Source organism: Narcine bancroftii, chromosome 2 (assembly GCF_036971445.1).
Source record: "Narcine bancroftii isolate sNarBan1 chromosome 2, sNarBan1.hap1, whole genome shotgun sequence".
Classification (NCBI taxonomy): domain Eukaryota; kingdom Metazoa; phylum Chordata; class Chondrichthyes; order Torpediniformes; family Narcinidae; genus Narcine; species Narcine bancroftii.
In genome coordinates, this window is record NC_091470.1 from 344792024 (window position 1) to 344864112 (window position 72089).

At 41.6% G+C, this 72089-nt stretch overlaps 1 long non-coding RNA gene across 1 annotated transcript; it reads right to left on the reverse strand.

The window, feature by feature from the left end:
• Positions 1–13010: 13010 nt before the first annotated feature.
• On the reverse strand, positions 13011–50573 carry LOC138752806 (uncharacterized). Its single transcript, XR_011350957.1, has 3 exons — positions 50379–50573; positions 49773–49892; positions 13011–13180 (listed from the first exon to the last, which is right to left on the reverse strand). It is a non-coding gene; the product is annotated as an uncharacterized lncRNA (long non-coding RNA).
• Positions 50574–72089: the final 21516 nt, after the last annotated feature.

The following is a 72089-nucleotide window of genomic DNA, read 5'->3' on the forward strand; positions in this document are numbered from 1 at the left end:
ACATTTCCTTTGAGGATTCTTGATTCTGGCTCAGTGAAGGGGAATTCATCTGTTCCTCTCAGAAGGAGACAAATAAAAGTTAGCACTCTTGAATCATTCGCTGAAATGCTTAAAGTTGATAATCCATGAAAATGACAAAATGTACAGGGGCCGAATCTCTTGTTTCTTGAAGAAGATATTCTGAACAATTTCTAAGGCTGTAATTCAGGTGACTGGCACATCGACTGCGAGTCTCATTCTCCCGCTCCATAACATCACAAACAACGTAAACATCAGTCTTTGCTCAATCGAAGAGATGGCATTTTCCATACATTTCTGACTTTGATCTTTTCAGAGGTCACAGGGTACGATAGACCTACTGAAGACGCACATGGCAAATTCTGCTTGAAGATTGATGTCCCATGCATTGTGTATAAATGTGTCCTCTGTTGTGTCCTCAGCAGATCAAATCATATTGTATGTTCATTGATCTTCACTTTTGAAATTCACTTCCAATAAATTTACATGAAGTTTGAAGGACAGTTCAACACACATTTGTTGCTGTACTCCACATGTCTCATGAGCTATGGAATCACATTCCTCCTCCTGAGTAACTTTTACTCTTTATTTTAAACCTGATCTGTTGACCAAAATAAAACTTCCCTAATAAATTGTAAAGGTTCTTCTCATGTCATTGTATGAGTGACTAAAGGTATTCTTGCACAAAGCTATGTTTTATTTATTGGTAATAAGCATGGGATCACTCTTCAGATCTAGTTAATTTTATTTAGTCAATTTTCAGTACTGAAATATTAATTATATTTTTGAGGAAAGCTGGCTGCATAATTTAACATGACTAAAATTACTCTTGGTCAATATCGCACACATTGAAAGAGATAAGGAGCACTTTCATGCAATGTCAGCCTCATTAAAAATTTCATCGTCTTTCACTTCAACTCCAGAATAATGGTTAATACCCATAAACATTCGGTTATTAGACTGCTGTCTTTCATCAAAATACAGCCACAGAGTTTCTTAAATCTGCCTGATAGAAGAGAAAGGCTTTGTTTTACCTCAAATTATCACATCCAACAGTGCGTCACTCCCTCAATACTGCACCAGACTGTTCACTTGGGGTTTGGTGTTCATTTTTCTGGAACGTGACGCAAACACAGAAACCATTCACTCAGAAGAAGAGATGGCATTACTGGCTAGTCTGTGTACAATCGTGGTTAACCGGACTACAACAAGTTCACTGCCTGCTTACATGCTGATGGACTCCAAACATTGAACATGAAAGTCACATGTCAACAATACATTTTATTTCAATATTTGAAAATAATGCTATTGGCTTTCCATTTAAATATGTTACAGGATTCCCTACCCTAACATCTTTTGGTTTATCATTTTGATATATAAAATTCTGATTCAAGGCAAATGCACAACTTAGTACAATAAAACAGATAAATTGCTTTAAGCAGTTGAACATTTTCTCTCCCTAAAAGCTTTTCAGTCCTTAATTTACAGCAAATGAGCATTAAGAAGATTAAAAATGATGTGAGATTGAGCTGTTAGAAGGTGTCATTTAAGAAAAAGCATTGTGTCATTTATGGCATGTAAAGACCCTGCATTAGCTGGACAACTGAAGTGTAAAATACATTTTAAAAATGCAAAATTATAGTTGTATGGTTGTACATCAAACAATAAATGAGGCCTGTGTTTCAGTCAGGGGGTGGGGTGGTGGGGGAATGCGGTCACATATAATTACTACCATAAATGTTTGACTTTGTAGTGTCCTTCCCTGTCATCAAAACTGAAGCTAGGTAAAACGTAAATTGCCACATTTATAATAATCGACTTGCTTTATATTATACGAAGAAATCTTTTACATTGTTACCAAATCTACCTTTTCAAAATAAATGTTTCCACTAACAAGCATTTCCTGCTATTGGCTGTATTCCTTCCTCCAGCCATCCATCTCGAGCTCAACTTTGACAACCTGCTGAATTATGAGTGGAGCTATTGAGCAACTAGCGATGACTGATCGCATTTCAGCTCAGATGCCTCTTGGGGCTGGATTTCGATCCTATCCGCTGGGCATTGGATTTCATTTGGGTGGAAAGCAGACAGGTAGCTTTGGCCGGGTTAATCACACAGTAAATAATGGATTTTCTTTACATTGAACGTCATGGCAGGAAAATGAAGAATATCTGATAAGATGCATATGATCCTTCTACTAGTTTACTTTAACAATCCATCCAAAGTTTAGTAAAATGTTAGTAACGGCAATCAAAGAGTTCTATTATGTCTTGTTTGTTCTTTCATGCTGCCAAAACCAGCACATTCTTTGAAGGAGCTATTCTCATATTCATTTGATGCCAAAAGATTTGTCTCCCAAAATTTAAATTGTCTGTTACATCAAAGCCTTTTCATCTCTAAGTTCAGATGGATGAGAGCAGAGTAAAACAAGAAGCCATCCTTTTTTTTCTGGAGTTACTCTACAAGATCTTGACATCGTCCAAGTCCACATTTATCCCAAAAATAGTGCCTGGAGGACAACCAAGTTTCATATAAAAAATAAAGTGCCCCAGAGTCTCTATTTTCCTCAGAAGCCTGAGAGAATTTAGCATGCCCTCGAGGTCTTGTGCCAATTGGTACTGATGCACTTCAGAAAGTATCCTGTCCTGATTCATCGCAGCCTGATATGGGTAAAAGCTCTGTCTCAGGAAACTGCTGAGAGTGGTAAACACCTCAAATCATCACCAAAACTAACTATCCCTCCATGTACATCTCCCGCTGATTCGGGAGAGCTGCCAACACGTTAAAGGACTCATCCCATCCTGGTCATCTCTTCCCTTCTGTTGGGCAGTAAGTACATGTGCTTGAAACATGAACCTTCAGAATAAAGGACAGTTTATTTCATATGGTTATCAGATTCTTACATGGGCCAAACATTGGCAGAATTTAAAAAAATGATTCCTTTGCACTTTTTTAAGCTCTTCTTCTCATTATTACCACATTTCCTACAGCTCTACATTTTACAACTTTCACATTCTTTTGTATATGTCCTCAAAATATTATGCACATCCTTGAATCCACCTTCCTGTAAATTTTCTCTCATGACAGAGTTCAGAATGGAGTACAGATTTCAAGTCTTTTTGCAAAGAAATGTCAGTTTTGTTAATTCTCAAAATTAATTATTTTAATGATTTATTCAGATAAGCAGAAAAACTCTATTAAAATCTCAGCAGGAGTCTTCACAACCTCGCTTAACTTCAGAGCAAGAGGCGCTACAGCAAAAGTCATGGTATGCGTACAGGTAATTGAATTATTTACTAGCAGATCACAAGGAGAATATTTCAGTTTTAGATGCACTTTTTACTTTACTGTAGTTCCCTCTGCTTCAAGGGTAATTAAAATCCATTTAATGCATCATTAGAAAGTAGAATGTGCATAATTTATTTCTGAAGTACACGGCTGTAGTATTATGCTTGTTGGCGAGATGGATTTGCAGTTATTGAGGCATGATCTAGAGGAAAGGCATCAGTCTAGAAGTTCATTCACATAACAGGTACTCTTCAGATGCCACATAATAGATTTGAAGTTGAAATTTGATCATTTGGAACACCCATGTGCAAATAGTTGCAGGATGGGCAACACAAATGTCATTCTTCATCAGTAGAGAATGTTTACTTGATTTCCGTTCTGAGACATATTGCTGGGGCAGGATCGCAGTCCACATGGAAATTTCCAAAAACGGAAAAGAAATCTTCAGGTCAATTGTGCTGCATATCACTGGTGTTGAAGATTAAAATAAAGAAAGGAAAATGAGCATTTTAAGACTGAAGCATTGAGAAGATCTCTGCCCATCCTTATAAATGTAATAATGCTTTTATATAACACAACTTCACAAAAAGATGGAGGACAAACCCCTCTGTGGGCTATTACCAATATAATCTGCTTTTACTGCCATTGCCTCATTATGTAATCCTCCTGTTGTTAATTCTGAAAGGTGACCAATGGGTAATGTGCAGATAAACTAACCTTTTCCATTAACAATTCTTTCATTCTGAATGCAAGAATTTTAAATGGGGAGATATTGATGTAGCTACTTTGCCAACAACTGGATTTGATTCCAACTTAGAGATGGAGAATGAACAAATTCAAAATATCTCAAAATGTATTGGGATACTTCTGGGGTTATATTCACAAATGCATACGAGTCTGATTTTGAATTAGGAAAAGTAAGGTAATGCCGTGGTGACTAATTTGGCTTAACTTCCTCTTGGAGAGGTTCGTGCTCCTCCCGTCAAAACCGAAAGGTGGTGATTTGTATTGGAAGACGGTGGTGATGCAATGCTGGGACGTCACTAGAAGGATAGGCAGATGCGGTTGTTTGTGAGAGAAACAATTGGTTCTGTAAATGTAAAGTGAGCTCAGGTCTCAGACGTCAAGAGGATTGTGTGAAACGGCTAATGTAGGTCAAAAGTGAGAAAGAGAGAAAATGTGTGTGAGGTGGTTCATAATTTAGAAGCACTGTCTCTTAAAGCTGTGCAAAGCTCCATCTACCTCCTTTGTTATTTGGCATGATTGCTAAACCTTTTATTTCGCTGAGGAAATCAAGCTTCCTTTATTGTTGTGTGCATAAATGCACAAGATCATTTTCCTTTCGTTTGCCTGTAAAGACACAAAGAGGTGTCACGAACACAGCGCCTCTACCAAGATGAGAAAAAAAAGCTAAAGAATGTCCAGGGTTTATGGATCCCACCCCCTCCTTGAAGCCACTACATCCTGCATTCCAGTAGCTGCATGTCCTCCTCTCTGTTTCATTGGTGAACCCATGCATCAAAATCATCTTTTCTTTTCTTGGTGCCTGATTCAAAATCTATAATACAATTAGGACAGATATTGCTGGCACCCTTCAGAATCCTGCTCACTATCAGCACCTTCGCAGATCCCGGTCCTAATACCTGGTTCCTACGAACCAGTCTCCAGCAGCCCAAAGGCAGGCCTTAGGCCACAGGACCATCACTGGCCTGCTGCAGTGATCTCCTATCCCGTATATCCAATTGAAACAAAACTCCCACCTCATAGAGTCCAAACCCATGGAGCCACCTTCTTGTGGTCTGGGCTGCCAAGCATGGACGGCACTATCTTTGGCCTGGACCTCTGTGGATTATCCGACGTTAAAAGAAAACACCACTATCACCATTCAACTGCTGATTTAAACCTGTGTGGGGCTTTTGAGTGTAACGACCAGGCAGAAGGACCCTGTGGAGGAGAATTGGAAGACTCGTCTCTGCAGGCCCTGGGTCCATTTACCACAGCTGCAGCCACACCACCATCTCTTGCCTTCTTTACATATTAAAATTTTTTCAAAGGTTTCCTTCATCCAGAAAACACAAGCTGACAATTAGTTTTCCTCACTATTTTAAGCTCATCTCTTCCATTTTATATTTTTCTTCTTTAACATTCTTTCTTATCTCATTTTTGTTTGATTGTAATAAATATTGATCTGAGTAAATATTGAATGGAATTAGTCTGCTATTCCAGAAAGGTTGTGAATAATTCCAATTAATTTTGCATAATATATGAAATCTCTCAGAATAGATTTAAGATCCATGCATTTCAAAAACAGGGAATATTAACTTATCATTTGGGAAACTAAATGTTTATACACCAAAATAATTGTGTATAATTTCAAATGCTGAAGATGAAAAGACATTATGTTCTCAGGGCTGTGTGCTAAGTCTGTTCCTGTTCACACTACTGATCCATGACTCCATCATCAGATCCAACTCCAACAGACTCATCACATTTGCAGGTGACACGACAGGATTTGGCCTCATCAGTAATAATGATGAGCTGAAATACAATAGGAAAATCTCATGAAATGGTATGAGAATAACAACCTGAGTCTTATCAAGGACAAGATGAAGGAGAAGATTGTGCACCTGAGAAGGACAATCCACTAGACATTAATAGCTCGGTAGTGGAGAGAGTGGAGAGCATCACGTTTCTCGGAGTCCATTTAAGAATTACCTATCTTGGACACTTAACATCTCCTCAGTTGTCAGGAATGCGCAATGACGACTGCACTTCCTTAGAAGGCTGAAGTGGACAAGGCTACCTGTGACAGATTATATTATATTTTTATTATATAAAGATATGTTTTAAAGGAGATAAATTGTGGCAGGTGTTTTTTTTAGTTAGGTCACACACAGATACAAACACTTCAAAACAGATTTCATTTAAAATGCCAATTCTGTTCAAGTCAGACAGTTCAGCTGGGCGCCTTTGCAAAAACTTTGAAGAATGCCTGTAAGGACTTCACAAGTAGGTGTTAATTGGACATGCTGTGAGGCAAAGGACTATTGTTTTGGAAAGCAACAGATGAACAAACTCAGAACATTAGGTCTGGAGCCGCAGTCTGTCTGAGTGTAGCTTGCTGTTCTCAGAGGGTCATGTGGTTTTCTCTGAATGAGCGAGAGAGAGAAAGAGAGAAAAAAAAAACAGTTCTACAGTTCAGCAGCAGCAGCTGGGACTGGAACAGGACAAGCTGGCAAACTTGTAGAAAAACCCCATTTTGAAGATGAGTTGTGAGTTCAGCCTGGTCATACAAGAGGAGAGGACTGGCTGTCTAATATTTATTGTGAAATAAGTGAAACAAAATGGAACTCTGTGATGAATTGAAAGGAAGAGGTTATTATCTGGAAAACCTTGATGGGGCAAGTTTCTTCGGCAAGACACTGAAGTGGCTGGTTACAAGCAACAAATATCTCTCTGAAAACCGACAAGAACCCTCCTGAGAACGTTTTAGCTTTCAAGCACCAAAGCCTGGTGAAGATTCATAAATGTTAAATTCTGTGCACTATTTAAGAATTGCCTGCAACCAGTAAACTTGGAGGAGTGAGAAGTGAGATTAGGCTGTGAATCAAGAAATCTTCTGAATTTACATACACATTACATAGACGTGGCTTAGAATTAGAAGGGAGTTAAGTTCGGTTAGTTAAGTTAATAGTGGTAAGTTAAAGTGTTATCCTGCATTCATGTTTAAAGATAATTAAAAACAACTTTTGTTTAAGTAACTATTTGTCTTCGTTAATTTCTATTGCTGCTGGGTTTTGAGGTCCTCTGGGCTCATAACTTATCGGCCACCATTCTGTCATTGTTCTACAGAAGCTCTATCGAGATGGTCTGGCTGGTTGCTTCACAGTGTGGTACAATTGCTGTAGTCAATCCACAGAACTATAAAAGTGGCAAAGAGGATCACTAGGGTCATCCTCTCCCCACCTATGTGATTTTCCAGGATTGTTGTTTGAATAGGTCTCACAAAATCAAGGAGGACTCCCTACTGCACCTCACACAACTTTCTGCTGCTCCTGTTGAGAAAAAGATACAGAAGTATTTTCTCCAGAACTGTGTCCTTTTCTGTTTCAGCTGAGATCTGCTTGGATTTCATGTGAGACCCGGGAAGAAATTCGATACAGTGATCAGATTCACGTGGAGATTCTCATCTGTCTCTGTGGACCTCTCATTGTGTGTTTCACTCTGCGTCGTTTCCCTGGATAACACATCAGCTAACAGATTTGGTTTCCCCGGTGTGTACACCCTCTTGACTAGGATTAAGTTTTCATATGCTTTGTCATCAAGCAGTGATTCATGTCCATCTGGGACTATAATTAGCTATTGTAAAAGTAAGTCTCAAGAAACTGGAAAATTCATTTCTCTGGCATCTACCAATCACCTTAGATGGCCAGATACCAGGGGTTTTACTAGTTATATTTTACATTATACTGTATGATTTCCACCAAATATCGATATTGTTCCTTTGTAAAGCTGTGGTGTAATTTAATAATTTTAGCTGCTTGTTAATGAATTAAGATTTTGACTCTCCCTTTCTTTCAGAAGCAGATTTGAGCTGCTTTTGTATACACCATCTCTTTGATTTCTATTTTAACACTGTTCTCTCATCTACATTCAGAATCCTTCAACTGAACCCTTGTTTTAGCACACTGTTCTCCAAAGTAATCATTTCTACCTTAATTTCTTCAACCATTTCATTGCAGGTGTTGACCATACTTAAAAATATTCTTTCATTTTCTATGCATTCTCTCTAATATCTGATGACAAACAAACCAATCCCCAAAAAAAGCATTAAATTACAGCATGCCACTCACACGAAGAACCAGCCAGAAAAATAGAGCATTTCGTGCCACTCACAAAAAGTCTCCAATTTTCCTTTGCATTTTGCCTTTTATTGAAGCTGAAACACATCATGCACAAAGTACATGGTGTCACACAATCCAATCTCGAAGCCATGCTTTGTTCTTCAAGTTAAATTTACAGTTTACCGATTCCCCTGCTGTTGTCCGCTGATTGTCATTTCAGAAGCAGGGCTGTGATCCATTGACATCACTGCAGGAATTGATTGGGAAATATGTCATTCTAAAAGAATGAAACATTTCATTAGGTGGAAACTATGTGAGATTGAGAAAAGACAGGGGAGTGAAAATCCATGAGGATTCAGCTGATCACCCAGATACAGACTTTGGATATTTTGTCGGAAATACAAATAGAAAAGGCAAGATGCACACTGCAATCAGCAATGAAAGAATGCCAGATGCAGACTCCTGTGAGTAACATATCGGTTCTATTAAAGATCTCAAGAGAAACAATCATTTATCTTCAGATGGGGATCAATTTAAAATATATGTCAAATTTTTCTGTTTTTATTATGAATTTTCAGTCCATTGGTTTTCTTTACATTGCAATGGTTTATAAACTTTAATGCATGTAAAAAATAGCCACACACATATACACAACATGCATGCACACACAGGCATGCATACCCTCCATTGAGAATGAAATGGGTCAGTGTTTGTTTGCCAGTCCACCTTGGAGTGAAGATCCAATGTACTGGATCCAATGTGCACCTCTTTTTTCACCATGTCATTGCAGAAGAAAAGAAAGGACGGTGATATCACTCACATCTTATCTTCAAGATAGTTTTGTGATTTTGTATGTACATAGACATAGTTAAACCCCTGGTATTGTGACAGATTATAGATATGTTTTTTTTGGAGATAAATTGGAGCAAGTTTTTTTTTAGTGTAGGTCACATACAAACACTTTAAAACAGATATTATTTAAAATACAGGCGCTCTGCTCATGCTAGACAGTCCAGCACCAAGAGCCTTTGCAAGAGCTTTGGAGAGTGCCCAAGAGATGTCACTAATGGATTGTTGTTTACAAAAAGGCAACAGATGGAAGAACTCGTCAAGAGCTGCAGGCTGTCTGGAATGGAACTTGCTGTTGTAAGAGAGTCATTTGGTTTTGCAAGCAGAGAGAGTCAAACAAGCTTTCTCTCTGAGTGAGAAAGAGAGAGAATTTAGTTATGCAGTTTTACAGTTCAGCAGCAGCTGGGACTAGAACAGGACAAGCTGGAAAGCTTGTGGAAAACCCCATTTGGAAGAGGAGTTGTGAGTGCTTAGTTCAGCCTGGTCAAAGCTCTTGTGATTCATGCAAGAGGAGAGGACTGGCTGCCTAATGCTTCACTTGAACTAAGAGAAACAAAAAGGAACTCTGTGGTGACCTGAAAGAAGAGGTTATCATTGGGAAAACCCTAATGGGGCAAGTTTCTTTGGCAAGACACTGGAGTGGCTGGTTATAAGGAATGAGTTGTGGTAGTTTAACAAGCAACAAATCTCTCTTTGAAAACTGACCAAAAACTTCCTGAGTGGTAACCATTTTGCTTTCAAGCACAAAAGCCTGGTGAACTTCATAAATATTAAATTCTATGCACAGTATAAGAATTGCCTGCAACCAGTAAACTTTGAGGAATGAGGAGTGAGATTGGACTATGAATCAAGATCTTTTCTGAACTTACACACAAATTACATGCATGTGTGCTTAGAATTAGAAGGGAGTTAAGTTAGATTAGTTAAGTTAATAGTGGTAAGGTAAAATGCGATCCTGTTTTCATGTTTAAAGTTAATTAAAAGCAACTTTTGTTTAAGTAACCATTTGTCTTGGAGAATTTCTATTGCTGCTGGGTTTTGGGGTCCTCTGGGCTCGTAATAGTATCCAGAATTCAAGAAATTGGCAGATTTAATCAATAGGCAAAAAAAATTGTGGAAAATACATATAAAAAAGTTTAAATTATTAAGAATAAAATAATAGGAAAACATACAAAATTTTAAAATTGTAAAAGTAAATGTTCTTTTGAAGTTACACATAAACCATTGGTGAAGCTGTGAGCAAATATGCAGCCAATGGAGGGCCTTAGTCATGTTTTTCTCATAGCAGCTGTTTGAATAAAGTTGTGTGAAACAGCCCAGGATGGAGCTGGTTGATGCCGCTCGCCATTGGGGTGACTCTCTTAAGGTATATCCTTATCGCTGTTTAGTAAGGGTCACCCCAGTTAGAGGCTTTATATGTAAATCTTGGGGAGTGGAGGGGGGGGGGTTAATTATCTATAATGTTATTGCTAGTCTTTTGAGGGCTCCATGGAGGGTGAGACATCTGTAGATGCAGCAATGGTTAAATGTTTTCAAAGAATATGACTGAAAATGAAGTAAAATGCTTTTAGGTTTATAGATTCATGCAAGTGAAGTTTGATCAGGGTAAGTATACTATAGTATTTTTGCCTTTTTGTCTTTTAAAAAGTTTATCCTTAATCTAAGTGTATTGGTTAGGCATTGTAAGAATAAGTCTCAAGCATCCGGAAAATACACTTATTCGGCATCTACCAATCCCCATAGGTGCCAAATACCAGGGGTTTTACTGCATTAGGTTTCAAAGGAAATTCTCTGAACAGGATACCTCCTTTGTGAATGGGGGTGGGGGGGGGGAAAGGATTAAGACTGAAGAGAGTAGTTTACCAATGGATCAAGCAGCAGCTACCTCACAAGCTCAAATGGATCAGAGTGTTGTCATTTCACCTGTTTATATCATTGCAGGTGACATTTAAACTTAAGGAGTCAGAAGTGATGGGAACATTTTTATTAATATCAAAATTCAAATTTTGCCAAGGTTTCTGACGTCATACCAAACCTCTGTAAGCCCCCAAGGAAGTAGAGGAGTTGATGTAGTTTATTCACTATAGCATTAGTGTGTTTGCTCCAGGAAAGCTCCTCTGAGATAGTGACTCACAGAAATTTAAATATGCCCACCCTCTCCACCTCTGATCCCCCAATGATCACTGGATCATACAAGTTTTCAACCTCCTTCCTGTATGCTGACTCATTTCCCCTATTTATACAACCCACTTTCGTAGTAGCGCCAGCAAATTTGTAGGTGGTGTTGTTGACATGCTGAGCTATACAGTCATAGGTGTAAAGCGAGCAGAATGGGGGCTAAATATGCAGACCTGTAGTGCTCCAGTACTGATGTAGATTCTTAACAATCCTCACTGATTGGGGTCTGGAGCTGAGGAAATCTGGGATCCAATTGCAAAGTGGGGTATTGTGGCCCAGGTCTTGGAATTTGCTAGTCAATTTTGAGGGAATTATGTTGTTGAATGCTTAACTGTAGTTGACAAAGAGCATCCTGATGGTGTCCAGGTGTTTCAAGGCTTTGTTTAGAGCCAGGTAGATGGCATCTGCGGAAGATCTGTTGCTGCGGTAGGCAGATTTGAATGGATCATGTCACCACTCAAATAGAAGCTGATATGCTTCAACATCAGCCTCTCAAAACACTTTATCACTGTCAATGTGAGAGCCACTGATCAGTAGACAATTTATGCAAGTTACCACACTCTTCATGGGCACCAATATGATCAAAGTCTGTTTGAAACAGGTGGGTACAAGCCCTGCCAGAGTGAGATGTTGAAGATATCCATGAATACATTGACAAGTTGGTCAGCACAGGTTTTCATTACTCGGCTGGGTACTCCATCTGAGCCAGATGATTTCCTTGGATTCAATCTCTTGAAGGCAACCAACATGTCATCATTAGACACTGACAGTAGAAGATCTTCAGGGGAAATGGAGGTACGCAGTGGTTCTTCCTTGTTCAGATAGTCAGATGGGGTGTAGAATGCCTTGAGTTCATTTGGGAATGAAGCATTGGTGGCTTCTACTGAATGGGGTTTGTCATTTAGGCTCTGGCATAGCTATGGGGTATTGTTCATTGTTTCCATTATCACCTGAAATCTCCACATCACCTGGGAGATAGCTTTTTGTAGGTCGTACCTGCTCCTTTTGAGATGTTCTGTGCCTCTGGACTTAAATTCCTGTGATCTGACTCTCAGCAGGTTGCGGATTTCATATCCAGAGTTTCAAGTTGGGGAAAACCTGAAAGATTTGGTGGGGACACACTTGTCCACAACTATTTTGATAAAGTCTGTAACGGTCCTGGTGTAATCATTCAGACCCTCAGTGAGTTCTTGAACATCATCGAACCTACTGACTCGAGGCAGTCCTGTAACCATTCATTAGCCTTCCACGACCACTTTCTGGCTGTCCTGATCTCTGGGGCCTCTCTTCTTTGGCTCTGTCTGTATGAAGGCAGAAGGTGCAGAGCCAGATGATCTGACTTCTGAAAATGCAGTCTCAGGAGAGAATCCGAAACCTTCCTTATCATGGTGTAGCAGTGATCAAGTGTGGTGGCATTTTTGGTACAGTAGGTTACGTGCTGGCGGTAATTGGAAAGTCTGGCTAAAGTAGATAATGTATGGAAGTCTACCGACTTCAAACTGCAGAAAAAGTAAAGGTGATTCATGAAATGATTATACCTGATCAGTATTTTTGTGGTGATTTAGCAATATCATTTGTGACGATGACAAACAGGTCACAGTCAAATGTTAGCATAAGCATCTGAATGTTTGCTGTGTTGAGAGAGTGGGTCACTGTTAGGGGCACAGCACTGGAACAGAATATGAAACGGTGACTCAGGATGATCATCAAATCAGACCATTAAGAAGAGCTTTGTTCTCAAGGAATAACAAAAACTTTGATATTTTGTCTTTTTTATTGATTTTGGTAATAAAAATGCAGAGAGCATAATAGGACGGCTCGTCAACCCATAGCCTCACCGCAACGGAGACAGGAATTCAATCCCAACCTCAAACTCCCTGGGATTTGCACATTCATTCGGTGACCAAGTGAGGTTCTTCCGGGTGCTCTGGCTTCCTCCCACATCACCATGACATGCAGTTCGGTAGATTAACTGGCCACTGAAACTTTCCCCAGTGTAGAATCTGCGGAAAGTGTTGAGAAGGTGCAGAAATTGAAAATACATTGAATGATTGATATATAACTCTAAATGTTGGAAGGTCGGTATGGACTTGAAGTGCCAAGCATAATATTGTACAGCACAGGAAGAGGGCCTTCATCTCTTAACATCGGTGCTGGCAATTTGCCAACTTATATCAGTCAAAAATCAACATTCAGATTCAGATTTCAGATTTTATTTAATTGTTTTTTAAAATTATTAAGATTAAAAATGAAAATCACATGAATTTTATAATTAGAAATCTGTCGATAACTTGATAAAATATCAATTATTATTAATATTATCATCTAAGACCATCATATATAAACTCCAATTAATCAACTTATATTATGAAACAAAGGAAAAAAAAACCTGAAAACTAACTAAAGCTAATTGAGCACCTCCTTTAATCAAGGTTACTTCTATATATATAAAATAAAACAAGGAAACAACAAAACTGGATCGGATGGCTACTCCAGAAGCCGGACTAGATGATCACTGGAGCAGCCCAAAACCGCCAACCATGTTAATATTCTATGAACGGACCCCATATGTTTTCAAACTGAAATTTTTTTATCTTAGATATTAAATCAAATCAGTGAGCTGACAATCCGAAGGTTCTTCCATTTCCTGAAATGCATGATCAACAGAAGCCACTGTCTCATCCACACGGATCTTGGGTACACCAAGTAAACATCCATTCCATTTTGCCACCAGCAGTCTGTAGTACATCCATGAAAAATTCCTCAATGTCTTCCTCCACTTCCTCTACCTTTCTCTTGGTATCCCCTGCTTTGCAGCACTTCTTTGCAAAATTATTCTTCCTCCCACATTTTTAGCAGAACTTTCCATAGATAGGATGTATCTTTGGAATGTATCTACCTCTCCACCTCCTGCATTTGCTGTTTGAACTTACCTCTTTGCTTAGTTGTTGCTTTGGGAACCTCCTGGTGCTCTTCTTATCTGTTTTCATCACATGCACATTTTGTGTCTATCCTGTACAGCTCTTTAACTGTTGTGTCTACCTTGTGCAGCTGCTTAGCTTGTGATCATGTGGTCTCTGCTGCCCTACACATATTTACAGCCTTTTCCAGAGTCAAATATTTTTCACACAAGTCTTTCTCTAAGTCCATTATCGGGGATTCCACAAACTATTCTGTCTTTGATGAATGAATCTCTAAATCTCTATATTCACAAGACTTACTCCGCATGTGAAGTTCAGCTGAGTATTGGTCAAAGCTCATACTGTGGCGGTGCACATCCATGACAGCAGGCAAACTGGCTCTGCATTCTATGTGCAGTGGAACACCCGCATCAAGATGTCACCAGCGGGAGTGTCTCTTCCGCCGGCAATGCCGGATCCACATAAACATGGAGCTGCCGCATGTCATCACCTCCAGCATGAGGGCAAGATTTACAGACAGCCTTATAAGGTGCAGCGCACAAAGTTAAAATTAACAACTGGAGTGTAGACGAGCCCACTGAATACTGGTCTCATTCTTTCGACTCCGTTTAGCTAACGGTCCATGACACCGATGGGTCCAGACAACTCTGGACACAAAAGCATGAATGCTGCAACAGTCAGTGCAGTCGGCCACATCCATGTAAATATCGTCGGCCCACTCCCCATCTCCTGCAAGGCCCGGCATCTCCTCACTGTGGTAGACAAAGCCACAAGATAGCCAGAGGCCATTCCCCTCAAGGACATGTCCATGGACTCCTGCGCCAGAGTACTGCTTGCTCATTGGATATCCCGGACAGAGGGGCTCAATTCACCTCAGCCTTGTTGACACAGCCTGCTTAACTCCTGGCACGAAACTCCACCACACCACCGCCCACATTTCAGGCCATGATGCAGCTGGACAGCACGTTTTCCACTACACATTTGTAGAAGTTTGCCAAAGTTTTCATTGTCACATTGAATGTCCGTAAACTCTTGAGGAAGTAGAAGAGCTGAATGTGCTTTCTTCAAGATGACATTATGATACTGGCTCCAGCAAAAGAGTAACCAAGATAATGACTCCCAAGAATTTATATTTGCTCACTCTCTCTCCATCTTTAATTCCCCAATGATCATTGGATTTCACACTCTGGTTTTCCCTTCTCTCAATTTCCTACAATTGAAGGACCAAAGATCTTGTTATTGTTCTGGTTAACTCAAGATTCTACTGTTGATTTCTTCCTCCCCCAAAAACAACATCCTTCGTGAGGATACAGTCCTTTAATCTAAGCATCATCTAGGAGATGAAATCATACAGGGGTGGAAAATTAGAAAGTAAATAAAAATATGTGGGAGAAATAAATGAATGGTTAACCTCACCTAATACTTCTAATACAGGTGGCATTCAACCTTATACTCAAATGAAGCAAAGACTATAAGTGCTCAGTTGTAGAGGCACAGAAAGAAAGAAAAATAATATTACTATCTCAGATCAATGATATTCATTCATGATCAATTACCTGAAATACTGATTCTGTTTCTCCTAATCTTCTGACCTCTTACAGCATCTTTTATGTTACTTCAAATTTTTGATATTCATAGTACTTTGGTTTCAAACTTCATCTTCAACTTTGTCATGTTGTTCATGAACTTGAAAACAGCATGAAGCCAGCACAAATGTGCTGTTCTTTAGCTTCTGCCCTCAGTAACAGATCTGATTTCATAAATGGCCATTACCACTTGAAGCTTTGTACCTCACCATAAAGCGTAAAGGTAGAGCTGTTGGTGTAATAATGAAAACAACAGCATTGCGGAGTGCCAGCAACCTGAGTTCAAATTGAGCATTTTTCATATGGAGTTTGTACATTTTCCATGTGACCTGTCTGTGTATTTTTTGGGGTGGGGGGGGGAGGACGGAACCTCTGGATTCCTTCCATTCTCTAGGGTTGGGAGATTAATTAAGTGCAATTGGGCAGCATGCATTTCATGGATTGAAATGGTCTTCTATTGTGCTATATTGTTAAAAGTTAAAAAATATATATTTTACCTTAAAGAGGAGGCATGTTGTGGTTGTAACAAATGCTGGGTACCATTCTGAACTTGGACTGATCAGGGATTTGCTGGAAAAATTGCAGTCCAAGAGAGAACAGGCTCCACAAGTATTCAGAGCTTCATTAGAATAAATTAATGGATGAGTGAGAATTTATCAAAAAAAAAACAAAGTACAATGTACAGACACAATGAAAGTCTGACTTGCTACTGTTTCCCAGTTATTAAAAACACATTAACACAAATGAAGTATAATTAAGGCACCATGAGGAATAAAATAGACATAAAAGGAAGAGAAAAGTAAATAAATAGTAAATATTTACAGTTGAGGTGAACAAGAAAATCTGCAGATGTCAGGATTGAGTGCGATGCACAAAAAGTGCTGGAGAGACACAATAGGTCACACAGCATACATGGGAAGTCAAGGGCAGTCGATGATTCGAGCCTGATCCCTTCTGGAGGAGTGTTGAAAATCAGGCAGACACCTAAATAAAAAGGTGGAGGAAGAAATGGGAAGGAGAAGCTTGAGGAACACAGCTAACAGGTAAAGTTGGGAGGGTGGAATAGAAAGAAACTGAGAAGGGATACGGGAGATGGCAGAGGAGAAGAAACTGGAGAACTCAACATGGCTGCCATCTGTTTGGAGATTGCCGAGAATGAATATAAAGTTCTGTTCCTCTAAATTGTGCGTGACCTCAACATGGCAGTGTTTGAGGCCATGGACAGATATGACGTGTAATGAAGAGAATAATTGAAGTGGTTGACTACTTGAGGTCCTTGCTGTTATAGTGGACAGAGTGAAGCTGCTCAATGAAGCAATCTCACAGTCAGCATCCAGTCTTCCCAATGTAGAGGAGGCTGCATCGGGAGAACCAGATGCAGTAAATAACCCCCACAGATTCACAAGTGAAGTATTGCTTCACTTGGAAGGACTATTTAGGACTTGTATAGTAGTGAGGGAAGAGGTGTAAGTGCAAGTGTCGCACTTCTTATGGTCACAGGGATAGGTACTAATGGGGCTATTGATGGGAAAGAATGAGTGGATGAGGGATCCATGGAGGGAACAATCCTTACAGAAAGCAGAGAGGAGACAGGAGGGGAAGATGTGTCTGGTATGGGATCAAACTTCCTGTGTAGTGGAAATTACAGGGAATGATATGTTGAATGGAGAGGCTGGTGGCATGGTAGATAAGGTCAAGGGAACCCTATCTTTATTGTGTCAGGTGGAGGGGAGGGATTAGGGCAGATGTGCAGGAAAGAGAAGAGTTCACAGAATTTAGTTAGAACCATAGAGCTATAAAACACTACAAGCCCTTTCAATACACATCTAGACCAGACCCCTCCATACCCTTCCCATGCATATACCTAATTACAATTTATTTTTCATGTCAAAATCAAACTTCCATCCACTTATCTGCTGGCTGCTTGTTCCACACTCTCACAACATTGAGTGAAGACATTCCCTAAAATGTTTCCCTTAAACTTTTCACCTTTCACCCTACACTTCTCATTCTTGTCTCAACCAACCTCAGTGGAAAAAGCCTGTTTGCAATTACCCTATCAATACTCCTCATAAATTTGCATACATCAATCAAATTTTCCTTCATTCTCTGATGCGCCAAGGAATAAAGTTCCAACTAAAGGATTCTTAAGAATAGGATCTATGAGAATTTGGAGAAGAGCAGTCTACTCAAGGATAGTTGGCATAGCTTTGTGAAGGGACGATCATGTTTCACAAGCCTAATTGAATTTTTTGAGGTGGTTACAAAAGAACTTGATGAGGGAAATGTAGTTGTTACGGTCTGTATGTATTTTAGTAAGGCTTTTGACAAGGTTCACCATGAGAGACTCATTTCGAAAGTCATGAGACATGGGGTCCATGGAACCTTGACTATGTGGATAAAAAAAAATTGGCTTGCATGTAAAAAGTAGAGTAATAGTGGAAGGAAAGTGGAAGGGCTAATATGTAGTTCTTGAAAGCAAATTCTATTTTGTAGCTTTCAAGCAACTGTTTAATATATTTCATGCTATCTCCTGGCAACAGCCATATTGAAAGTTATAGCTTGCCTTTGAGAGAGATAACCAGGTCAGTTAATTTTAGTAAATTTTCTTTGTTCTCTGAAATGGTAAGAAATTTAGAATGTTCAGACAACTTTTTATTGAATGTTTAATAAAGTTTGGTACCATCTAATAAAGTTTTAATGGCTTGTAACAATATATAGCAACTGATAATAATGTCAAATTAACTGTGGAAAACTCAACTCAACTTTAGTACAGATTTGTTTGAATGAATCATAGACAACAACATTCTAACTCCTTTAGGTGATTATAAAGAAAAACAGTCACTACAGAAAGGATTCTGCCTGGAGGTCAGTAACTAGTGGAGTGCCTCAAGGATCTATTCTGGGATCTCCTCCTTTTTTGTGATTTTTATAAATGACCTAGATGAAGAGACGGCAGTATGGGTTAGTGAAGATCAATGTAGATTACTAAAGGATGTAGACAGGCTGCAGAGCTGGGCAGAAAAGTAGGAAATGGTGTTCATAAGTGTGAGGTGAAGCATTTTTTAATAAGAAATCAGGAGGCTGAATATAAGGTTAATGATCGTTAACTTAATAATGTGGATGAATAGAGGGACCTTAGGTTCCAAATCCATGCATCCCTCAAAGTTGCTGCGCAGGTTGATAGGATAGGTAAGAAGGCCTATGGGATGTTGAGCTTCATTAATAGGGGGATTGAATTCAAGAGTTGAGAGGTCATGTTGCAACTCTACATATCTTTGGTGAGAGCACACTTAGTTCAGTTCTGGTCACCTCATTATATGAAGGATGTGGAAGCTATGGAGAGGATGCAGAAGAGATTTACTAGGATGTTGCCCGGATTGGAAAATAAGTCTTATGAAGCAAGGTTAGTAGAGCTGGAACTTATCTCTTTGGAATGGAAAAGAATAAGAGGAGGTCTGCAAGATTATGGGAAGCATAGATAGGGTGGAGATCAAACATATTTTCCCCAGGTCAGGAATAGCAAAAAACAGAGGACATATGTATGAAGTGAAGGGAGGATAAGTGTTTTACACAGAGGGTTGTTAGTGCCTAGAATGCCTTGGCAGAGATGGTGGTGGAGGTTGAAACATTAGGGGCACTTAAAGGATTCTTTTGTGGATGGAAGAAAAATAGAGGTTAGCAGGATAGGAAGAGTTTAGTACTTGTATTTTAAAGAATAGATGGATTGGCCCAGCATCGAGAGCTGACAGGCCCATACAGTGTTTTATATTCTAACCTGTTTGAATGATTGAATTTAAGAGCAGGGATGTTATGCTGAAACTATATTAATGTTGTTTTAATTTTACTTAATTTTACATATGCATTAAAAATACATAAATTCCATATTTAAAAATAGTGAAAAATTAATACATAGTGAATTTTTTTAAATTCCCCCTTCCATCCTCCGCCCTCCCCCCAACAACCCAATAGAAAAGAAGGGGGAAAAAAAAGAAAGAAAACATCTGGATAATATTTATAAAAACTTATTAAAACTATCTTAATTTTCTGACTTTTAAAAGTCAAAAAGTTCAGGTTGGGTGATTACAACTTAATTCCTACAATTTGTAAATATGATTCCCAAATTTTTTGAAAATTTTCAAATGTATTACTAAATTATATTGTAATCTTTTCAAGTGGTATACAACTACCTATTTCAGTTTGGCCATCTACCCATTCCCAAAGACACATCTGATTTCCAAGTTACTGCCACACATTTTCTAGCTACCGCTAGGGCTATTTTAATAAATTCTTTTTGGTATTTATTTAATTTCAATTGTGTGTCAACTGTACTAATGTAAACAACTTACCTCCCTCCATATTATCTATGCCTTTCATTCCTGTAAGGTTCCTTAAGGTGAGACTGTATCTGTAGTACTGCATGCAGTTACTTGAGGAAGGATGGCTTTGGAAGCAATGCTGAGGAGATTCATAAGGTTGATTCCAGGAATGAAGGAAGAGAGTTTGAGTCATCTGGGACTGTACTCATTGGAATTTAGAAAAATAAAAGAGGATCTCATAGAAATATATAAACATTTCAAAGGCATTAATGAGACAGAGGTAGGTAAGTTGTTTATATTTGTAGGAGAATCCAGAACTAGGGGACATAGCCTCCAGATTCAGGGTGGTAGATTTAGGATGGAGATGACGAGGAACTGCTTTTCCCAGAGGATGGTGAATCTGTGGAATTCCCTATCCATTGAAGCAGTGGAGGCGACCTCAGTAAATATATTTAAGACAAGGTTGGATAGATTTTAACATAGTAACGGATATAGGGAAAAAGCAGTTAGGTGGAGATGAGCCTCTCATCAGATCAGCCATAATCTCATTGATTGGTGAAGCAGGCATACCCTCCACAGGCTGTATGGCCTAATCATGCTCCTATTTCTTATCTTCTTTTCAACCTGTCGGGGCAACTCATCTTTGAAAATTTTCTCTGGTTGGCGCATCAAGCAACAAATGTGCTATGTCAGTAATACAGGTGGATATTTGGTGGTCTTGTAATCATGTTATGTTTCAGCTAATACATGGAGTTAAAAAAACACTAATAGTTTTTGGGAAGAAAACATAGCTGTTGTCAAAGCCACACGGAAGTATTCAGGGGAGACTTCCAAGTCCATTAGTCCCCTGGATCAAGATTGGAAGACTGTTGTGCTGAACACCTACAATCTGTTTGTGGGTCTATATCTGAGCTTCCTACAGTCCACCATTTTAACTCCCCCATCCACTCCTACAGCAACATGGCTGTTGTTTGTTTTATCCATTTTCATGGTGAAGTCTGATGTAAAATCGAAGAACAACATGTCATATTCCTCCTGGACAGCCTTAAACCTAATGCTATGAACACTGATTTTTCCAGTTTAAAGGAATCCTCATCCTCATCAGGTTTTATTGTTTCCATTTCTTTTTTTCATGCACTCCTGTGTTTAAAAAAATCCTTTCCTTCCATCCCCCCAATCTCCTTTATGGTCTATCCTCTTACTTATCTCATACCTATTAAAACTTCTATCATCTGGTCCCTGCCCCAGATTCTTGCCCCAAGTATATGAGTAATGTCACCTCCTACTCTCTTGTCTTTATGAACACTCAGATCTAAAATGTTGACTGACCATTTCTACCCTGGATACTGTCTGATCTGCTGAGTTCCTCCAGCAATCCAATGTTTGATCAAGGATCCCTGATGGTCTAGATACAATGCTCCAAAAAAATGACTGAATCCAAATCAATTCATTTTCCAGTGTGACTTCCCTGAACAAAGAGCTATGAAACGCCTTTCAGAATGTATCATTCCCCACTATTCATAAACTGGCAACCCCTGTCTTGTATTGAAAATTCATGCCTTCCGCTGTATCCTCATACACTTCTTACCACTGCAAGTATCATGGCTGCATCACACAGTGTGCATGCACATCTGGATATGTTACCCTTCAACTCATCATCATTCCTTGTAGAAAGAGACTGTGAGTAATTGCAGCCATATCCAGCTAACCAGTGGGGAATAGACTGCAGAACCTTACCTTGAAGAATGAGGTGGTTTTCACCATTACAGAATCTGCCAATACTGTGACTGTGATGAGCTGCAGACAAAAACCCTGGAGGATCGCCATCTTATTATAACCAACCCTAGTTCTCACCATTCTAGGTTTAATTTATTTACTGTGAATGTTACGAATGTGCACCACCTCCATCCACCTTTCTTTATCAATCAACAATTGAAACCTGGCCAGTAGTGATAGAATACAAAGAGAAGTGATGATAAAAGCCATCATCACTTAATCTATACTTACAACCACATTTATGGCATTTATATTAGGGGTACTCTTATGAAGCCAGAGGACCCCAAAACCCAGCAGCAATAGAAATTCACCAAGACAAATGGTTACTTAATCAAAATTTGCTTTTAATTATCTTTAAACATGAAAACAGGATCAAACTCTAACTTATTACTATTAACTTAGTTAACCTAACTTAACCCCCTTCTAATTTTAAGCGTACGTGTATGTAATGTGTGAGTAAGTTAAATCACAGTTCAATTTCACTTCTCATTCCTCCAAGTTAATTGGTTGTGGGCCAATTATCCTGTGCACAGAATTTTACCTTTATAAAGTTCACCAGGCTTTGGTGATCGAAAGGAAAATGGTTACCATTCAGGAAGATTCTTGTTGGTTTTCAGAGAGAGATTTGTTGCTTGTTGGACAAAAACTGATTCCTTCTGATCAGCCACTTCAGTGTCTCGCTGAAGAAACTTCCCTCTCAGGGTTTTCCAGATGATAACCTCTTTCATCCAGGTGGCCATTGAGTTCCTTTTTGTTTCCCTTATTTCAAGTTAAACATAATTCAGCCAGTCATCTGCTCTTGTATGGACCACAAGGGCTTTGACCAGGCTGAACTAAGAACTCACAACTTATCTTCAAAATGGGGTTTTTCCACAAGATCGCCAGCTTGTCCTGTTCCAGTCCCAGTTGCTACTGCTGAACAGTAGAACTGAATTCTCTAACTCTCTCTCTCACTCACTCAGAGAAAACCATATGATCCTCTTAGAACAGCAAAATGCATTCAGACAGACTGCAACACCGGACCTAATCTTCTGAGTTAATCTGTTGCTTTCCAAAACAATAATCCATTACTCCACAGCCTGTCCAATTAACACCTCTTTGTAAAGTCTCTATAGGCATTCTTCAAAGTATTTGCAAAGGCACGTGGAGCCTGAACTGTCTGGCTTGAGCAGAGCTCTGGCATTTTAAATGAGATCTGTTTTGAAGTGTTGTATTTGTTTGTGACCTGCACTATTAAAAAAATCTGCCACAATTTATCTCCTTTAAAACATATCTATATACAATATAAAATATTACATAACCCGTCACAGTACAATGAAACTGAGAATTGAACATGGTGCAAAGCAGGGGATGAGTGGTCTTCATCCAAATTGGGAGTCAGGAAATCAAAGGCATAAGCTCTTGAAAGGATGAGATCGCAAGCAATTTTCACTGAGAAGTGTGGAATGTGGGTGATTGGAGAAGCAGGCTGTTGTGTTTGGAAAATCATATACTTTGGCAAATCTCACACCCTCCAAGGAGCTTGTTTACAATATCAAAGAAGTCAGATGATTCCAATTTGGCTTCATGGATGATATTGCTTAGGCTTGGAACACCAAACTCTGTCATATAAAACTGGATACCAAGATCATGGAAACAGGCTCTTCGGCCACTGATTCGATGTCAAATGGCAAACATCAATTTACACCAATCCAAAACTGAACCCATTTTAATCTCCCCACATTCCCTTCAATGTGATGCAATTACAATGCTTAAAAGTTACTTAAGCACCAAATGGAGAGGAAAGGTTTACAAGGACATGCATTGTACTCAAGTAAATGGGAATATATTGATGAAACAATTAGGTCAGCTATGACAAATCAGGGGATTAAACTGTAAACAGATAACAAATTTAAACAAACTGACTGTAATGGGAGCAGTTGAAAGATGCTGTGTGCAGGGTGGGAGGGGTTCTCAATTATGTTGTGCACCCTCTTCAGATCCTGGTAGATCACATTGATGGGAGGAGGGAGACTCCAGTGATCCTCTCTGCCACTTTTGTGGTCCTGTTGATTGACATCCAATCCATTTCTCTGCAGCAACTGTACCATGCTGTGATGCAGCAGGGAGGATGCTCTCGACAGAGCTCTTGAAGGAGGTTGACATAATGGTGGCCGGTGGCTTTGCCCACTTCATTCTTCTCAGGAAATGCAGTCGCTGTTGCACCTTCCTGATAAGCGAGGAGATGTTGTGTGTCTAGGTCACTAATTAAGTGAACTCCAAGAACTTGATATTCTCCATTTGCTTCTCTACAGAGTTATTGATGTGTAGAGGAAGGTGGTTGTTCCTAGTCTTTGATCATCTCCTTTGTCTTTGTGCATGGGACTCAGGTTGTTATCTCACACCTTCTTATCACGAGATTTTCAACCTTTTTTTCTGTTGTGTGACTTGTTGTTAAGTGAGGCCAACTACTATTGTGTCATTTGCAAACTGGAGCTGGATCTGGTGATGTAATCATGAGTCAGTAGCATGAACAGAATGAGCACACAGCCCTGAGGTGGTTGGCATTCTGTCTCCAAGCTGGAAAGGCCGTAGTCTTTCCACTAAGAAGTCCAGAAACCAATTACGGAGAGGGGTGTTGAGACCCAGCGGGTTTACCTGAGACCAATATTAGATCAACCACGATCTTACTAAACGATATGTAAGCAATATCTGTATTCTATGCTCAGCTTTGAGCTTTGATTTACCTTGGATTTGGAAGGGAGGTGGTGGAGATCGATTAACTTCCCATTCATCCCTGTAAATTAGCATAATTCCAGTGAGGAGTTTTTTGGGGCATCATGCAGCAAAGAAGATTAAGAAAATAGCTCAAGTGATGATACAGTCACCCCAAAGAACACAGAAGATTGCAATTGGAGGAATTGGAAGCCAAACATGATTTGTTGGAGAATTAAAGGTAAAAACACAATGTTGGAGAAACTCAGCAGGTCAAATAGTGTACTTTATATATTAAAGATAAAGATAACTTTGGTTTCTGCTCTCCACTCCCTGTTCCCTGTCTCTTCTCTATCCCTCTGCCTTCTTATCATTTTCCATCCAGCTCTCCACCCCCTTCCCTCTCCATATATAGAACCATCCCCCCTTCTCCTGTCTTCTGCTGTGCCCTCCCTCCATCATCCACCTATTACCTCCTGCCTTTGGGCCTGTGCTCCTTCCCCTGCCTCTTCTCCCTCCCCCCACACCATTTTTTGCCTATGTTTTACTCATACCTTGATGAAGGGCTCAAGGCCGAAACGTTGGTTTTGCATCTTTATCTTTGCTATATGAAATAAACTGTTGGACCTGCTGAATTTCTACAGCAATGTGTTTTTACTTCAACCACAGTGTTTTACCTTGTTGGAGAAACTGTTGGTCTTAGCTAACCAGAATTGACAAAGGGTTTTGGCTCAAAACCTCACCTATTCTATTTCATTCTCTGACATAATCACAGTTAAATTAATTAGATGTGAAAGTTTCACATAAAGGGGCTGGAGAAATTCAGCCAGTCATACAGCATCCATGTAATCAATGAGAATCCATGACTGCTGAGTTTCTCCAGCTCAGTTGTGTACTGCACTGGACCCTAGCATCTGCAGATTTCTTGTTTACCAAGGTGTTGCTTGTCCATTGAAGTGTACACTTTCCTTGCTCCATGCTCAACAATATACAGTATAACCCCTGTTATCCAGAATTCAAGCAACTGGCAGCCTCAAGCAACCAGCATGAAAATCATTGAAGCTTAAATTTGGTGTGCCTCGCTGTTAGTTCACGCAATGCACAATCTCAAGCAACCAAAAAATTCACTTAACCATTGGTGACAGATACCATGGATTTTATTGTAGTATTTATAATAATCATTAAAATACCCTGGTCTGAATTCAACTCTGCATTTTCTAACAATAGTATCCTTTCACTTGTTGAGAGAAAAAAATGATCAGAGCCTAGATAGTTAATTATTAAGATCATACAAAAGTCTCACAGAAGTAATTACTGGGGATTTGCAAATCATTATAATATCCTGTTGCAATCACGAGTAGAATTCCAAATTGGCTATAACAACAAACAAAGAAAAACAAGAAGCAGAAATTGATTCTCCAGCAGGAATAACCATAGCAAACACCAGGTCAAGTGAAATGAACAAAACTGTGAGACAATGTTGCAGGGAATTACTGAATTTTTAAAAAAACAGAAAAGGATTGATAAAATCAATGGTGTCCTTTGTAGTTTTCTGAATATCTATTCCTTAAATGCAACTCAAGCCAAAATATCAGTTGAAATAGCAAGAATGGAAAATAAGAAAAAGATTAATGTCCTCAAGACCGCAAATTGTGCTCCACTACACACATCAGTAAGCAATATTAGGCAATATGAATTATAAAGAGGATAAATGAAAAAGAGATCATCTCTGTGCTTCAGAGTGAGACGATGCAGTAGAGTCTGAAATGATTTGCTAAAATAAATTCTTGGCCAAAGACGGAACATTGATATTGACCAAATGTACCCCCACACTGTGGGCTTTACACCAAAATCCTTCCTGTTACGGTGGTGTGTCAAGCCTTATTCATATATCAGCTGCAGAAACAATGCCTTCCAATTATGCAGTATCTTCAATCTAGTGATAAGATCTCAATGCTCTTTGTAGGGGCATTGTTAATAAGATATTTAGGCAGGTGACAAAAAGCTTGATCAAAGAGAAAGGTATTTAAAAAAAGAACAAGGTGGAATAGCAGACCTTTAGGTCTTGAGAAATGAAGGTAAATCTACTTCAGGCAGAATGTTTAAATCTGATCTCAGAATTACAGGAGCGTACCTGTCTTGGAAGTTCATGAAGCTACGGACCATAAGAAAATAAGAGATAATGATGTTTAAAAATCTGTGCATAAAAATTGCATCTGCTTGCACGCACCTTTTAATGTGCCAATCACACATAAAAGATCTTTAGCTCATGAAGTATTGGCCAGCAAGCAACTGGCCCAGCCACTCCAGCCATTATTGACGTCATGCTACTACCACTTTTTTTTTACTTCAAGTTTATCCAGGAGTACATCATGAAAACGACAGACAGCAGATAAGGAAATGTTCAGTAAATAATTAGATCTGGAGGAACTCAGCTGTTCAGTCAGGATCCATGTATTTAAATGGTCAGTCAAGATTTCAAAGTGACCAGAGAAAAAAAAATCGAACGTGTCCACAAGAGATATATTGCTGATAATGGTACAGCTTAGTTTTGTATTATAGGATGATGGTGTGCACACCCTGCCACACTTGCTGAGTGGCTAGATATGACTCCAGTTTGGTACACATAATGCTTTATACACATCAAAAGAATGAGACAATACCAATGAAGATCAGATGGATTGGTAATGACCATGTGAGTAAACTAGTACAGCAATTAAATTTTGAGTTAGAGCTGCCCAAGTTCTGGACCATTGGCCACTGAATTCCAGCAAAGTAGCTTGGGAAATCAAATTCAATTAATTTAGTAAATCTAGAGTCAAAAAAAGGTTAGCTTCAATTTTAAGAAGCAAAAAAAATCCTATTGAATTGTGATATAAAAAAATCTGGTTTGCCTACATTGTTCAAGGACGGAAATCTGCCATCCTTACCTTATCTCACCCATAAAGTATGCGACTGACCCATCTGGATGTACTGTATCTGCTTCTTCAGTTCAAAGGAAAATCAATATTTTCCACAAATGCTGTCGTTTTATTAATAAATTAAAAGAAAGGACATCCACTTTTGAGGCCATCCTTACCTTATCCCACCCTTATGTGACTCTAGACCTATCAATGTGGATGTACCGTAACAGCTTCTTAAGTCCAAAGGAAAATATTGAGTGTGTGTGGCCTCCATTGATCATGGTCGACCCCGGGTTTTGCGCCTCTGGTAGTCACTATGGAGTGCCCTCTCCAGGGCGCAAGCAGGACAGATTTGATATGGAGATCCCTCTGTTCTCCATGCAGTGGGATCCACACCCCCACCGCCACCCCCACCTCACTTAGATCCAAAGAAATTATGAAATTCAATACAGTTTGGTGCAAGCAGCATCGCAGGAGTTGCTGAGCCGGTGCTGGGTATAGCAGCTAGGCCCCTTCGGGACTCTGACACCAGATTTTTCCTCAGGTTTACTCCTAAAGCCTTTCCTGTAAGCGGGTATAGCCACAAGGAAACGACAGTTTGATATCGGAGATTTCCCTAGCTTTCAGTAGGTAATGAGCCCCATCTGCCCAAAACCACTTGTTTCAAGATGCCAGTGGCCCATCTTTGCCCCTTCTCCTATCAGTGAGAACAGCTCAATCAGGCATAAAACCTAGACCACACATGAAGGCCAGGAGTTGGACTTGGTTGTCAGAAGCTATTTGAGACAAACACCACGAAGAGCATTTGTGTAGTAGTGGGAGCTCGTCCCTCACCACCCTTCAGCTTTGGAAACCTTCAGAGGAAAATATTGAAGGGCCAAAAATGCCAACATGTCTCCTTAATAAATTAAAAGAAAACTCATGCATTTTTGAGATCAATAGAATAAAAGCAGATCTCTCAAAATGTCCACCTGGCTTGTGCAACAGGGGACAAATATTTTGAGAACAATTATCACTGGAAAATTGCATTATCCATTGCAGATGGTGCAGATGGTGGGGGACAATTATTTCCTTTAAAACTATTTCAGGGAGCCGAAGCTGACAGACCACATGCCTGCCTGTATTGATAGGACAGAAGTGAAGAGGGTTAGTACTTTCAAGTTTCTGGGAGTCCACATATCAGAAGAACTTTCCTGAACCCAACACATTGAGGCAACTGTGAAGAGGGCATAACAACGCTTTTACTTTCTAAGAACTCTGAGGAGACTTGGCTCGCGATCAAGTACTTTATCAAACTTCTAAAGATGTGTACTGTGGAAAATATAGTTGCTGGTTGCATCACAATGTGGTTTGGAAATTCAAGTGCCTAGGAATGTAGATGGCTGCAGAAGGTAGCCAGGTCCATCAGAAATGTTGTCCTCCCATCCAATGAAGACATCTATGTGAGGCACTGCCTCAAGAAGACAGCCAACATCATAAAGGACCCCGAGTATCCTGGGCAAAACCTCTTCTCACTGCTAACTTCAGAAGCCTTAAGATCAACCCCTAAAGGCTCAGGAGTAGTTTCTCTCCAGTAGCTTCAGACACTTGAACCTCTCCTTACTACACTAATCATAAACTAGTCTGACACCACAAATAGGACTGTCCTTGCTATTATAATGGCACCAATTTTTTTTCTTGCATAATGCTAACTGAAAATATTAATTATATATCTTTTTTGTATTTAATATTTCTTTTTAATTTAATTTTTTTGCACACTATCACAATTTATTTTTAATAACGTACTGGGTCAGCTGCAGCAGGTGAAACATTTCACAGCATATATACATTGGGCAATACACGACAACAAACTCTTATCTGCTTTAATCTGCTTTAATTTTGATGGTTGAACAATATTAACATCATGTGCAAGGCCATACTTTTTCTGCTCAAAATCAAGGAGCAAGAGAATGATCGACAAGGGAGAAACATTTATGTTGTCGTCTGCAGCATGTTTCCTCAGAGCCTTCAGAGAAACTGGAAACTACATCCAGAATACACCTTGCGCTGAGGTTGATTCTCAGTATTGGAATTGTGGACCTAAATAGATTATTAAGTGAACAGAATGGGTACAATTTACTCAGTACAACTGAAAAGCAAGCTTTTCTATTTTGTTATCAATGACAAAATTCATTATTTTCTGCATTGGAACAACACGTTAGTTTTGAATAGCTTTAGGCCTTGTTGTATTATGAAAGCAGTTCTCAAGCTAGTCTGCTAGTTCTGATACGTATTTGTACACAATCTACTTCCTCCTATTCTCATTTTGCCTGTAATATTCTACACTAACTGTTCTGGTATCGTATTTTACTCTGTAATCTGTCAAGCTCCTTCTGATCTTGCCCAGAGGGCTTCATTCAGAACAACAGATGATGATCTTAATAACAGCGAGCTGCCTCACTGAAAGGTTTTTTTTTAAATGTCTTACCTTTTCTTCAGAATGCTTGTATTAGATATACACATCTCATTCTCTCTCTGGCTACCAGAACATAGATCCATTACCATGTCTGAGCCTAAGCCATAAGTAACACTTGCATACTCCATCATGGATGCATTGGGCAGCGCCGTGAGCATGGCAGTATAGTGAACTGGGATTAACAAGAAGTGTGTTGTACCAATGACTGGTCCTGCCTTCTGGCTCCAACCCCAGGGGCCCGTATATAACCCTGGTTTCCCACCTAAACCCAGAACCCCTCTGAAGCCTGTTTGTGAACCCTACCTGTGTTGTAAGCTAATAGAAGCGTTAGATCTCCCTCCAGTCAAGTGTGAGCTTTTATCTACGCTACAATTTTATTAGCTTACAAACAAGGATGGAGGCGTTGCTCAAGTCCAGGTTGCTGTTAATAGATCTGCAGTCCCCCGATGCGGCTGAGGATATTGGCTAGATGGCTTTGAAGCCTACCTGAATTTGACCAGGGACGTCTTCCACACAAACAAGCTCCAGATTTTGCACTCATTTCAAGGGTAGGGACAAAGGGGTATGCAGTCGTCCGAGACTGCCCGACGTATGAGGTCACGTTCGAGGTGCTGCAGGCCCGCTACATGAAGGGCCTGAACGAGGTCCTAGTGAGGCACCAGCTCACCCTATGCCACCAACAGCCCAGAGAGTCGATTTACAACTACCTATTGGATCTGTGGATGATGGCTAAGAAGGGCAGGTAGGAGCCCGGTTCGGGCCACATCCAGGAAGATGAACAGGTCCAGGACACCCTATTCACAGGGGTCTGCTCGAGGTATGTGAGGTAGCAATTGTTCAAGTCGAGAAGAAAGAACCTCGCTAGTCATGTTGAGCTGGCCAAATCATGGGAAGAGGTGAGTCTCGAGAACGATGATCTGGAGGCCAGTGAACTCGTGCCCTCGAGTGAGCACCTCTAAGGACTGGCAGCACCTGCTTTAATGGCTGCCACTTCCTGAGCCTGGGAGTGCTTTTTCTGTGCCAAGGGACAGCACCCCTATGCCCTCTCCCTGGCCAAAGGCTGTGGGACGAAGGGACATTGGGCGAAGGAGGTCTGGGGAAGTCCACAGCCTGTACCACTCCTGGATCTGATTCCAGCCCAAGCCGTCTGCCCCAGACTCGCCTGAGATCGCCTGCTGTGCAACCTGCCACTTATGGAAATGGGATGTAAAGGCTGGCAGCCATCTTGCTTTGGCCCGATTTTGAATTCAGCACCATCATTACCGTCAGAGGAGGAAGGCGGGAGGCCATCTTGCCACGCCACGAGGTCAATACCATCTTACCTGCACTGGTAAACTCAGGATGGAGGGGGCCACTCGAGGGAAGAACACGACATCTCCAGCAACCTGCCATTGCTGGACCTCGACCAAAATAGATCTCACCAGCTCAGTAACTCAATGGTAATGGTGAAGGTAAACAGACCTTCGACGAAGTGTCTGATTGACACAGGCTCCACGGAAAGTTTCATAGACTCACAGATTGTGCAAAAATATAATTTAAGAATGTACCCCTCTAATTACCAAATCTTCCTAGCATCTCAGTCCCATTTGGCACGTGTGCAGAAACATTGTATAGTTCATCTGTCATTTGAAGGGGGGTACTTTTTCTAAATCTCTCATGTACATTTTAGATGAATTGTGTGCTCCAATATTGTTGGAGTTGGACTTCCTATGTCACCTTAAAAGCGTGACTTTGGTGTTTTCTGGTCCATTTCCCTCGGTAACGGTTTGGAACAGAGGACTTTCAAAACCAGAATCCACTTGAAGTCTCTCCACGCTGGACATTGACACCCCGCCTCTGTTCCCAAATCTGTAAGCTCATCTTCACCAACAGCAGGAGGTACAACGTGGCAGACAGGGAGTTTATAAAGGCAGAGACCCAGTGCCTGCTGGAGGAGGGGATCATCAAACCCAACACCAACCCATGGAGAGCACAAGTGGTGATAGTAAAGGGGGAAAACAAGTCCAGGTTAGTGATTGGCTATAGCCAAACAATTAACAGATACACATTCCTGGATGCCTACCCCCTTCCTTGCACTTTGGATATGGTGAACGATATCGCATAGAATCGAGTCTATTCGAACATCGACCTGAAAGCTGCCTATCACCACCTGCCAATCCACTCCAAGGACTGCCTGTACATAGCATTTGAGGCTAATGGTCAACTCCATCAGTCTGGAGGATCCTTTTTGGTATTACCAATGGGGTGTCTATTTTCCAGTGGCAGATGGACAGGATGGTGGATGAGTACAGGTTGAAGGCTACCTTCCCCTACCTCGACAATGTCACCATTTGTGGCCATACCATGGAAGATCATGATGCCAATCTCCAGAGCTTTCTCCACTCGGTGAGAGCCCTGAATCTCATCTACAATTCTGACAAATATGTATTCAGGACTACACGACTGGCTATCCTTGGCTACATGGTGGAGAATGGCATCATTGGTTCCAACCCTGATAGGATGCACCCCCTGTCAGAGCTTCCCCTCCCCAGAACCACAAAGGCTTTGAAAAAATGCCTGGGGTTTTTCTCAAATTACGCACAGTGGGTCCCTCAATACGCCGACAAATTTTGTCCCGTCTTAAAGGCTACCACTTTCCCCCTTTTTGCCGAAGCCCAGGCAGATTTTAATTACCTCCAAAGTTACATTGCGAAAGCGCCATGCATGCAGTAGATGAGAATGTACCTTTCCAAGTGGGCTACAAATGTAGCCCTGGCCACTACTCTCAATCGCATGGGCAGGCCGGCTACCTTTTTCTCACAGACACTTCAAGGCCACGAGCTCTGGAACCCATCTGGGGAAAAGGAGGCTCAGGCCATTGTAGAAGCCATAAGGCACTGGAGGCATTACCAGCGTGGTAGAAGATTTGCACTCCTCACGGACCAGCGCTCTGTTGCATTCATGTTCAGTATCGCTAAGAGGGGAAAAAACAAGAATAACAAAATTGCTAGGTGGAGGATCGAACTCTCCATCTACAGTTTTGACATTGCCTACCATCAGGGTCCCTTAACAACCCTTCAGGTACCTTATCCAGGGGATGCTGTGCCACTACACACACCAGTCAATTGTGGACCATACACAATGAGCTGTGCCATCCCAGGGTCACCTGCATGTCTTATTTCGTCAAGTCCTGCAATTTGCCCTACTCAAGTGAAGACGTCAGGGAAATGACCAGGTCATGCCAGGTCTGTGCTGAGTGCAAGCCGCATTTTTTCACCCCGCAAAAGCGCAGCTGATTAAATCATCCAGGACCTTTAAACGGCTCAGCGTCAATTTTAAGGGACCTCTCCCCTCCACAAATCGGAACATCTATTTTCTCTCAGTCATCAATGAGTACTCCCACTTCCTGTTCACCATCCCATGCCCAGACATGTCTGCCTCATCCATTATGAAGGCCCTAGACTCTATTTTCACTCTGTTTGGGTATCCCGGCGAAATTCATAGTGACTGGGGCTCAGCGTTCACGAGCGATGAGCTGCGTCAGTACCTGCTAGTGAGGGGCATCCAGTAGGACTACCAGTTACCCCCCCCCCTCTATCAATGAACCAGAGTTCCCAGCCCACTACCCTTCCATCACAGGTGGACTAGGAGACTCAAGGAGCCCAAGCTCCCCCGGTGCTAAGGCGCTCCACCAGGATTTCCAGACCTCCAGACCGCTTGAATCTGTAAATATCAATGTAAGTATTTCTCTTCTGTGTCAATTACTGGCTTTTGATCCTTGTTCTCTTCATCCACAGACCCTTAATTATGAAGGAAAGGGTGAATGTAGTGAACTGGGATTCACAAGAGGTGTGCTGTACTAACAACTGGTCCTGGCTCCCAGCTCCTCCCCCAGGGACTCTTATATAACCCTGGTTTCCCACCTAATCCAAGAACCCTTCTGAAGTCTGTTCATGAACTCTACCTGTGTTATAAGCTAATAAAAGCATTAGTTCTCCCTCCAGTCGAGTGTGAGCTTTTAGCTACGCTACAGGCGGCTAGTGCAGTACTGTTGCAGTGCCAGGATCAGAACCGGAGTTTGAATCTGACACTATCTCTAAGCAGTTTGTTCATTCTCCCCGTATCTGCGTGTGTTTTTCCCTATAGCTACATTTTCCTCCCACCCCAAAAATACTGGGGTTGTAGGTCAATTGGGTGTAATTGGGCGGTATGCACTCATGGAGCGATAGGACCTGCTACTGTGCTGTATGCCACAATGAGCAATGGAGGTTGGCTGTGTTGAGCAAGAAGTGAGAAAGAAACAAACCGAGTCCAGTGATGTCCCAATGTGAAAGCCTTTCTTCAAAACCAAAACCTGTGATTCAAACCCCCATGTCCAGCGGGGTGGAAATGACGTGGGCTTCCCATGCGAGGCTCGGCCCGTAATTAAAACCCCACTAGATGCCGTCAGTCGCTTTTTTGTCCGCGACTGCTGGGGCCAGTTTGCACGCTGCATAGGTGAGCCATGCTATAACTAACTAAATAAAACATGTTTGTTCCCCTCAACAACAGCAACAACACTGAGTCAAAGGAAACTTCCAGAAAAAAAAACTGCAAAAATGATGTAAGAGAGCATTGAAACACAGATTTCTGTAAACAAACATCTGCTTAATTTCAATGCAGTGCTGGCACCTTCACTTCTAATTCAGAAGATCATGAGTTGAAGTCACAATTCACAGAAATGGGCAATTTCAAGGGATAAAATGTACCATATGCTTCGATTTTTGCCTTCTGTAAAGGCAAAGGAAGAGTCACCATGAGCATTGCCTGCGTCCCCCCCAATAAGAGAAGGAGAGTCACTTCCAAATCACTGAGGGTCAGTAACTTTGCCTCCAGCTCCACAGCTGCATGGACTCCTGTTCAATCCACTGGCAACCCAAGCTCCAGATCTAAAACCTCTGGTATGATCAGGAAGATGTAAGTGTCCAAGGCCTTTCCAGAGCCCTTCTTGCCCTCAGCACGCTCTCCAATCCCACTTCCAATTCCTTTAACCATGAGCCAGTGTTCGCAGCATGGTGTGAGTCTACCGACTGCAAGTCGCCAACATCCTGCTGCCTATGAGGGTCCTTCGGCCGCTGAGCCCCTGGCTGGTCTGCCACCGTGGTTACCTTCCTGTCAGGGTCATGTTCCATGCTTCTCCATCTCAACAAGAGGTGTCTGCTGATCCTGATGCTCTATGACAGTCCACTGCCTCCCTAGAGTTTGCAACCCCTCATGGTATGCTGCCCAGCTTAGGTCCTGCCATCTTGGACGCAGACTTCCATGGTTGCAGGATGTTAAGAAAAATATCCTCAGCTCCTCAAACCATTTAAAGCTTGAACAGAGCCATTGTCATCACAACCGGACAGTAGAACCCCGGGGTGCTGCGCTGTGTCTCCGCTCCTCACACTCTTGGGTCAGCATTGCCATCACAACACCTCCAGCAGTGATTCCATGAAAACATATTACCATATAACAATTTACAATATGGAAACTGGCCATAAGTAATTCAGAATAATATTTAACTGAGTTCTCAGGTCGATAGGGGAGTCAAAAAGGCTTTCAGCACATTGGTCTTTATTAATCTGAGTATTAATTCCACTTCAATTCAACACCCCACTCCTATACTCACATGTCTTTCTATGGCCTCATGTACTGTCCCACCAAGACTACGTGTATATTGGAGGAACAACACTTGATTTTCCACTGGGCACGCTCCAACAGGATGGAATGAACATTGAATTCTCCATTTTCCCTCCCTTCCCCTTTGTCTACTTTTCTCTAGCTCTCCATCCCCTTCCCTCTCCATTCACTGAGCCTTCCCTCTTCCTGGTGGGAGGGCTGGTGTATCCTCCCTCCTTCATGCACCTATTACCTTGTGGCTGTGGAACCATGCTCCTCCTCCTGGCCCTTCCGCCCCCCCGCCCCACCATTCTGTTCGGGTGCCTGTCTACATTTTTTATACCACGATGAAGGCCTCAAGCCCAAAATATTGGTTATGTATCTTTATCTTCACTACATAAAGTATACTGTTTGATCAGCTGAGTTTCTCCAGCATTGTGTTTTTATTTCTACCATGGTGTCTACAGACTTTCGTGTTTTGTTATCGAGTCCCAAAGTTGGGAGGTCATGTTGCAGTTACATAAGATGCTGATGAGAGATCCCAGCTGGAGCATTGCATTCAGTTTTGGCCACCATGCTATGGAAAATTGTCTCCAAGATGGAGAGGGTGCAGAGAAGACAGACAAGGATGTTGCCAGAATTCGCAGGTCTGAGCTATAGGGAGAGGTTGAGCAAGTTTATTCCGTGGGGCACAGGAGGATGAGGGCCGATCTCATAGACATGTACAAAATGATAGAGCAATAGATTGGGTGAATGCAGAGAGCCTTTTGCCCAGAGTAGAGAAATCAATAACCAGAGAACATGAGTTTAAAGTGAGGGGGAAAGGTTATGCTTGAGGGGTAACCTAGGATCAGTTTAGAAGAATATAAGCCAAATGCAGACATTTTGGTCGGCATGGGAAAGTTGGGCCAAAGGGCCTGTTTCCATTCTGTATGACTCTATCAATGCTTCGCTCTCAGTCGTGCTACCCTTTAGGGGAATATAAAAGATCCCACAACTTTTTTAAAACTTTTCTGGGGATTGGCAGTCAATATTTACACATTAACCAGTAAAAGAAAAGTCCCAAATAATTTATTTTATATCTGTGAGACTTTGTTATGTGGAATTTGATTGCTGTGTTTTCAGGTGACTAACATAGATGCACTTAATTGTCTGTGAACCACTTTATGATGTCTTGAAGTTGTAAAAGTAGTTATGTCTTGGGACCTGTAAGGGTTTTACAAGGTTGTGGATCATGAATTATCCATATTTCTTCATGATAGACTAGTGGAGAATGAAGGGGTTACAGATATGTCCTGGTTTCTCGATCCAGATCTGTCACGGTCTGAAAGATTAGGCTCTGTTGGGAGCAGGTGTTAGGTGGGGTGGGAGTTCCAAGATTTGAGTTAGCTGGATAAGGGGAGAGAGGGGGTGGGGGGGATTGCTAAAGCTTTAACTGTGGTTGTTGACCCGGAGACATAAACAAAGTGGTCTGCTTTGTTTACTTGTTTCATTTGAGAGACAGCACGGTAACAGGGCCTTCCAGCACATTAGCCCCGGCAACCAAAACATCGACGTGACCAATTACCCTACTGACCCGTATGTCTTTAGAATGTAGGAGGAAATTAAAGCGTCTGGAGGAAACCCACGCAGACATGGGGCGAATAAACAGTGTAGCCTACACAGATCGATCCCTTTTACATCATACAGTGGCAGGATATAAATATAAATCGAAGAGTGTTCAATGATAGATATGCTTTGAAATGCATTGCTAATTTTCTTGGCCTGGCATTGAGAATGACGCTAGTAGTCGTTTGTTGAATACACGTGCCTTGTCAAATTTTTGGAGAAACTCAATTCAACCATAATGAACAAATGATGCCAAAATTGAGTAAATTCATTATGACGTCATCTGCAAATTTTCTGATGACACCACGGATGTTGACAGAATCACAGGCAGCAAACCAGGAAACATACAGGAGAGTGACAGTTCAGCTAGTTGTGTTGTCTCACAATAACAATCTTGTACTCACTGATTGTGGGCTTCAGGGAGGGAGAAATCAGGAGAATTCAAAGCACTGTTCGAGGAATCAGTAGTGGAAAGGGTTAAGAACTTCAAATTCCTGAGTGGCATCATCTCTGAAAACCTATCCTGGACCTCCGTGTCAATGCAATCATGAAAAAGGCTCGCCAGCAGCTATATTTAGTTAGGAGTTTGAGGAGATTAGGTATGTCACCAAAGACAGTTGGAAATTTCTACAGGTGTACCATGGAAAGCATTCTGACTGGTTGCATCACTGAATGGTGTACAAGTTCCAATGCACAGGACCGGAAAAGACTACGGAGAGCAGGGAGTTAGGGAGTTGTGATCTCAGCCATTGCCATCATGGTATCAGTCTTCATTCCACTGAGGGCATTTAGAAGAGGTGGTATCTTAAGAAAGCAGCCTCTATCATCAAGGACTCTCAGCACCTAGCTATGCCCTCTTCAGCAAAGGAGATACAAGTTCCTGAAGATGAACACCCAATGGAATAAAAATAGCTTCTTCTCCTCTGCCATCAGATTTCTGAATTTGCTGTGAACCATGGCACTAATTAATTTATTTTTAAATGTATTATTATGAGCACAGAGGACCCCAAAACTCAGCACCAATAGAAATTCACCAAGACAAATGGTTACTTAAACAAAGGTTGCTTTTAATGTTCTTTAAACATAACAACAGGATCAATCTTTAACTTATTACTATTAACTTATCTAACTTAACTCCCTTCTAATTCTAAGTGCACATGTGTGTAGTATGTATATGTTCAGGAAAGTTCTTTGATTCACAGTCCAATCTCACTTCTCACTTCTCCAAGTTCACCGGTATCAGGCAATTTAACTTTTATGAATTTAACTTTTATAAATGTTCACCAAGCTCTGGGGCTGAAAGTTAAATGGTTACCACTCATGAAGGTTCTTATTGGTTTCAGAGAGAGATTTGTTGCTTGTTGGATACAGACAAACTGATTCCCTCCCATCAGTGTCTTGCTGAAGAAACTTGCCCTATCATGGGTTTTCCAAATTATTACCACTTCTTCCAGGTCACCACAGAATTCCTCTTGTTTCCCTTATTTCAGGTGAAGTACTCTAGCCAACCATTTCCTCTTGCAAGGACCAGAAGGGTTTTCAACAGGCTGAACTCAGAACTCACAACCCGTCTTCCAAAATGGAGTCTTCAACTTAACCCATTAGCTTGTTTGCCTCTTAATTGGTGCTGGGAAGCATAACAAATACATATGGGATGTCAACAGCTGCAGGAGGTGCCACACTTGCTCCTACACCTCCTCCCTCACCACAGTCTGCAGCCTCAAATAGGCCTTCCAAGTGAAGCAATACTTCACTTGTGTATCCATAGGATTGATTTATTGCATTCAGTGCTCCCTTTATGATCTTCTTGACATTAGATTGGGAGGTTAATTCTCTGAGCACCTAGGCTCCATGTACAGCAGTGACAGAGACCTCCCAGTAGTCAACCACTTCATTTCTGAGTCACACCCCCATACTCACATATGTGTCCACGGCCTTGTGTTACATCCCACCAAGAGCGCCTTCAAATTGGAGGAACAACACCTGGTTTTCTGTCTGAGCACTCTCCAGCCAAAGAGCATTGACTTTGACTTTTCCAATTTCTGCTAACCTCTCCCTTCTTCCCCCTCCCCTTCCCTACCCCTTTCCAGCTCTCCTCCCCCTCCCCTCTCTATTCATGCAGCTATCCTTCCTCCCCTGATCACTGCTGTGCCCCCATCCCTTCTCCACCTATCATCTCCTACCTTTGCAACCACACCTCCCCCCCCCCCGCCACTCCTTTGTTCAGACGCTGCCACCATTTCAGGCTCAAGCCCGAAAGGTCAGTTACGTATTTTTACTTTTTCTACATAAAGGACAATATTTGACCTGCTGAGTTTCTCCAGCTTTGCGTTTTTCCTGTCAAAAGACCGATTTGTGATACACTGCCACACTTGAGCTCATGATGGTAGATTTTACACTCATCCCATCCCTTTAGCCTCCAAGGAATCACCATCAGAGCTTAAACTTAAACAAACACCATTGGTGAGAAATATTTTAGAGAATCCTTTTAAAGAAGTGAAGAGGAATTTTCTGGGTGTTGAATGCATAAAGTCCAGGAACGACACAACTTTGAAGGAAACCATTTCACCAAACATGGCATTTTCACGCACTTTTAATAAGTTGTCCAAATGAACTTCAGTAAAGTTCAAGTAAGTACAGATATATGATTATAACACAAACGTATGCATGAATGATGTTCAAACACCATGCTGGAGAAACTCGGCAGGTCAAACAGTGTACTTTATTTCTTTCTTTGACTTGGCTTCGCGGACGAAGATTTATGGAGGGGGTAAATGTCCACGTCAGCTGCAGGCTCGTACTTTATAAAGCAAAGATAAAGATGCATAACCTCTATTCGAGGTTTGAGTTCTTCATGGAGATAAGAGTAAAATGTAGGCAGGCACCCAAACAAAATAGTGGGTGAGGGGGCAAAAGGAGGAGCACAGGGCCACATGTAAGAGGAGGATGAGGGAGGGTGGGCACACCAGCAAACAGGGTTAATGGGGAGGACCAGGTGACTGTGAATGAAGAGGGAAGAGGGTAGAGAGCTGGAGGAAAGAAGACAGGAAGAGAGAGGGATGAAGAAGAGAGGGAGAACAGGGAGTGGGCTAGCAGAAACTGGAGAAGTTGATGTTAATGCAATCTGGTTGGAGAGTGCCCTGATGGAAGATTAGGTGTTTCCCCCTCAAATTTACAGAAATATCAGCGCAGGACTGGGGCACAGAATTGAAATGGTTAGTCACTTTCATTGATGTGAACAGGTCGAAGGTTCTCAGTGAAGCAATGTCCCAGTCTGCATCCAGTATTTGTGATGTAGAGAAGACCACAACAGGAGCACCGAATGCAGCAGATGACTCCCACAGATTCACAAGTGAGTTTTTGCTTCACTTAGCAGAACTGTTTGGAGCCTCAAATGGTGGTGGAGGAGGAGGTGTGGGTGGAAATGTGACACTTCCAGCTGCCACAGGGAAAGGTGCCAAGGGTGTGATTGGTAGGAAAGGATGAGGGAGTCATGGAGGGAGTGTTTCCTATGGAAAGTGTAGAGGGAAGGAAAGGGGAAGATGTGTCTGGTGGTGGGATCATGTTGTAGATATTGGAAATTGCAGAGCCTAATGTTTTGGATATGTAGGCTGGTGGGGTACTAGGTGAGGACAAGGGGAATATTCTTTTTATTTTCTCAGTGGGCAGAGGGGGCCAGGGCAGATAAGTGGGAAATGGAGGAGATGCAGGTAAGGGCTGAATTGATGGTGGTAGAGGGGAAGTCACATTTTTGGAAGAAGGATCTCAGATGATCTGGACTGTATAACCTCATGTTTGGAGCAGATAATTTAAAATATTTAAATATAATTTAAATTTAGACTTACCGTATGGTAACAGGCCATTTTGGCCCACAAGTCTGTGCCACCCAATTTACACCCAATTAACCTACACCCCCAGTATGTTTTGAATGGTGGGAGCAAACCGGAGCCCCCAGAGAAAACCCACACAGATACAGGGAGGATCTACACATACCTCTCATACAGTGAGGAATTCGAACCCAGGTCCCAATCTCTGGCACTGTAAAGGCATTGCATTAACTGCTACACTAACCATGCCGCTCCAAAGATAAGCTTTCCAAGGAAGAGAATTATAAGTTGTTGAACATGCAATTAATTTTTATTCAAAGACTAACAAACATTGGACAAAATCCTTTGAGCTGTAGAGGAGATATAAAGAATATTTGAATAACTTAACTGAATGCAGATGAGAATTTATTAAGCATGGGATTTCTTTCCATTGCTTTGCCAGTCTTGCCTCTCTCTCTTGCTCTCTCATTCTTTCTCACTCTCTTGTTCTCCCTCACACCTTCTTAACTCTTTCCCCTTACTCTTCCTCTCTCTCTCTCGTTATCTCAGACTCTGTCTCTCCCTCTTCACCTCTCTCCCTCTCTTGTACCCTCTCTATCTCCTGTTTTCTCTCTCTCCCTTTCCTCTTTCCCTACTTGTCTCTTACATCTTCTCTCTCCCTCTCCATCTTTCTCTTTCTCCCTCATTGTCTCACACATTTTTGTTCTCCTTCTCACCTTCCCACATCATTTTTCTCATGGTCTCTCTTTTTCTCTCCCTCCCCTTATCTCTGTCCTCATCCTCACTCTCATTCACTCTCTAGGCTTCTTCAGGTGCCTTCTTCACTAAGAATGTGCCTGCAGAAGCGGAAGCAGCCCTTTGAATTGCCGTTAAGTGGCAGCGTTAAAAGCGCAGTACTGGCCACCTGAAGTGACAGCTGCACCGGATGCACCCCTGAGCACACTCCGACTCCTGTCCCTTCAGGCTGTCATGTTTGGGATGGCTGACTGTCAAAGCTGGGCCAGCCAGCCTGGGCTATCAGTGCAGCGACGTCCCGTGCACTGAAACCGCTGCCCCACTCTCCCAACATATCGGGCTGTTGGTAGAGCGGGGCAGCAGTATCAGTGTGGGGACGTCTCGCGCTGACAGCCCACGCCAGCTGCCCCTGCCCTGACGTCCCAGGTTGGGATCATGGGCAGCTGGGAGGGGAGCTGTCAGGCGTTCGCCAACTGACTGTCATCCCCTTAGCAGCCGCTTTCAGGCAGCTGCATTCATGTGCAGGGTGGGACCTCAGTGCTCTGGTGATTATCCCTCCCAGAGGAGGGTTACAAAGTTCGCCTCGCAGGCACCTCCTGCACTTTCAAGTAGCCTCCCGACAGCCACATATTGGCGTAATATGCGGCTTTACAATTGGGGATCTTGGCCACCTGAAAGTGCCTTCTCTCTCTCACCCTCTCTTGCTCTCTTGTTCTTTCTCACTCTCTCTTGCTCTACCTCATACCACTCTTTCCCTTTCCTCTCCCTCTCTCTCATTCTCTCAGTCTCTGTCTCTCCCTCTCCACCTCGCTCCTGCTCTCTCACTCTCTAGCTCCTGTTCTCTCTCTCTCTCTCTCTCGCTCTCTCTCCTCTTTCCCCACTTCTCTCTTACTTCCACTCAGGCCCTCTCTCCCTTTCTCCATCTCTCCCTCTTATTGTCTCAAGCACTCTTCAACCTCTCTCCTTCTCAAGCCTTCCCACATTTTTTTTCTCATTCTCTCTCTATTTATCTCTCTCTCTTTCTCTCTATCCTCTTTCCCATCTCTCTCATTCAATCTCTCTCACCTCTGCTCTCTATAATCTTTTTCCTTCCATGTTTCTATTGCTCCCCCCACCTCCCTTTTATGTCTTTTCTCATATTCTTCAGTGATCAAATTTCATAGCATGGGACTTCACAAAAAAATCTGTTATCTTTTGCACAACTTTGAATAATTTAATAAAAATTCAATGATTTAATATAATTTTCAGACATTTGGTGATATCCTATGTGTGTATATCAGCTCACTGTGTCGAGATTATTCTGCCAAGATGCATAAGGTAAATACAGATGACATGGCAACTAAGTTGTAAAACCATTTTAGCTTAAATGACTTCAGTCAATACTTTAAACTTTATGGTTCATTAAATATTACTGTCTTCTTTGAAACTTGGATAATACCATTTGATGCAATAATACAAGAGAATAAACTGTATTACATAGAATAAAAATTCTATTAAGTTTATTTCAGATCAAGATTCAGGAATTTTTGAATATAGGTACTCCCCAATTTACGACCATAATTGGTTATATCTCAGAATGGAGGCAAGTTGGATTTTTGCCTGTGAAGTACCGAAGTCTCAAAGCAAACATTTTAATCAAGTCTTTTTTTCATCGTAGATTTGACAATAACAACTCAAAGCTTCCTGAGTTTGTCAATCAATCTTGGCGAATCTTTCCATATTCCGATTCGTGCTTACCTTGTTAGTCAGCGACCTGGGTCCCGGGGTTCGTAAGCTGGACATGGCCATCTTGATTGCGCATGCGCACAGGAATCAAGATGGCCTGCCCAGCCTACTGACCCCGGGACGCCGACTGACAAGGTAAGTGCACACATTTTGGCTCTTACAAGCCCTGTATCCTTGTTACAGTTTGCCAAATACAACATAATCTATGTAAGTTTTATATTTTCTCTTTATTTTTAAAACGAATTCAGACGTTTGTGCAGATGTACACAAATCGCATAGGGAGCAAGTAGGGGAGCACCTGTAGTTGCAGCTTCATGAATGGTTTGCAAAGGAACTTTAATGATTGGTCTCAAAAGAGTGAAATGCTAAAAATACAATTTAATGATGATTGTATGTCTTTATTAATCAAGGATTTGATGCTGGTCATTAAATACGGAATGATTGTTAAAATCTAGAATGATGTGATGAAAACAATTTTTGTCAACTTTTTTTCTCATCTATTTACCTCTCTTTCAATGAGATAGCTTGACATCAACTAAAATTGCCTATTGTTTGAACATGACATTTTGAAAGCCCTTGAAGAACTGTATCCTTAAGTCCCATTCGAAGCCACAGTCATTAACTATCAGATCAAATTATTTTCCTCAGGATACGTGGCTCTGCCTAAAATTAAAATACAAACTCTACAGCCTATACTTCTGCTCCAATTTCTCAGGCACAAGAAAGTGAAATGCAATCTCCAACAGGAAATGTAGGAATTCAAAATCAGAGTGGCATTCTGCAGTCTCTCAGTGTGAAGAAGGGTATCAGATATATGAGTGGTTCCTTTCCATTTTCAGGATATTCCTCATCTTCTCACATGGGTTTTCTTATTTGTGGTCTTGTCCTTCAGTTTGAAATACATGACTTTGTTATCACAAGTATATGTACTGACAAATAATAAAGGTGATGTTTACTTGCTAAGATCGAAATGTAATTTTTGTAGGTTCTCTTTTTAAAGGCAATGTTCAGGTATTTATTGTTGTATCTGGTCAAATTAAATAGATTGTATAGAATCTAGAACATTACAGCACAGAAACAAGCCCTTTGGCCCTTCTAATCTATGCTGAACTATTATTCAGGCCAAGTAAAGTTTATGGTTATCTGATTGTTTGAGTGCAAACTGACGAAACAGTGTTCTCCAGTCCTCTGACCATTCTGCCCAGTCCCACAGACCTGCACCCAGTCCCGAGCCCTTTGTACCTGTCCCATCAATATACCAGTCCAATCTTTCCTAAATGTTGACACTTCCGCTGGCAGCTCATTCCACACTCCCACTATTCTCTGTGTGAAGAAGTTCCCCCTAATGTTCCCCATAGACTTTTCCCCTTTCATCTTTAACCCATGTCCTCTGGTTTGCATCTCACCTAATGACTTGAACAAGTCATTAAAATGAGGCCCTGTCTGGTGTCCTAAGTTGTTGCAAAAGATCCAGTAGAATGATTGGAATCTCCTTCCCTTAAAATTTCAGGCACTTTATTCCAATTCAGTTCATTAAGAAAAACTTGTCCACCCTCCTGGCATTGTTTTAAATCTTCATCTGCTGGCCAAAGCTGGAAGCAATTTTTCTCCATCTACTCTTCTGATATTATTTCATATCAATATTTTTTATTTGAGTATTTATTAAAATGATTTACCACATAAAAAATTGTATTCAGATTGGAATTGACAGTGAGAAGATATCCCCTTCTTGAACTACTGCTATTAACATGAGGGAGAGCAGGGGAGTTAACCTTGGTAAATTGGACAATATTTATAACTAAACCAACACCTCACCTGACCTTATTTGTTAATTCTTAAGCAACATCATTAAAGTAGTTTAATTGCTTGTGGCAATTATCCTCCTATTTTATATTACTTCAAAGTTCTTCATTAGGTGTGTGATATTTTGGGAAAGCCTGAGTTCAAGACAAATATAATTTTTAGAGGATATTTCACTCTATTTGCTTTAGAAAAGACATGATTATGTTAAATTTAGAATTCAATTTGGCCTACATATAAATAACCTTTTGTTTGCCTTGGCCACTTACAATAAAAAAATTGCATTCCAATGTATTTTGTAGCCAGTGAAAAAAATAATGAAGAACCTTCACTCTGATAGAAATACCCTAACATACTGGTGAATGCAAATCTGAAGGACTGTGTGCAGTTTTTGTCACCATACTGCATGAAGGATATCAATAAGAATGAAAGAGCATGGAGAAACTTAACAACAAGGATGCGACCAGAGCTTGAGGAGCTGAGTTCTCGGGAAAGGTTGAATAGGTTAGAACGTAGAACACAGTGCAGAAGAGGACCTTCTTCGGCCCTCAATGATGTGCCAACCCATGTATTCCTTAAAAAAAATACTAAACTCCCCCTACCCCATATCCCTCTATTTTTCTTTCACCCATGTGCCCCTAATAGTTCAGCCTCCATCTCCATTCATGGCAAGGCATTCCAATCACCCACAACTCACTGTGTAAAAAAAACCTTGCTGCTAATATTTCCCATAAACTTCCCTCCCTTCACGTTGTACAGATGTCCTCTGGTGTTTGTTAATCCTACCCTGGGAAAGAGGCACTGGCTGTCCACCCTATCTATGTCTCTCTTAATTTTGTAGACCTCTATTAAGTCTTCTATGCTCCAAGAGAAAACTTCCAATTCTGCTAAGCTTGCCTCATTAAGACTTATTTTCCAATTCACGTAACTAGTAAATCTCCTCTGCACCTTCTCCATAGTTTCAATATCCTTTCTATAATGAGGTGACCAGAACTGAACACAATGTGCTGTGGTCTCACCAGAGATTTGTAGAGTTGTAACATGATCTCTCGACTCCTGATCTCAATCCCCCTGTTAATGAAGCCCAGTATCCCATAGGCCTTCTTAACTATTATATCAAACTGTGCAGCAAAATTGAAGGATGTATGAATTTGAACCCCAAGGTTCCTCTGTTCATCCACACTCTTACTTAATTGACCATTAACCCTTTATTCAGCCTTCTGATTTGTCCTTTCAAAATGCATAACGTCTCACTTATCTGGATTGAACTCCATCTGTCACTTCTCCACCCAAAACTTTATCCTGTCTATAACTTGAAGTAATATTTGACAGCCTTCAGTTCCATCCACAACTCCTCTAACCTTCGTATCTTCTGCAAACTTACTGACCCATCCTTCCATCTCTTCATCTAGGTCATTTATAAAAATCACAAAGAACAGGGGTCCCAAGACAGATCCTTGAGACACTCCACTAGTCACTGGCCTCCATGAAGAATACTTTCCTTTCACTAGTACTCTCTGCATTATACCTACGAGCTATTTTTTTTTATCCACACAGCCAAGGCTCCATAGATCCCAAGCCTCTTGACTTTCTAAATGACTCTCTTATTGGCGACCTTGTCAATTGCCTTGCTAAAACTATGTAGACCACATCTACCAACCTATCCTCATCAATTTCTTCTGTTACCTCTTCAAAAAAACTCAATTAGGCCTGTGAGACATGACCTTCCCCTCACAATCCTTGAATAGACTGTACTTTTCCAAATGCTCATAGACCCTATCCTTCGGAATACTCTCAATAGTTTGCACACCACTGATGTAAGACTCATTGGTCTATAATCCCAGGATTCTCCCTATTACCTTTTTTAAACAAGTGGGCTACATTTGCCATTCTCCAATCCTCTGGAGCCTTCTCTGTGGACAAAGAGGACTCAAAGATCATAGCTACTGCTCCAGCTATCTCTTCTCTCACTTCCCACAGCCACCTGGGTTATATTGCGTCCAGAGCCTGACACTTTTTCAATCGATGCTTTTAAGAAAATCCAACACTTCCTCTTCCTTAATCTCCACATTGTCCAGCACAGAAGCCTGTTCTATTCCAACCTCACCCTGATCAAGTTCCCTTTCCCTTGTGAATACTGAAACAAAGTATTAATTTAGGATCTCCCCAACCTCCTCCACCTTCAGATACATGTTGTCTCCTTTATCCATTAGCGGCCCCACCTTTGTTCTCGTCATCTTTCTGTTATTCACATATGTATAGAATGCTTTGGGATTCTCCTTAATCCTACATGCCAAGGCCTTCTCATGCCCCCTTCAAGCTTTCTAAACCCTCTCTTAAGCTGCTTCTGGGCTACCATATATTTCTCATGAGCCCTTTTTGCTTCCTCTTTCCTATATCTAATGTATGCTTCCTCCTTCCTCTTGACCAGCTGAATCACTTGTTTCATCAACCATGTTTCCCCTTTCCTACCATCTTTTCCCTGTCCTAGTAGGAAAAACCTATCCTGAACCCTGCACAAGTGACCCCTAAACTTCCTCCACATTATTTCTGTGCTTTCACGCTTGAACATCTGTTTCCAGTTAACCTATCATAATTAACCCTTCCCAAATTAAGCACTTTCCAATTTTGTCTGCTTTTATTCTTATCCATAGATATGCAAAAGTTCAGGGAGTTGTGGTCAATCTCACCAAAATGTTCCCCCACTGAGAGGTTCAGCACATGACCAGATGTATTACCCAGAATTAGATCCAGTATGGCCTCTCCTCTCTTCGGCTGGTCTACATACTGTGTCAAGAATTCTTCTTGAATACACCTCACCAACTCAGCCCCATCTATCCCTCTTGCAGTCAGAAAATACCAATCAATATTAGGGAAGATTAAATGTGCCATAACAAGAACCCTGTATTTCCCACATTATTCCAAAATCTACCTGTTTATCTGCTTCTCGGTGTCCCAAGGGATATTTGGGGGCCTATCAACTACTGATACAGTGATTGCTCCCTTCCTATTTCTGACTTCCGCCCATGCCCTCTCAGTGGATACCCCTCTGCACCATCCTCCCTTTCTAGAGCTGTAACACTATTCCTGACCACTATGCGACTCCCCTCCCTCTCTTATCTCTCATTTCTTTCATTTTAAAACACCTAAACCCTGGTATCTGCATCAACCAATCATGTCCTTCCTCTAGCCAAGTCTCGTAATGGCCACAACATCGTAGTTCAACTTATTGATCCATGCTCTAAGTTCATCCCCTTTATTTCTAATATTCCTAGGATTAAAATAGACACATTTCAAACCCTCTAACTGGCTGCATTTATGTTTTGTCTCCTGCATGACCTTCCTCACAAACTCATAACACATAGCATCATGCTTTTAACCTACTGCCCTATTCTCGGCACTCACATTTTGGTTTCCACCCCACTGCCAAATTAGTTTAAACCCTCCCCAACAGCTACAGTAAACCTGGCTGCTAGGATATTGGTCCCTTTCCAGTACAGGTGCAGCCCATCCTTTTTGTACAGGTCAGACCTTCCCCAGAAATCCCAATAATCCACAAATCTGAACCCCTTCCCTTGCCCCTGCACCAACTCTTCAGCCATGCATTAATCAGCCATAACTTCCGATTCCTACCCTCTCTGGCATATGACACAGACAGCAATCCTGAGATTACCACCCTTGAGGTCCTGGTTTTTAACTTATTTCCTAACTCCCTATACACCCTCCTCAGGACCTCATCACTAGTCCTATGTCATTGGTCGCCATGTGAACCACAACATCTAGCTGCTCACCCTCCCACTTCAGAATCTGTTAACTCAATCAAATACTTCTCTGATGCTGGCACCTGGGAGGCAACATATTATCCTAGGGTCTCGATCTCATTCACAAAGCCTTCTATCCACTCACCTAACCAACGTGTCCCCAATCACCATAGTTCTCTTCTTATCCCCTCTTCGCTTCTGAGCTGAAGGGTTAGCCTTGATGCCAGACGAGACCTCCACAACTTGTCCCTAGTATATCGTGTCCTCCCCCCAACAGTATCCAAAACAGTATACTTATTGTTGAGGGGGATGGCCAGAGAGAATCTTTCCACTGTCTGCTTATTCCCCTTCCCTCTCCTAACAGTCACCCAGCTACATGCCTCCTGACATTTGGGGGTGACTGTCTCCCGGAAGCTCCTCTCTATCACTACCTCTTCCTCCTGAATGGTCCAGGATTCATCCAGCTCCAGCCCCAGTTCCCTAACTCAATCTTGCAGGAGCTGCAGCTGGATGTACATCTTGCAGGTGTAGTCATCAGGGACAATGTTGCTGTCCCAAATTTTCCACATGCTGCCTTGGAGAATTTCACTGCCCTAGCTTCTGCCTCCATTAATTCTTCCTAATTTAAATGCAAAGATCTTACCTGGCCTCACCTTGCTGGAATCAAGCTCATCCTCAGCCTCTTCTTGCCAAAGCCTTGATGTCCCACTCCTACCCTGAGCCACTCACTGACCACGCAACTGTCTGCTCTTTTTGAGCTACCCCTCTTTATTTGTTACTGCCCCTTACATTTATTACTCCTCCCACCAATCACCATTATGTTTAACCCTTAACTTGCCCTTCGCTCCCTTTTTAAATGTACTCACCTCAAGCTGATTCCTGACACTCACAGCTCTCTCTAGTCCTTCACTCCTCCTCTTCCTGCAATGTTCCTGAGATGACTATGACCTGAGTCTCCTCTGCACTCACCTCAAGCTGGTTAGGATCTAGAGCATTGGAGAATTATGAGAGATTTAGAAGAGGTATACCAAATTATGAGAGGTGTAGATAGGGTCAATGCAAGCAGGCATTTCCCACTAAGGTCGGACAAGATCTAGAAGACGTGTTGGGGGTGAAAGATGAAATGTTTAAGGGGAACATTTTCACTCAGAGGGTGGTGAGAGTGTGGGTCAAGCTGTCTGTGGAAGTGGTGAGCGCAGGTATGAATTCATCATTTAATAGAAATCTGGATAGGTAGGTGGATGGGTAGTGGGGGGGGGGGGATGTTTGTAGAGCTATCGTGTGAGGGCAGGTCGATGGGACTAGACAGAATAATAGTTCAGCCAAAGAGCTTTATTTCTGTGCTGTAGTGGTCTATGATTCTAACTATGTTTATCTGTACCACACCATCTTGTGATAAGATAAATCACAAATGGATAATTTTGGTTGAGTGTTGACTGAAGATCAGATCCTGGTCAAGATCACTTACTTACCACAACAAAAAATAGATGTTTACCCCATCAGATCCATGATAATGTCCAATTAAGCAATTGCACTTGTCCAGTTTCCCCATTCTCAAAGGAGTATTTTATAAGACCGAATTAACCTATGCGTCTGTAGTGCATCGAATGACTCAAAGATTTGTTGACTCAAGCCAAGGCTTTTATTAACAAAAGACTGGAGCGTAGTACATCGAGGTCGACCAGTCCAGCTTGACCTGGGTCTGGTTAGGAGCATCCCTTTATGACCTGCCAGTAGGTCGTAAAGGGCTACTCAGCCAATCACCATCACTATATGCAAATATATACAAATATATACATTGGTGATAGTATCCTGTAGGATCACAGAGTCATCTTTGGGATTGAACCAGAACACCCACGAAGAACCCACACAGACATAAAATCAAGTGCAAATTCTGCCCAAGGTTAGGACCAAATGCAGGACCTTAGATCTAGAAGGCTTTCGCACTGATATAGAGTTTAGTGCCACCAAGTCTCAAGACAAAAAAAAGCTCATTGCCTTTCAGACCTTATCAAAGCATCTTCCATAACTAAATAAGCAGCCTAGTGTTGATCTGAATTGCCATTTTATCTTTAAATTGACCTTTTCTATCGTGCAACCTTCCCTCTCTACTGCAGTGGCATCAGGTCAGTTTGTACACTCAATTCCCTTGTCTGGGATTTAGATCAATGGTTTCTGATGCAGGGATACAAATGCTACCGCTGAAACAAGACTGACACCTAAGGGTTGAAAGAAAGAATCCAGCTCACTGAGATGAGGAAGGTTTGACTGAGAACCTGGTTGTTATTTTATTTTATGAATAAATATGTAGATTTTACTTGGGACATTCTAAAATAATTATCCCAATTAACATTTTTATTTGGTTATTGGTTCAAGGCTATTGATGTGCAAATTTGAAGTGAAGTGGTTCAGTGTGTTGTACAATGTGCCTTGAATTGCTGAGAGACCTTATTTATGTTCGGTTGGCCTGGCTGTTCATAATTCTAATCATTGGTTGGAGAGGACAGATAATCCATAGATGTTTCTCTCCATATAACTTTTTAAGATTATCAAATGGGGGGAGTGTTTATCTCACATACCTTCAATCAGTAGACTGTCCATTTAGAAGAATTAGCTCATTGAGCCACTGAAGAATTTCCAGAAATATACATGTCATACAGTGGGACAAATAAGATGCCTATCAGATACATGAGTTGCCAGGTTGAGTATCCAAAAGCAGTGCAGGACCTGCCAAAAAAGAGTTAGTATGGCCAAGTCATTACTGGTTTGAGATCATCTCTGCATACAGTAGGAAGAATGATGAATAGTACGTTACCCAGGAATACTTTGATTTCCTTGAACAGGGAATAAATATTTCACTTGACAGGATGAGACAATTAATAATTAGAGTTTATTATACTAATGGAGATAAATTTTTGTTGGTTGTAATAGGGAGAACTCCTTTGTGTTAATGCAAATACTATACTGATAAAATGAATAAAATGTAGCTTCAAGACTGCAATAAACAAAGAAGGAAGAATATAGCAGTAAGTGATTGATGACTGAGCATTACAATTTACAGTTTATTTCCTCCGTTAACAAAGGACAAAGCTCATGAAAGTTTAATAATTGCTCTCTTCAAAAGACTGAACATTTAATTAGATCAACGTAATTCTAACATAATCATATGGGATTCAGGGTGAGCTGGTTAATTTGATTCAATATTGGCTTGATGGATTAGCGTCACAGGTGGTCGTGGATGGCCATATTTTTGAATTGGAGGCCTTTGCCCTGAGGTAGGCAACAGGGATCTGTGTTGGGTTGCCCGTTGTTTGCCAACTGTGTTAATGATTTGGATGACAGTGTAGTTGACCAAGATGGTAAGTTTAAAAATAGCATTAAAATTGGTAGTGTAGTGGACAGTAAGGAAGGTTATCTGAATTTACAATAAAATCTAGATTAAATGGAGGAGAAATTGAAGACAAAATTTTACTAGTTAAGTGTGAGGTGATGTACTGCATGTTGGTAAGTGAAACCAGCACAAGATCTACACAGTGAATGGCATGGCAATGGAGGGTGTTGCTGAGCAGGGAGACCTGGGAAATACATATATTGAAAGTGGTGACATATGCAGACAGGATAGATAAAAGGCATTTGGAATCCGTGCCTTCAATGGTCAGGGCATTGAATACAAGAGATGGGATATTATGCTGCAATTTGAAACATTGTGTGCAATTCTGGTTGCATAATTATAGGAAGGATGTCATTAAACGCCAAAGAATGCCGAAAAAGATTCACTAGGGTGTTGCCAGAACTGCAGGTTTTGAGTTTTAAGCAGAGGATTGATGGACTAGGAATTTTCTCTCTGGAGCATAGAAAGCTTGGAATGGTTATTGCAATACCGTTACAGCTCTAGTAATCAAGAGCTACGGATTCCTTGCACCATTCAAAACATAGGTTAATGGGGTGTAAATTGGGCGGTTTGGACTCGTGGGCTGAAATGACTGTTGCCATGCTGTATGTATCCATGTATGTCTATATCTGTATGTATTTAAGCCTAAAGATTGACCTTATAGAGTTGTATGAAATATTGAATGGCATAGATAAGGTAAGGCCATTGCCTTTTTCCCAGGATAGGGGAATATAGAGGGCATAATATTTAAGGTTGGGGGAAAAGATTTAAAAGGGACCTTTGGGGGGGGGCACAGTTTCACCTTTGTGGGTGTCTGGACTGAGCTAACAAAGGAACTTGTAGAGACTGGTACAATTGCCACATTCAATGGATGTTTGGACAGGTACATGGATAGAAATTTTAGAGGGCTATGGACCAAATTAAGGCAAATGGGATGAGCATGGGAGGATAATGTGGTCATCATGGACAAATTGGGAAAAATTGTCTGTTTTCCTACAGAGAATGGTGGGTACCTGGATTGCACTGCCAATGGTCGTGGTTGAGGCTGATTCAATAGGGACATTTAAGAAACTCTTAGATGCACAGATGAAATGTAAGAAAAATTAGAGGTTCTGAACTGTGAGAGAGGGGAGGATTAGATTGGTTGTGGAATAGGTTTATATAGCTCAGCATAACATTGTGGGCCAAAGGACCTGTGAATATATCAAACAAACTTAGGTAGAGGAACAGCAGAATTTAATGTCTTAATATCAAGACATGGAGTGAGCAGAGATCAATAAAATTGTGAATAACCACAACTGAGACAGACATCTGTGTCTCGAGGAACCTCAGCTCACTGTTATTGAGTTGAAATCTAAATTCCGCATGGACAGGCTCCATATAAAACAAGTTGCAATTCATGTCTGGAAAATCAAATAATATGGGTTGTGCCCCGAGCTTTAAAGTAAAATAAATGTGTGCTGATAAAGGGATATTCCAAAGAACAAATAAGGCAGTTTAGATAAAAATCTATGCTTGACAGGAAGTGATAAACATTTAACCGTAAGAGACCATTTGTAAATAAGGTCAAATCAAGGAAAACAGTTAAAGCATTTTATTTTGTAAACAAAGGAATGGTACAGATAGAGATAAATGGGTTTCACTTAACATTTTTTAAAAAGTCAGAATGCATGGTTACTAAGGCTGGGATTTATCTTGATATTTATGCAGACCATGTGGGAAATTTTAAAGAGTAGATTGTGTATCAGGCACCAAGGTGATCTCTAATAGTTTTGGTTATTCTTCGAGGTCGAGGATGATGGTCTTTGTTCCGTTGCCCACAGAGCAAAGTCGAGTGTGCATGCATTTGTTTAAAGTGTACTTGATGTTGCATTCCAAGAAGCACGCGATACTTCACAAATCAACCAACTAATTCCAATGGCATGGAGCCACGATGATTGGAGCTGATGAAAGCCTCCGTCCATCCTCACAGCCTCAGAGTTGAGAGTAACTTCGTCAGCCTGTTCCATCATTGAGGACTTCGTGGGATTTATTTTTGACAGGGGTGTCACCCTCAACCTTACCGCCATGGGTGACCCTACCAGAAGCATAGCTCCAAACGGTATCACTCTCGGCATCTCAGAACCGCACAGGCTTCTCCACCAAAACAAAGTGACAATCCACGGAGACGAAATAGCAATAGCAAGAGTGAATTGTAGCATAAGGGCCAAGTGAGTACTGATCACCACTCAGTAATCAGCATAAATGGATCTCGAGATATAAAGAAGCAAAAGATACAGGTAGGAGTAGCAGGCAAGAAGGAATTATTGATCAATGCCTGTACAAAAGGGCAGAGTATTGATCATGAAATTAATTGATCACAGTTAAAAAATAGAATCCAGAGTTTATTAAAGATGTTTTCTTTCCACAATATACAGTACAATGCGTTATTCAGAGAAAGAATGGTTTTGACTTGTTTTGGGCAGTGAGTTGGGGTTAATAGCAATCTTGTCGTTCAGGAACCCTTGGCAAGAATATCCATAATATAGTATAATTGTATATTGAGTTTGAGATTAACATGCTAAAATGGAAATTAGAGCCTTGAATTTAAATAAAGTTAATTATATAAATGTGAAATACATTGGTCAAGTTGAAGAAAAATTAGGAAATTAAACTTAAAGTATTGCCAGTGGGTAAACATTTAAAACAAAAAAAAACCCTCCATTTCACTGGAAATTTAATTTCATTTGAAAAGTGATTCATTTGAAGAGATTCAGGATAATATTAAATTTGTTTCAAGGGGAGAAATATGTCAAAGGAATAGAAATATTTATATACTAGAAAAAAATCAATAAAAATGATAAGGAGAAAATACCACAGTGTATCTATATATAAAAAAAAGAAATACTAATTGTTTGAATTCCAACAAATATGCAAATAAATATGGACTCCTTGGAATGTCAACCCAAAGGAATTAAACTTGGGACTAAGGACAAAAGGTAGATAAGGGTAAACATGTTTTGATCTTCAAATGGATTTTGACACTACAACAACAAAAGGGTGATGGATAAAAAGATGACAGCAGGAATGGGTCAGTATTTATTCTCACAACGCATGGAGCTTACAGGTGATGTCCATCCAATTTCGGCCTTGAAGTAATCAACTTAGTGGCCCATTTCATAGGACAGTCTTTAGCCAGTGCAGAACTGGATGAGTGAACAAACCCATATCAATACACCTTTGGTACAAGCCCAACAAGTTAATTACCAAGTTGGCATAACAATATTTGCTCTCATTTCAGTCCAGCAACATAGCCACTAATTTAGCATGCCTCTGGTAGCAGTGACAGCTGGGATGGCAGCTTTACTAGGCAGTTCCAGTCCCTGAAACAACTGAGTAATTATAGAGGCTTGGCCCCTGCCAGCACCTGGACAGCAGGAATGACAAGGAAGGACAAGGAAATAGAGGAAGATAAATACAATGAAGAATAGAAAAAGAAGAAGGAAAAGAAGGATAGGGAAGAGTTGAAGGTGGAGACATTAGGGTAGCCTTTTCGGGTGGCCTATGAGATGTAGAGGGAACAACATGGATGGTGTAGCAGTTAGCACAACACCTTTGTAGCACCAGCGATCAGGACCAGAGTTTAAATCTCGCGCTGTCTGTTGGAATTTGAACATTCTCCCCATCTCTGCGTGGGGTTTCCCCTGGGGCACCAGTTTCTTCCCATCGTTCAAAACATACCAGCTGTGTAGGTTAATTGGGTGTAAATTGTGTGGCATGGACTTGTGGGCTGAAATGGCCTATTACCATGCTGCATGTCTAAATTAAACTTCATTAAAAATTAAATTGAATTACGGTTCAATGAGAACAAACCCTGAACCCAATTGATGTCTCGTAAATTACGATGCAACCCATGCCTCCATGTGATGTCCTGTAAGTGTCCTGATAAGTGTCAGATAAGACTAATCCTGGACCTGTGAGGTATCTGTCCCTTGGCTTACAGTGGTAATTGCCAAACCATGGACCATCAATAATCAATAGACAATAGACAATAGGAGCTGGAGTAGGCCCTTCAGCCCGTTGAGCCAGCACCACCATTTTACAGATCATGGCTGATCACTACTATCAGTACCCCTTTCCAGCCTTATCCCCATAACCCTTGTCATTGACTGAATGTATTATGGAAACAGCCAGATAATTAATGTGGCTACAAAACCTGTTTGAAGGCTATATCTTCAATGATTAAGATCTCACCTTTTGATTTTGCAGCTCATTTCCACAATAAACAATTGTGTGGGGGGACAGGAATTGTCAAGACCAATTGGTCGAGATCCTGCATCAGGACTGAGAGAAGATAGCTGGTACAAAAAGAAGAGGGAGACATTAAACTGTAGGTGGAATGAGGAGGGGTGAAGGGCAGAAGGGGCAAGGTGAGGGAGGAGGATAGGTTGAGACATGACTGTAGAGCTTTCAGGAACACAATCTCCTGTTGAGAAACTTCATTCCAAATTATTCTTTTTTTGTGTGTGTTTCACATCCTTTTATTTTAATACACAGGAGTAAAAATGGAAGACTGCAAACCCCATGATTGAAGTTAAAAACACAATGCTGGAGAAACTCAGCAGGTCAAAGAGTGTATTTGCACAGCAAAGATAAAGATAGATTACCAATATTTCCAGCTTAAGCCCTTTATCAAGGTATGAGCAAAATGCATAACCCCAACATTTCTGGGAACAACAGGGGGAAACAATGTTTGGTTCAAGGGCCTGCCTACATTTTGCTCATATGTTGGTTACAGTATCTATCTTTATACACTACTTGATCTACTAAGTTTCTCCAGCATTGTGTTTTTCTCTTTAACACACAGCCTGCTAATTTTTATGCTTGAAACATTTTGTGTTTTCATTTCATCAGTCCTCCCTGCTGTATGATAGGTTCCCCATCTGCTACTAATGCCAAACTCATTGCAGTCTTTGTTGTGAAACATGTCTGTTGGTTTAATTGCAAGGATGGATGTAACAGTTTGCATTGCTCACAATGGATCATTTGCTTGGTACAATCTGCTGCTTCAGGTTAACCGTTTCATGAATCACATTTCTTTTCCTCCATTGTGAAATGCCAACTGAGCCTTCCCATGAGTATGCATGCTTTCTGATTTCATCATCGGCAGCTTGAATGATGCAGAGACACCCTTCCTTTTGTTAGCTCTGCAGTAAATCAATGTGCTCACTCATCCAATCTCCACCTCCCCTGCTAGTCCTGTGTAAAAGCAGTAGCAAATTCAAACATGTTCCTTCCATTCAACCGGTCCAGTTAGATTTTTCTTGCTCTAGCTGCTTGAGACCATGGTGTTTTTGCTCTGCTTAGCAAAATATTGGCACGTAAAGTGATGTTCTGAAATATCATGGCAGTGTATTAACTACAGAATGACATTTCTTACACACTTCCAGTCCTTTTTTTTGTCTTTGTTAGTGAGAAAACCTTTGGACTTTTTATTCCTGATGAAGAAGGGCTCGGCTCTAATATATGAGGAGAAATGGATCTTCGGTTGTTGTGATATGTAACAGCTTATGGCAACTTTATTTACCAAACCAAACTAAACTGAGAGTGAGAGGATTAATAGTTCCCAAAATTCAAATTCAAATATACCCCTTTTTATGAATACTCACTTTACGAACATTCGCTTTTATGAAGAAGCCCATGTTCGACTTTACAAAAGGATTTGAATTGGTCTTTGCTTTTATGAAAATAGCCTTTAATAGTAGTGAATGGGTCTTCACTTTACACCATTTCGGCTTATGAAAGGTTTCGTAAAGCGGGGTGAACCTGTATGTGTATCTTGCAGGTGTACTCTAACGTCAGCACTGAGGAAATCATGGTGAACAGAATCTTGTGATGTCAAATGATAGGAAGACCACTGCTACTGTTCAACAACAGACTGTAATTCCTCAAAGATATTGTTATTTAATGACAGGAAATTAAATTGCTTCACTAGCTACATATCAAGTTGCAGTGGTTCTATCCTATTCTGCTAACATATTAGTGGTGAGTGTTTTTGATTTCCATTAAAAATCGAGTTAGTATAACAAGTACAAAAGGAGCTGAGGCCATGGTGTATCAGAGATTTCCATATTGGTCCAGAGGTAAATGATCCATGTGAAGAAGACATCCTAACAAAATTTCAAGAGGAAGAATCAATGGATTTTAATTAAGAATTACACCCAAAGTTTAACACGTTTATTTCTAAATATAATTGACATTATGAGTACATAATTTCTCTTTGTTGTTTCTTTTTGATAAATGTTCTTGTCACTGCTTGCTTTAACATTCCTTTCTTCTCCAGCACCTGAGGATAAATCAACTACCAGTGAAGTGATAAAAATTTGCTGAATGAAGAAGAGGAATAAACTCGATCCAGCTTCGAATGGGAATGGGGCCAAAGGAGCCCAGCTACTTTAATTCACCACAAAGTGATTGAATTAGCAATGACTGCCACAATGACAAAAGATTACTGTTATGGCAAACTGAAAATGAGATTCAGAAGAGAATGCTTTTCATAACTTCATATTCAAAGCGAAACACAGAAGTCTGCAGATGCTATGATTGAAGTAAATGGACCTCTCAGCCAGCGGTAAAGAATTATTACTGATGATTTGGGCCTGAGCCTTTCTTCAAGGTATAAGCAAAAAGTAGGTAGGCGTCACAATAAAAACTGGGAGAGAAAGGGGGAAGAATGGGAGGGGAGGAGTCCAGACCAAGATGCTCCACACATTCCCACACCTCCTCTCTCACCATCATTTGTGGCCACAGACTGTCCTTATAAGTGAAGCAATATTCCACGTGAATCTGCAGGGATCACCTACTGCATCTAGTGCTCCCGTTGTGATCTCCTCTATATTGGACGCAGACTGGGAGATCACTTCATTGAATAGTTCGGCTCTATCTGCCGCAATAACCTGGATCTCCCAGGAGCCACCCATTTCAAATCCCCATCCCGTTCCCTTGCTGACATGTCTGTCTCATGCACTGCAAGACTGAGCATTGAGGTTTCTATGAACTCCCGCTCTGCTAATCTTCACCCCTTGTCTCTTCCTCTAGTTTTGTCTTTCTCTATTGCCTTTCCCCTGACTCCTTTCACAGAGCCAAAATCAATTCTTACTTTTCCTCTTACCATATCCAATTAATGCTTTTTGTTTGTTGGTCTGAACTCCCCCTCCCATTCTTCCCCCCTCACTCTACCAGTTTCTATTGAGACTCATGCCTGCTTTTTGCTTGTCCCGTGAAGAAGGATTCAGGTCAAAACATTGGTAATATATCTTTACCTCCAATGGATGCTACAAGGCTGGCTGTGCCTCCAACATTTATTATATGTTTTGACATTCAAAGAAATGGTCTGAATCATAATGACTAGTGGCCAATGGTATCAGCCACTTCCGGCTCAGTTTGCTCTTGACATAGACCATAAGATATAGGGGCAGGGATAGGCCATTCCGCCATTCCATAATGAGCTGATCCATTTTGCCACTTGGGGCCACACCCTGTTGATGCCCTGGCTAATCAAGAGCCTATCAATCTCTACCTTAAATGCACCCAATGATTTGACCTCCACAACCAGATGTGGCAACAAATTCCACAAGTTCACCACCACCTGGATAAAGAAATTTCTCCTATTTTAAATGGATGCCCATTCAATCCTGGAATTGTGCCCTGTTGTCCTTGAGTCTCCCACCATGAGAAACAAACTTTTCTCATCTATTCTGTCCATGCTTTTCAACACCCGAAATTATTCAACGAGATCCTCCACCCCAATTCTCCTAAATTTCAGTGAGTACAGGTCAAGTGCCATGAAATGTTCCCCATATGATAATATGATTCCTGGAATCATTGTGTGAACCTCCTCTGAACCTTTCTAGTTTCTTAAATGAAGAACCCAAAACTGCTCACAGTACTCCAAGTGCCTTATAAAGCCCCAATATCACATCCCTGGTCTTATGTATATTCAATCCCCCTTCCTCTGAACCCTTTCTAGTTTCTTAAATGAAGAGCCCAAAACTGCTCACAGTACTCCAAGTGCCTTATAAAGCCCCAATATCACATCCCTGGTTTTATGTATATTCAATCCCCCTTCCTCTGAACCCTTTCTAGTTTCTTAAATGAAGAGCCCAAAACTGTTCACAGTACTCCAAGTGCCTTATAAAGCCCCAATATCACATCCCTCGTCTTATGTATATTCAATCTCCCTTGAAATGAATGCCAGCACTGCATTGCTAGCTTCCTTTCAAAGTTTATCTTTTCCTTCTTAGTTGCCTTCGTAAGCATTTAAAAGCTTCCCAATCCTGTCTCTTCCTATAAATTTTTGACTCCTTGTCCACCCTTTCTTTTGCTTTTACTTTGGCTTTGACTTCTCTTGTCAGCCACATTTGTGTCCATTTTCCATCCATATATTTATTCTTTTTTTGGAATATGAATGTCCTGCTCCTCCTTATTTCTTGCAGCAACTCCAGTTGTTGCTGCCCTGTCACCTTCCCTGCTAATGTGCCTTTCCAACCAACTTTGGCCAGTTCCTCTCATGTACATCTGTAGTTCCCCTTCTTTCATGGGTATAGCGACACATCTGATTATAACCTCTCCCTCTGCAGACCAATTTGTAGCATATTATGATCACTTTCTCATAAGGGTGCCCTTATCTTCAGCTCCCCTTGTCAACTCTTGTTCACCACACATTCCAGAATTGCCATTGCCCTGGTTGACTCAGCCACAGGCTGTTCAAAGCCGTCATGCTGAAGGCTTAAGTTTCTTCATTTGGGATCCAGCACCAACATGTTTTTACCAAGCAACCTGCATATTAAAATCCTCCATGACTATTGTAGCATTGCACTTTTTGCATACATTCCCTATCTCTCTCCGTAGTTTGCACGCCAGATCCTGGAGGCCTGAATATAAATTCCAAAGGGGTCTTTTTAACCATTACAATTTCTAAATTCTACTCACAGGGATTCTATATCTTCTGATCGAATATATCCTCTCCCCAAAGATTTATTTCCATTTTTTAACCAGCATAATGACCACACCCTCTGTCCCATATTCCCATATGCTATGTATCATATAACCATATAACCATATATAACCATATAACCACTTACAGCACAGAACAGGCCAGTTCAGCCCTACTAGTCCATGCCGTAACAAATCCCCACCCTCCTAGACCCACTGACCAGCACCCGGTCCATACCCCTCCAATCCATTCCTATCCATGTAACTATCCAGTCTTTCCTTAAATGTAACCAATGATCCCGCCTCGACCACGTTTGTCGGAAGCTCATTCCACATCCCTACCACCCTTTGCGTAAAGAAATTTCCCCTCATGTTCCCCTTATAATTTTCCCCCTTCAATCTTAAACCATGTCCTCTAGTTTGAATCTCCCCATTTTTTAATTGAAAAAGCCTATCCACATTTACTCTGTCTGTCCCTTTTAAAATCTTAAACGCCTCTATCAAGTCCCCTCTCAATCTTCTACGCTCCAGAGAAAAAATCCCCAGTCTGCACAACCTTTCCCTGTAACTCAGACCCTGAAATCCTGTCAACATTCTCGTGAACCTTCTCTGCACTCTCTCTATTTTGTTTATATCTTTCCTATAACTTGGTGACCAAAACTGTACACAGTACTCCAAATTTGTCCTCACCAATGCCTTGTACAATTTCATCATAACCTCCCTACTCTTGAATTCAATACTCCGATTTGTGAAGGTCAACATTCCAAATGCCTTCTTCACCACACCATCTGCCTGAGTATCAGCCTTGAGGGTACTATTTACCATCACTCCTAAATCCCTTTGTTGCTCTGCACATCTCAATAGCCTACCATTTAATGCATATGACCTATTTAGATTTGCCTTTCCAAAATGTAACACCTCACACTTATCTGTATTAAATTCCATCAGCCATTTCTCAGCCCACACCTCCAGCCTTCCTAAATCATGGTAATTTTCCTCACTGTCCACAACACCACCAATCTTTGTATCATCCGCAAACTTGCTTATCCAATTCTCCACCCCTACTTCCAGATCGTTAATATATATAACAAACAATTGTGGACTGAAGACCGATCCCTGAGGAACTCCACTAGTCACCAGCCTCCAATTGGACAAACAATTTTCTACCACTACTCTCTGACACCTCCCATCCAACCACTGCTGAATCCATTGCACTACCTCCTTATTTATACCTAATGCCTCCACCTTTTTTCCTAACCTCCTGTGGGGAACTTTGTCAAAAGCTTTACTAAAGTCTAAATAGACAACATCCACAGCTTTCCCTTCATCAATCTTTTTTGTAACTCCCTCGACAAACTCAATCAGGTTTGTCAAGCATGATCTACCCCTGACAAAACCATGCTGATTACTCCCTATCAATCCCTGTACCTCCAAATATTTGTAAATATCATCCCTCAGAACACTTTCCATCAACTTGCCCAACACAGACGTCAGACTCACGGGCCTATAATTCCCAGGTTTACATTTGGACCCTTTCTTAAACAGCGGAACCACATGCTCCACCCTCCAATCCTTTGGCACTACCTCCGTGGCCAGTGACATCCTAAATATCTCTGTTAATGGCCCCACTATCTGTCCACAAGCCTCCCTGAGTGTCCTTGGGAATATTTTGTACGGTCCCGGAAATTTATCCACCTTTATCTTTTTCAACACAGCCATCACTACCTCCTCGGTTATCCTTATATGCTTCATTACCTCCCCACTATTTTTCTTTACCTCAACTGGTTCAATATTTTTTTCCTTAGTGAATATCGAGGCAAAGAAATCATTCAAAATTTCCTCCATTTCCTCTGACTTCTCACTCAGCCTACCCTCACTATCTACAAGGGGTACAATTTTATCCCTCACTTATCTTTTACTTTTAATGTACTTATAGAAACCCTTTGGATTTATTTTTACTCTGTCTGCCAAAGCCTCTTCGTGCCTTTTTTTTGGCCTTTCTAATTTCTTTCTTAAGATTCCTTCTACACTCCTTGTAGTCCTCCTTCAAATTGTCAGCTCCCTGTTCTTCATACCTCTTGTACACCTCCTTTTTTCTCCTAACCAAATTTCCAATATTCCTCGAAAACCAAGCCTCCCTATGACTTCCAGCCTTTCCTTTGATCCTCACTGGGACATAACTACTCTGTACCCTCAAAATTTATTTTTTGAATATCCTCCATTTTTCATTTACACCCTCACCTGAAAATATCCTGTCCCACTCAATACTCCCCAAATCCCTTCTTATTCCTTCGAAATTTGCTCTTCTCCAATCCAGAACCTCAACTTTAGGCCCGTCCTTGCTCTTCCCTAAAACTACCTTAAAACTAACAGAATTATGATCACAAGACCCAATTGGATCTCCAACATTAATGTCTGATACCTGACCTAGCTCATTCCCTAACAGGAGATCCAGTATTACACTGTCCCGAGTCAGTTCTTCTACTATTTGATTCACAAAACAATCTTGAACACATTTAACAAACTCTAGCCCATCCACAAGTATTTAATTCCCTGCTTTGGTTATCTTTTAGCCATGACTCAGTAATGGCTACAGTGCCATATCTGCCATCTGTGCTACAAGATCATTAACCTTATTTCTTATACTGTGGGTATTTAAATACAAGATCTTCAACACTGTATTTATCACCATTTACAATTTTGTTTCCAAAGTACTCCAAGTTAAATCTTTAACCTTACTCTTGCAATTAAATGGTTATGTGCCCTCACAAACTCGCTACACAGTGCATTTACTCATGTATCCTATGCAATATTCATTGCTCTCTCATTCTGAATCTCATAACCCTGCCAAACTAGTTTAAGCTTCATCCAACTACTCTAGCAAATGTGCCCACCAGAATATTAGTTCCCCTCCCATTGTCCTTTTTGTATAGGTCATACCTTCCCCAGAAGTGATCACAATGGTCCACGAATCTGAACCTTTGCTCCCTGCACCAAGTCTTCAGCCATTCATCCCCTTGGCGCAGGCAGCAATCCCGAGATTTCTACCCTTGAGACCCTGCTTCTTAGATTCCTTCCTAACTCCCTATATTTTCTCTTAAAGACCTCATCCCTTTTCCAATCTATGTCATTGGTACCAACGTGGATCACAGCATTTGACGGCTCAGCCTCCCACTTGAGAATGCTATGGACAGGACCTGAGACATTCCTGGGAGGGAGCATATCATCCAGGAGTCTCAATCATGTTCACAAACCCTCTTATTTCTTCCCGTAACGATTGTGTACCTATTCACAATACCTTTCCTCTTCTCCCATCTTCCCTTGTGAGTTGGAGGACCAATCTCTGTGCTAGAGACCTGACCACTATGACTTGTTCCTCGTAGATCATTGATAGGCTCTATCAATAACCACAAAGTCGAGAGCTGGGAAATGATAGGCTTTAATAAACACGAGACTTTGGCTGGATCCAGGTACAGGAATGCTGGAAGGGAGGAGGGAGGTTGACCTTTATGGCCAGATTAAAAGGGGTGGAGACATAGGAGATGAGTCACTAGTGGGCGGGCCAGCCTCATACATACAACAGCACAGTTAGAGAATAATAAACAAGGAGAAAACATATCACTACAATATCCAAAACAGTATGCTTATTATTGAGAAGAACACCCACAGGGGTATTCTGTGCTGACTGCCTATTCCCCTTTCCTCTTCTAACAGTCATCCAGTAACCTGCCTCTTGCCTCTTGGGTGTTGATTGTCTCCTTATATTTTTGTTCTATCACCCTCTCTGCCTCCCAAATGATCTAGAGTTAATCCAGTCCCATTTCCCTGACATGCTCTGTAAGGAGCAACAGCTGGTTTCAGCTCTTGCAGGTGTAATAATCAGGGTGTACTACGCTGTGCTGTCAGCTCTTCAGCGCTTGACGTCCTGTTTTGTGGAAACTGCCAAAATGTTTGGCCTGGAAGTCAGCCTGAAGAAAACTGAGGTCCTCCATCAGCCAGCTCCCCACCATGACTACCAGCCCCCCCACCACATCTCCATCGGGCACACAAAACCCAAAACGGTCAACCAGTTTACCTATCTCGGCTGCACCATTTCATCGGATGCAAGGATTGACAACGAGATAGACAACAGACTCGCCAAGGCAAATAGTGCCTTTGGAAGACTACACAAAAGAGTCTGGAAAAACAACCAACTGAAAAACCTCACAAAGATAAGCGTATACAGAGCCGTTGTCATACCCACACTCCTGTTCAGCTCCGAATCATAGGTCCTCTACCGGCATCACCTACGGCTCCTAGAACGCTTCCACCAGCGTTTTCTCCGCTCCATCCTCAACATTCATTGGAGCACTTTCATCCCTAACGTCGAAGTACTCGAGATGGCAGAGGTCGACAGCATCGAGTCCATGCTGATGAAGATCCAGCTGCGCTGGGTGGGTCACGTCTCCAGAATGGAGGACCATCGCCTTCCCAAGATCGTGTTATATGGCGAGCTCTCCACTGGCCACCGTGACAGAGGTGCACCAAAGAAGAGGTACAAGGACTGCCTAAAGAAATCGCTTGGTGCCTGCCACATTGACCACCGCCAGTGGGCTGATATCGCCTCAAACCGTGCATCTTGGCGCCTCACAGTTTGGCGGGCAGCAACCTCCTTTGAAGAAGACCGCAGAGCCCACCTCACTGACAAAAGGCAAAGGAGGAAAAACCCAACACCCAACCCCAACCAACCAATTTTCCCCTGCAACCGCTGCAACCGTGTCTGCCTGTCCCGCATCGGACTTGTCAGCCACAAACGAGCCTGCAGCTGACATGGACATTTACCCCCTCCATAAATCTTCGTCCGCGAAGCCAAGCCAAAGAAGAAACTACGCAGTGCTGTCTTGTGCCGCTGGAAGTGGCGCCACCCTGGCTTGTCATCCCAAAGGGCACCGTTGATCTGTTCCTGGCCACCGGAAGTGATGCCTGAGGTGAAGCTGGAAATGGGGTGGTCCAAGATGGCGGTGGCTGTTGTCCACACGTGGTGCTGCTGGGGGAAGGTTGGGACTTACAAACTTCCGCAAAGTGCCCTTTCTTCCAGCAAGCGGAGTATGTGGTACTTCAGACTGGGCAGCTCTTCCATGGGTTCTTCCCATGCCTGGAAAAGTAGCACTTCTGGCACTTGATGGAGGCAGTAGTGATGTGGGATCCTGTGTCCCAAGATGGCGGCACCTGAGTCCCCCACACGGTGGCTGCGTTGCCCAAAGAGAATGTTTCAGCACTTTGTTGTGCTGTCTCCAGTGATTTAGCCAAGTCCACTGCTTTCTATAGGCTCCTATCGCCCTTTTCAGGCGTCTCTGTCTGGTGTCATCAGAACTGAACTGGCCGTGCACGGCCTTCGAGGTGGGCAGCTGCAGAGACATCTCGGCAGTCACAGGCTCATCCCAGCTGCCACAGTGCCCGCATATACTTTTCAATCGAATCACCCGGTGCTTGTTTTCGGCTGCCCAGGAGGAATTGTGCATATATCACATTCATCACGGCCCAGTACTTTTTCTGCAGGAACTCCATTGCTTTGGAGTAAGTAGTAAAATCTCTTATCTCTTGGAAAACCCAGTGGCTAACCTAAGCGAAGAGCACATCCTTCTCATCTTTGCTCCGCACATCGTTGCGCCTCATGAATGTGCCAAGGCAGTGCACCCATTGGTTGAATTTCATCAAGGCCTCTGGATCCTTGCGGTCATGTCTAATTTATCCACCTGTATAACCTTGTCCATGGTCTAAAATTAAGTTGAATAAATTGTACTACTAATCAATCACAATCAGATAGAGAATCGTGATTAATAGGTTTTAATAACTTTAAAGTGTTAGCAGAGCTTGCATGGTTCCAAGACAGGTACTGATGGAGGGGTTTGGGCTTAACAGACTTTATGGGGATATCTGGGTGGGAGGAGTCACAGGTTCAGGGGTGGGCAATCCCATACAATACATACATATATATCTCTCTCTCACACACACACACACACACACACACACACACACACACACACACACACACACACACACACACACACACACACACACACACACACACACACACACACACACACACACACACACACACACACTGCAGTAGCACCACACACAGAGATATTTGTGCTGTCCCAGATTTCCTGCTCCTGCAATTGGAGAATACCACTGGCCTCACTGTGACCTCCACTCCCTTCGCTGAGTTACTATGAAAAGAATCTAAAGATCTTATATGAAATTCTGTGCATGCACCACGTCCATCACCACCACTCACCAAAGCTTCTTGAGGCAAAGCCTTTAACTAACCTCTACTACCTTGGGACACTAACATGCTGCTAACTCTATCAATGACTTCTCTGCTTATGCCTGGTTTACCTTTATTTGTTCTTGCTAATGAATCATGTATGAAACACCAAATCCTTCTAAAGCTCTTATTTTAAACTCTTCTCCCCAACCTGTGTGTAACTCTCTCTCCCCTTGCAATTCAATTGGTCCACTAAAGCACAAAGCCCCATGAATGCCCTGCTCAGTCTTAGGCTGGTTGACAGTCAGATGTTGGTATATCTGCTGGCTCCATGACTGATAGAACAGGGTTGGCTTGATGGGAGAAGCCAGAGAGTAGTTATGGATGATTGCCTCTCTAACTGGAGTCTTGTGACTAGTGGTGAGCCTCAAATATCAGTTCTGGTTCCACTGTCATCTGTATCAATGATCGAGATGATAATGTAGTAAATTAGATCAGCAGATTTGCAAATGACACAAATATTGGTGGTGTAGTGGACAGTGAGGAAGCCAGAGGGAACAGGACCAAATGAAAAACTGAGCTGCAAAATGGCAGATGAATTTAATGCAGACAAATATGAGGTGCTGCACTTTAGAAGGACAAATGAAGAAAGGATAAGTACAATAAACAGTAGGGTACTGAGGGGTGTGGTAGAACAGAGGGATCTTGGGATACAGATACAGGAGGGAGATGGATCAGCTCATTGAATGATGTAACAACAACAACCTTGCAAAAACGCTTTCCCTGAAAGTGGCATCACATGTAGATAGGGTCGTAAAGAGAGCTTTTGGCACGTTGGTGTTCATAAATCAAAGCATTGACTATTTAAGTTGGAATGCTATGGTGCAGTTGTATAAGACATCAATGAGGCTAAATTTGGAGTTACATGTGCCATTTTGGTCACATAACTGCAGGAAGGATATCAATAAAATTGAAAGAGTGCAGAGGACATTTTCAAGGATGTTTCGAGGACTTGCAGAAATGTGTTGTAGGTAAAGGCTAAAAAGGTTAGGACTTTATTCCCTAGAGGGCAGAGAATAAGGGGAGAGTTGATCAAGATTTAGAAAATTATGAAGGATATGAAGGAAAATATTAGAGAATGATTAATCTCTCATTTCAGAAAATATAGTAAATTATATGTAGAAACACAAATGGTATTCATGAAATATATCATTATTATTCCAAGGATAGAATAGATCCAAGCAAGGGTATTTATAGAGACATTGACAGGACTCAAGGGCCTGAGCAAAAGGAAGAGGTTGAGTAGGCTGGGGGTTTATTCCCTCGATTGATCCAAAGATTTTATCTTTTGGTCAGCTATTGACAGCAGAAGGGCTTTCTTCTTTTCCCATTCCCTTTTGTTGAAAAGGAAATTCTCATACTGTCTGAAGAATAGGTTTTATTACTACCCTACTCTACTGGATGTCATCTGTTGTGTATAAGCCTGCCCTCTGCTGGAGATCATGACACCCACATCATGATATATCACCCTTCCATATATATAACCCTGTGTATCAGTAGCCAGGTTAGTTGAATAGAAGTAAAGGATGAGAAAGCATCACATCTCCAAGTCTTAATTAGGTGAGTGCATACACAACAGTGGCAACAAGGATGTAGACTTTGCTGGATCATTCATGGGTGAGACTTTCCTAATAGCTGTGGATGTACACACCAAATGGCCAGTAGTTTCACAGCTGAAAAACACCAAAGCAGATCCCACGATTGACTGTCTATGAGCTATCATTGCCGCTTATGGATTGCCTCATGAATTAGTTATGGTAAATGGTCCTCAATTTACATCAGAACATTTAAAAAAATTTATGCACGACCACAATATCAGACATTTTGTCCGCACTCTATCACCCAAGTTCTAATGGGGAGGCAGAATGTTTTATACAAACATTCAAATAAGCAACTGAGACACACAGCCATGAGGGTAGCGAAGATGGGCAGTTGCCGCCGAAGGTCAGCGAAGCCAGGCAGTCACTCCCGACCCGACTATCTACACGTCCCGAGCAAAGACCGGCACAGCAAACCATGCTGAGGAGGTCCAAGAGAGAAAGAAAGACCACTTGAATGCTTTAAGGACTATGTGCCCCAATTATTATTAAATACTTTTCCTTTTATATTTATAATTACTGATTAGATGTATTCTAATACTCACGTAATTCTGGGCTCGATGTAATCTTATTAGTTTGAAGGGGCCCAATCAGCATTTACTGCACTAGGGGGAAGAGTGTTGGGTATGAGCCCAATCTTTGCTGGACACGTAGATAGGGTCGTAAAGAGACACATCACCCTGTGTGTCAGTAGCCATGTTAGTCTAATAGAAGTAAAGGACGAGAAAGCATCACGTCTCTGAGTCTTAATTGTGTGAGTGCAGACTCAACACCATCACAACCTTGAGACTTGAAAATGTCCCAAAGTTGATCAACCTTGACTTAGTTTTCCACTGTCTTACTGAAAACATCTCATTGTATTCTACTGATTTTTTAAATCATATGTAAGTGGGAAGATGCTTTTATTTTGGGATTTTCTGCGATTGCACTATTCTCAAAGAAGCTGATATTTTCAGCTAATGTGATAGTGTCTTTCAGAATCAGAATTTGTTGTCATAAATAAAATGACAATTTGTTATTTTGCGACAGCTTCATAGTGCAAACATTCATATTACAACTATCTTACTCCATAACTATATAAAAATATAAATAAAAGTGCACGAAAAATAAGGCACTAATATTCAGTTACAGTTATTCAGGAATCTGATGGGAACTGGGAAGAAGCTGTTGAGTGCTCATCTTTAGACTCCTGCACCTTTTTCCCAATTGTAGCAGAATAAAGAGGGCATGGCCTGGGTGTGTTGGGGTCTTTGAGGATAGAGGCCGCTTTTTTTAAAACACCGCCTCATGTAGACATCCTCAATGAAGTGAAGTCTGGTGCCTGTGATGTCACAGGCGGAGTTAACAACCCTCTGGAATTTATTCTTGTCCTTGGAGGTGGTGCCTCTATACCAGGCAACCAGCCAGAATGCTCTCCACAGTACACTGTTCTAGTGAGGGACCGATTGTGGAAGTGACTCATTGACTAATTATGAGCATTGATTGACACTAAGGTCCATGAACTGCCCCATGAACTGGAGGAGGTGGAATCAGATCTGCCATGGCCTGGCCTGACCATCCCACCCCTCAGGCAGAGTGAGGGATGGGGGGGGGGGGCAGAGAAAACACCTGTAGACGTTTAAGTGTCTCATCGGTGATATACCAGATTTCCACAGACAACTCACAAAGTATAGCAGCTGGTGAGCCTTCTTTGTGATTGGATCAACATGGAGGCTCCAGAACAGATCCTTGGAGATGTGAACACCCAGGAACTTGAAGTTCTTGACCCTCTCTACTACTGAGCCCGCAATAAGGACTGGGTCATGCTCTCCCGATTTCCTCCTGAAGTCCATAATCATGTCCTTGGTTTTGCTGACATTGTGTCAAGGTTGTTGTTGTGACACCACTCAAAGAGCTGATCTATCTCCTTGCTGTTTGTGGTTCTGGCGACAAGTGTGGAATCATCGGCTAAGTTGTAGATGGCATTGGAATTGTGCCTGGCCACACAGACATGGGTATATAACTAGTAGGGCAGTGGGCTAAGCATGCATCTTTGGGGAACACCTGTGTTGATCAACAGTGAGGAGGAGACGGTTGTTTCCAATTCTTCCAATGAGAAAGTTAAGGATCCAGTTACAGAGGGGCACACAGAGGCCTAGAGTTTGTCGCTTCTTGACCAGCACTGAGGGAATAATGGTATTGAAGGCCAAGCTCTAGTAGCTGAAGAGCAGCTGAATGCAATAATTGTTGTTGTTGAGGTGATCCAGAGCTGAGTGGAGAGCTTGCGATATTGCATCTTCTGTGGAGTAATTGTGACAATAGGCTAATTAGAGTGGGTCCAGATCTTTGCTTAGGTATGTGTTAATTCTCAAAGCATTTCATCACAGTAGAGGCAGCACACGCTACTGTTCTTTGGTACCGGAATGATTGGTACCCCTTTGAAGCAGCTGGGAACCTCTAACTGCTTCAATGAGAGGTTGAAAAATGTCCGTGAACACTCCGGCTAGTTATTTTCAGTACCCTGCCAGGTATGCCATCAGGGCCTGATACATTGCGAGGGTTCACACTCTTGAATTATGTTCTGACATCGCCCTTAGAGACAGATATAAAAGGGGCCTCAGCCTTTTCAGAGATTCTAGTAAACATTGTTTCGTTCTTCTTCTTAAAGTTGGCATAGAAGGTGTTCAGCACATCGGGCAGTGAAGCATTGCAGCCATCTATAGTGTTCACCCATACTTTCTAGGCTGTAATGGCCAACTGGCAAGTGTCTGTCTCTGTCTCTAGCTTACTCGGGAATTGGCACATTGCTTCAGAGATGGCCTACCTCAGGTCATACCTGGACCTTGTAAAGATCCCGATCCCCGGCCTTAAATGCCCTTGTTCTTGTCCTCATCCAGGGCTTCTGCTTGGGGAAGCCCCTGCATTTCCGTCC